At 44.9% G+C, this 71,366-nt stretch overlaps 2 protein-coding genes and 1 long non-coding RNA gene across 4 annotated transcripts; all 3 read left to right on the top strand.

Moving 5' to 3' along the window:
* Positions 1–13,509: 13,509 nt before the first annotated feature.
* On the top strand, positions 13,510–18,557 carry LOC143435721 (lysozyme C-like). Its single transcript, XM_076919187.1, has 4 exons — positions 13,510–13,654; positions 14,578–14,742; positions 16,876–16,954; positions 17,893–18,557. Exons 1-4 carry the CDS (start codon positions 13,510–13,512, stop codon positions 17,957–17,959), a joined length of 456 nt encoding a protein of 151 aa, XP_076775302.1. The 3' UTR covers positions 17,960–18,557.
* Positions 18,558–27,020: 8,463 nt separating this feature from the next.
* Yeats4 (YEATS domain containing 4) lies at positions 27,021–37,562 on the top strand. Its single transcript, XM_076920296.1, has 7 exons — positions 27,021–27,356; positions 29,250–29,369; positions 32,077–32,143; positions 32,249–32,343; positions 34,806–34,898; positions 35,024–35,111; positions 36,951–37,562. Exons 1-7 carry the CDS (start codon positions 27,306–27,308, stop codon positions 37,118–37,120), a joined length of 684 nt encoding a protein of 227 aa, XP_076776411.1. The 5' UTR covers positions 27,021–27,305; the 3' UTR covers positions 37,121–37,562.
* A 7,477-nt stretch (positions 37,563–45,039) lies between these two features.
* Positions 45,040–49,902, top strand: LOC143435720 (uncharacterized). Of its 2 annotated transcripts, XR_013106184.1 has the most exons (4): positions 45,040–45,119; positions 45,191–45,382; positions 49,112–49,275; positions 49,471–49,902. It is a non-coding gene; the product is annotated as an uncharacterized LOC143435720 (long non-coding RNA). The 2 variants fall into 2 exon arrangements; XR_013106183.1 differs by having other exon boundaries at positions 49,112–49,902.
* The last annotated feature ends 21,464 nt before the right edge of the window (positions 49,903–71,366 follow it).

Below are 71,366 nucleotides of genomic sequence, written 5' to 3'. Positions count from 1 at the left end.
TCCACTCTAAGACAAATTGGTTTTGTCTCTGATGTAATTGCTGAGCTGGCCCTGCCTGCTGCCTCCCAAGCTCCTGGGACTCTTGTATCTCTAACTCCCATCTTGCAGAAGGAACACTTGGATACAGATGCTCAATACTGTGCCTGGTTTTGTATGAGTTCTGTGGAGTGTCAAGCAGCTTGGCAATGAAGCCATTTCCCGATTGATAATATTCCCATCCTAAAAAAATAGAATGGGAGCATGGCCAGGAAATAAAGATGTTGGGGACCAACCTCTGTCATCTTGGGGTTCTTGAGAATAGAAGGACTGGATCAGCATGAAATCAGAGTCTTAGGCAAAGATGCAGGTACAAGCTGACAGGTGACTCATTCTTTTTCTGAATCTGCACTCAAAGACAGCTTTCAGGATCTCTCTCTCTCTCTCTCTCTCTCTCTCTCTCTCTCTCTCTCTCTGTGAGTTCACCTCAGTCTTTTATTGGTTACATACGTCCTTGTTATACAATAATACATAATCAAAAAGCCTTTTCATTGTTTTCCTCAAACCCATTATTTCCCCACACACACCAAAAAAAACCCATGTCACTATGTCACCAGAAAGCACAATGCACACACATAGGCACAGTTCAGTGTCTGCAAAAGCAAGTTAAACACTAACTCTCAGAAAGAAATAAACCTCGAAACCATAAGTCATCCAGGCATAAACTTGCAGTTACAGCATTAACACGAGAACAGAAAAGTGTGAGACAGGTCAGGGTAATGTTAATATTTTTACCTTGTCTAAATTTGCAGAAATTCTTCCTCCAGTTTACTGAGCTCATCCAAATATCTATTTCTTTGGTGTTTTTCAAACTCTTTCCCATATGCAATATTGATTCCTCTTACAGCTTCCCCCAGGGCTCCTTCACAAGTCCGAATTCTAGCTCTTAGATCTTATATCCTAGTTTCCTTAGGCAGGCGACGGCCAGGGGTCAAATCAGATACCAGGGGTCAAATCAATATGTTCCAATCTTTCTGGGAAAGGTCAGTTCACTAATCCGATGGCCCCCTTGCTGGCTCTAAACTTGTCTATCCGTCCTTTACCTTTTTTATTATATATATATATATATATATATATATATATATATATATATATATATATTCCAATTTTCCCCAATAATATTTCTGAATCAAACTTTGTATTATTAGATATCACCCCTCACAGGGCTCTCACCATTGCTCACTGGTCCAGTAGACCCAGCCAATTTTTTCTCTATCTTGTTCCTTGTACTCTCTATGGACTTCCCTGTCCTCAGTGACCTAGGCCCAGTGTTCCTTTTCCTTGGTTTCTTTAATTCTCTTAACTACTAATACTTCAGGTTTCTAAGAAAACATTTCCTGCTTCAAATATTTCCTGGTACAACTCAATCATCATGAGTTGCCTAAGATTTCCCAAAGAACAGTTAAGGCCGTCAGCCTCCACCTCCAGAACCCCTTGTCCCACTATACTTGGGTCGATTGCTTGAATAGCCAGGGCCAGAGCAGTTTGTTCCTAGCAGACATCAAAGCCATTTCCTTCTCTAGTAATTCCCTCAATCTATTTCCTAGAAATCTTTACCAAAGTTGTATTTGAGAACAAATGTGGCATAGAAAAAGACAAAGCAGACAACCATACAAGAAAGAGCAACACCATCAAATACTAGAAAGCCAGAGATGCATTGTTCAGGTTGACAGTGCTCCCCAGCTGAAACTGCCGTGGAGTTGAGTTCAAGACCAGGTCATACCTGACAATGAGACCTAAGGGAGACCTAAATTCAGCAATGCAAACAGCAAGTCGGGCAGCTTTCTGTATGGCATTTGAATTCATGATACAACTACCTCCAAAGACAGCGGACAGCTCCACCTCTCCTGCTCTTCCACTCAGAGTATACTCAGATCCTCTCTTGGGCCAGCCCCATTCTAGGCCTGCATCTTCCAAAGAGGCCAGTCCATGGCTCTGACATTTTCAGCATCTTTGAGCCACTACCAAAATGTAGGCTTCACACTATGGCCTCCTTGTAGGAACTCTGACCCTACCACACATTGCCTGGCCTTAGGGGCTCTCTGGAATCATGGTACAAGATATATAACCCTCCCAATCTCCCTTCTCTTTTGCCTAGAAAGCCAGTAATATGTAGACAACAACTTCACCAAGTCCTGCTACCAGCTTGGGATAGAGGCTGGCCTCCCAGACCACAGTTACATGGGCCTTCTCTTGCTGGCCCTGGGAAACACGCTCCTGGGCAGTTGTCTTTGAGCAGGAAACCTCTCCAGCAGGAAGTTCACTCAGCTCTCTACTTTCAAATTAATTTGACTCTTAACCAGGTAGAGCAACTGCCCTCACCATGCCCCTTCCCTCTGGACAGTTTCCCTATCGTTCCAGTGAACACTGGAGGTTTCTCTGTAAGGCTGTTCATCTCGTCAGCGACTGCACCCATTTCCTCAGCCCCAGCCTTGTGTGCAGCTTTGAACATCCTCTTTCCATGACAATAACACACATCCTGGGTGCTATAGGGTCTAGAGATTTCCTCTGTTAAATAAATTAGTCCATTACTTTAAATTTTTTTATTTATATATTGTCTTAGGGTTTTATTGCTGTGAACAGACACCATGACAAAGGCTACTTTTTTTCCCCCCAGAAACAATGGTAACTCAGTCTCTGGGCACAACAACTAGGATGCTAATCTTGTAAGCCATATTAAATCTAAATTCTCCAGTGGCGAATCCTGGGAGATTCACTATATACTACACTATATACACTTGTACCTACATCTTACCCTCTCGATATTTCATCTAAAAGGCTCCCTCTCTTTCCTGCTTCTTCTCTCTCTCTCTGTCCAACCCGAAAGTCCCTCCTACTTGCCCAGTGATTGGCTCCCAAGGCTACTCTTATAAGGACAACATTTAACTGGGTCTGGCTTACAGGTTCAGAGGTTCAGTCCATCATCAACACGGCAGGAGCATGGCAGTGTCCAGGCAGGAGGAGCTGAGAGTTCTACATCTTCATCTGAAGGCTGCTAGCAGAAAACTGGCTTCCAGGCAGCTAGGATGAGGGTCTTAAAGCCCACGCCCACAGTGACACACCTACTCCAACAAGGCCACACCTCCTAATAGTGCCACTCCCTGGCCTAAGCATATATTTTTCATGTATAAGCGTGTTTTGCCTGTGTATAAGTATGTGCCCAATCCTCCTCAGAGGCCAGGCAAGGTACTGAGTCCCCTGGAGCCAGTTACAGATGGTTGTGGATCTCTACATGGGTGCAGAGACTGAACCTGGGTCCTCTGTAAGAGCAGCATGTGTTCTTAACCACTGAGCCATCTCTCAGCCCCAGTCCATTCATTTTAGATTTTGCCTCAAAGAAGTTCTCAGGACGTGGGCAAAGTACAGACAGGTTTTTTCTTTTGTCAGAATATAACATTAATGATCTCCATCGAAATTACAATCAAGGAATCTATTCTAGAAACTCTAGAATGTTGACTTTCAATGATATCAGTCCCTTATTATTTTTAAAATCTGGTGCTGGGAATAGAACCGATGACCTTTCAGATGCTAAGCAGTAATTCAGTAATTTTACTACTGAACCTCATCCCAGGCCTAATTTCTTTCTTTTTTTGTTTTGTTGTTTTTTTGTTTTTTTGTTTTTTTTTTTGTTTTGTTTTTGTTTTTTTGTTTTTTTGTTTTTTTGTTTTTTCGAGACAGGGTTTCTCTGTGTAGCCCTGGCTGTACTGGAACTCACTCTGTAGACCAGGCTGGCCTCGAACTCAGAAATCTGCCTGCCTCTGCCTCCCAAGTGCTGGGATTAAAGGTGTGCGCCACCACCGCCCGGCTTTTTCTTTTCTTTTTTTTTTTTTTCCCCCCACAAGACGCGGGAGGAGGAGGACGGGATTCGAACGCGCGCACCAAGAGACGCGCGCCCTCTGCGGGCGGGCGCCTTAAGGGCCGAGCCACCAGCAGTTTGCTCTAATTTCTTACTTAGCTATTTTTGAGGCAGATAATATTGCTTTCTAGAAGGAAATACGGATATTTTAAAGGTTTGTGATGCGTCCTCTGGTGTTATATCATAGGCATAAAATTTCTTTCAAGTACACTGGGATGGACCAGCTGGTCACTCCAAAAGTGTCTTGTCTCACTGTTGCAAGATATACCACAGGCATTAATGGATGAGCCCACCCCCGTGTGCTATCAGCACTAATTGGATTCGAGGGGTTATTAAGTGGAGTGGGGGGGATCCCAGAAGTTGGAGGGAAGTGCACCACACTGCTAATGTTTGGGCTCACGGTAGAACAGCCAGCTCTGCTCGGCTGCCACTCAGCCTGATCAGACTCCGGCTCACCTCCTTGGAGAAGGTTTTATGCAGTAAACCTAAGATCACTGGCTATGCAACGGAAGCTATTTTGTTTGAAATAACAAAACAAAAGAAAGGGGACCAAGAGGGAACAGAAGAATGCAAACAAAACAGAATTACAAAGAACGCACCCAAAGAGATCAGGAGGCACTATGATAAATGACCAGACGACAGAGAGGAAATCCTCCTGCTTGTACTAGTTACATTTCCATCAATGGCCAAGAGAACTTATAAACCCGAGTTAAATTTGACCTACTTTTCCTATAGAGGAATTTTAATTCAGCAACATGACTGCTCCGATCACATACAAAGACCTTCTAGGTCTATGTGATCTGACTTATAAGTGTTTCTGCTTGGTATCCTGGGACTCAGAATTCCAGAAACCACACAGCTCTGGAAGGGCATCCTGAGACTTGGAAACCCAGGAAGCACACAGCTCTGAGGTGGGACAGGGAAGGACATCCTGAGACACAGGAGGTCAGAAACAACATAACTCTGAGAGGAGGCCTCCTCAGCAGAGGCGTTGCAGCTCCTGGGGGGCGGGATCCCCAGTGCCTCAGCCCCGCTCCTTCTCTTTCCTTCTTCTCTGTATTGCTTGTTTTCTTCTTCTGATGAGAGAGTCACACCAGGCAGCAAATCTCAGGAAAAAGATTTATTGGAGAGTCCAGGGTGTGGAGGAATGAATCCAGGGGTGGCTGCCCTCTGATCCTGGGAGTGGACAGTAGGGAACTGGACAAAGGGGCAGTACTTGTTTAAGATTTCTGAGGGGGTGGAGCTTCTCAGGATAGAGATTTCCAGATTGAGGATTGGTGGGATTTCAAGTTCTGAGCTTGGGGGAGTTCAGGGATTGGTGACCTTTTTTTTTTTTTTTTTATCACCCCCCCTGCATTGCATTGGGCCCATGGGTTATGGTGGGAAGTCCTTCCCAAGCTACAGCAGGATTTAGCGGAGGCGCCATTTCTGTGCGACCACTGGGGGGCAGGAGAGAGGCTAGAAAGCACGTGCTGCCACAGTGGACAGCTCCCGGGAGAAAACTCCTGCAGTTGGTGTTTCACCAAGGCTGAGGCAGGAAAGAAGGTGTGGAAAGAAGCTACCGTGGACAGCTCCTGTGACAGCTCCAGGCTGAGGAGATGTCCTGGTGCTGCCATTTGGAGGAGAGTCACCATTTTTGACAGGTCCTGCAGGGCATCTTACTTTGTAAATAGGCAGGCCAGAAAGGAGGGCTGGCCACGACTTTGATGGATTGTGCAGAGCACTGCCTTGGGACTACAGGGCTGGAATGCAGACAGGCCCTTAGTACACACCTTTAATTCCTCTGACTGGAATCCTTTAGTACATACATTTGATCCCAAACAATGAGAAGCAGCTGAGAGCTCTATCTCAGTCTACAAATAGGAGGCAGAGAGCACTGACTTGAAATGGAATAAGTCCTTTAAAACTTCAAGGCCCACCCCAAGGGACAGCTCTCCTTCAGCAAGGCCACACCTCCTAATCTTCCCCAAACTATCACCAGCTGGGGAGCAAGGACTCAAATGCTAGACAAGGGACATTTCTACCAAGCTACCACAATGTTTATGCATGAGAACACATTTACTAAAGGACTAAGATTAATTGTGTTTATCTCTCCTATTTGGGTCCAGAACAAAGGCAAACACCCTCTCCTGGACAGCATGTAGCTACAGAGTACACGGACAGGCACTGACCACCACTGATAGTTGACAGGCTGAAGGAAAAACCTCCTGCCTCCGAATGACAAGCTCCTCTGGACAGTTAATCACCATGTGAATATTTCAGACTGGACCATGTAAGAGTGAAGCTGGTCTCCCCCAGATGTCTTTTGAAAGGAAAAAAAAATCTAAGAAGGTAGAGAGATGACTTACCAGTTATAAACGCCGACTGTTCCAGAGTGAGGTTCAATTCTCATATGCAGCACATAACTTTCTAAACTCCAGGAGATCTATTATCTTCTTCTGGATCCTGGGGACATGCGACATGTGTGTGATACATAAACACAAATGCAGGAAAATACTCATAAACATAAAAATTGATTTAAACTTTAAAATTGTAGTTTCTCTATGGTGTGGAGTGTGTGTGTGGGGGGGGGGTGTGCAGGAGGGCTCGGTATATGTGATATGGTAGGTAAGGATGGAGGCCTGGTTAAGACTGCCAAATTGATTTTTTTCCAGTACATAAACAATTTCCCCCAGACACACCATTTCAGAGTAAAGAAAAGACAACCTGTGCATTGAAAGTCATTTAATGCTTTCTGTACTTTTCACTATGAGGTTAGATTTTTCCTGTGGTTATTTGCTCACACAAGCTCACCTGTGTCAGAGTTAGTTAGTATGCATGAAGCCACTTAAGAAAGATCAGGACAAGCACAGCTCACTAGTTCCTCCTGAATACATCACAAACATCCTCTCAAGGGTTTACACAGACTGACACATGAGCTGAGAATTTATTGTTTAATCGGGATGAATAGGCCAGCTCTAAGAAGATCTGCTGTTGAAAGGTCACAAGTTTCATAATGAGTTTCTGAGTTTAGGCAGTCTCAGTTCTCATCCAGTGAGAGTACTGAGCCCTCGAAATTCTTCCCCACCCACCACAGAGGCTGTTCTAACTGGGTACTGAGCCTCACAAAACCCTGGAGCTCACACAACTGCCATTTCTCCAATCAACTAAACTCCTGTAAATAGCTGTTGTATATTTATGCAGCACAGGGCTGGTTAAGATGAATTCCAATGGAACTCAATGTGAATTCCTTCCTGGGTGAAGAGCTGATGTACAGAGATGTGTGTGGGGATCACTGTGAGGATGACTGTCAGCAGTGTTTAGGGCATTAGCTGACTGACATGTGTGGCTTCCAAAATACAGTGAACACATTATCAGCATTTAGCTGTTAGGAAGAAGTCTCCATTTTGTCCTGTTTCTGCTGAAGTCCTGTTAGTTTGGGGAAAGCGAGGAAGTGTGACCTTTGCCACACCTACTCATATAGAGAGAAAGAGACAGAATGAGCTGTAGTGGAGACACACAGCGGTCAGAAGCCACGGTTCTGAATATACTTGGACAGATCTCCAAAGGATGCTTTGCTATAGCAGACATGTGACAGGAGACATGACATTTAGAAAGAATATAAATGTGACCCCACAGACAGTGGGAGCTCGAGCATTGGTTCTGTTTGCACTCGATAGTCTTCTCTGACAACACGCACGAACGGGTTTGCCTTAGGTTGCTTTGCTGAGCTTTGCTGTGGTGACATCATAGAGAGAAACTCGCCAAAGGACTTCCTATGAGGTTCCTGGATTGAACCGCCCTTGCTGATGCGTGTGTGGTGTCTGCCGAGTGGACTGGACTGCAGCTGCCGATTCGTGTTTGGTGTTTGCTAGTGGATTGGACTGAGAATAATGGAGATCAGAATCGCCCCCAAAGAACTATTTCTAAACAGATCCATTTCCCCCATATCCTAATAAGCTTTCTTTTCCACTACCAATGGTGGGCGAGGTTGAACCCTTAATAAATTAGGCTGTGAAAAATATATGCCAACAGGCCCTGACTAGGTGCCAGGACCAGAGGGACAGATTCAAGAACCTACTAGCTTAAAGTAAGACAAGGAAAAGTGAGGATTAGAGGAAATAGTTTTTTCTGTGGCCCTCAGTTGAAGCACCAGTGGGGTTCCCATACATGCAATAGGTGGGACAGAACAAAGGGAATGAGCAGACAGTGGGAGGGACTCCCAAGGACTGCCCCTCATCCCCACGCTCACTCTCACACAAATCAGAGCAATCAGAACTAACAGAATCTAATTCAGTTACGTGTAGGAATGAACTTGTCCATTGTGAATGGAGATTTCAGGCTAATTTTCTAACTCATCAATCTTGTCTCTGGGCTTCAGTTTTCTTTCAGTGGGGAGCTGGTAATGGTCTTTCTGAATAAACCAACCAACCAACAAACAAACAAAAACAAAACCACATTACTCCCTATGTAGGAATTTCTAAGTTTCTCAAGAAACTACAGTAAAACCAAAGCCAAACAAAAACAACAACAAAACAAAAACAAATTAAACAGCCCAGGGAGTCTTCAGGCTAGACCCGGTCTGTGCATGAGATGGACATTTAGTGTCTAGTGTCTAGTGCTAAGCTGACATCATAATTCAGTAGGCTCCTCTCCTGGGCTCATTGGCTCCCAGTAATGCTTGCTCAGTTTCTCCAGCAGCTGTGTGCCCTCCAAGAGGTTTCTTACCTTTGCCCTGGGCCTCACATGGAAGTGGGTTATAGAACATCTCTTAGCTCTCCTAGTAAATGTGTTCCTGATGCAATCACATCTTAGATGTAATATATTACAATATAATGATATCATAGCCTCAAGCTTGGTCCATGGATGTGATATTTATCTCTGAAATGTGCACTATGGATCGTGTTTTATCTTGTGTTTCCTGAGCTCCTGTTTTCTGAGTTCTTCTTTCTAAACACTTGCTTTGATCTGTCTTTCATAATCATGGCTTTTAAAAAGTATGTGGTGATTTTTGGCTGATTTTATATAACCTTGAGAGGCTAGATGGAAGACCTATGACCTGGGTAGGTCACATCAGAGGCAGATGAGTGGAGCTAGCCATTGACAGTCGAAAGTATAAGCATCAGTGGTCTTTTCTCCTCCTTAAGATGACTGTATTGAGTCCCACGTAGAGGTAACTATGTCGGGCAGCAGTTAAGTTGCTCTAAAGGGGCAGGTTGGAAAGGGTCCTGGCTCAGGGCTCAGAATACAGGTTTTTATTTTATTCCCCCCCCCCCATCCCCCGTTTGGATTATGGCACCATAACCCTGATTTTAGCCGCCCTGTCTCTCTGTACTGGTGTTTCTTTCACTTTGCATGGGAGAATGTGAACAAAGGTCTACTCATCCATATAGGGCACCGACAATAGATCAAAGCAATAATTCACCCACACTCAGCTCACTGAACCAATGAGAATACTGAGTTTACTTACAGAACGTAAATAAGAGAACACTTACAGAATCACGAATAACCTAAAACACCCAGCTGCTCACTGCAAAGTCCCACCCCATCGTGAAGGACCACGTCATGGAAACTGCATCATGGAGTTTCCCCTGTCAGCAAACATACATGATGTAGTATAATTATTTTAATAAAGCCCTGTCATGGCGTTTCTACTTATTTTTATTTTATTTTATTTTTATTTTTAAATATAAAGTTTGACTTTATATTTTAATATGCCTTAAACAGCATAATAGCTGGGCAACTGCCTAACCTCCATGCTGTTAGAATCTACCTCCCACTGATAACTCCGAGTTATACTTACTAATTTCTATGTTCCATCTTGTGTGCTCTTAACTCCAATTAAACAGTCCTCTGGGCTGTGATTTCTTAGCCTAGATCCCAGGGTGCTCTCCTTGCTTCTCTACCCCATGTTGTCTCCTCCCCCTCCTCCCACTACCCCTCCTCCCCCTCTTCCTCCTCTCCCTCCTCCCTCTCTTCCTCCTCTCCCTTCTCCCCTCCTCCCTCTTTTTCTCTCCCTCCTCCTGCCCCTCCTCTTCCTGCTCTTCCTCCTCCTGCTCCTCCTCTCCCTCCTCCCTCTCTTCCTCCTCTCCCTCCTCCCCTCCTCCCTCTCTTTCTCTCCCTCCTCCTGCTCCTCTCCCTCATCCTGCCCCTCCCCCTTCTTCCCCTCCTTCTCCTCCTCCTCTTCCTCCTCCCAGAAGCTAGGAGCTGCCTCCATATCTTGGAGGCCAGCACTTAGCATTAGAACAGGTTAGCAATAGAATTGCTAATAGAACCTATTACAACACTATACTCAAGCATCACCTAGCAGCTGAGATCACTAGCAGTTGTGTGAGAGCTGAAGGGAATGATGGCTGGAATCCATGATGAGGCTCCCTCCCGGCCTTTCCCTTCCTCTGCCTTCTAAGAAGTATTGACAGTTCTATTATAGCTGCCTGGCTGTTCTGTACTGTTCTACCCGGCCCATTGCCAAGGCTACCACGTGTACTCACTACACCAGGATGGTGATCGTTATCCACTTGGAGAAGAAAGGCACACTACAGCAGCCTGGGACCTACATGTGCTAGCGTGTACTCTGCCAACCGAGCTACATCCCAGCTCCTCAGCCGTGCCTCGTGCCTCGTGCCTCGTGCCTCGTGCCTCGTGCCTCGTGCCTCGTGCCTCGTGCCTCGTGCCTCGTGCCTCGTGCCTCGTGCCTCGTGCCTCGTGCCTCGTGCCTCGAGTGTCCTCTGCATTCTCTCCAAAGAGTGACTATCCCATTCTTCCTCTGGGGCTCAGAAGGGCCAGCAGCCTCTTCTCCCTCCTGGAAAAGAAGATGGTGGCATTTAAATGACTTCACAGACAGACTTCTAACCTGTCCTGCTGTCCATGGGCTGCCTCCAGATTCTCTTAGTGTTTTCCAGGTTGTAGGGCAAGAGGGTTTCTCCCTCTGTGGGCACTTGGGGATTTGTTTCCCCACATCTGGTATTGCTGTTCTTCCTCTATGGGTTACATCTGTGTGGGGGGGGGGGGGGTGCGCATGCGTGTGTGTGCGCGTGCGTGCGTGCGTGTGTGTGTGTGTGTGTGTGTGTGTGTGTGTGTGTGTGTGTGCATTTCATTGTTATTGCTTTTCCTGAGTATTTTTAGGTGAACTAGAAGGGTTAGAGCACTGCACCCAGTGTACTTCTTCTAACAAGGTTCCAAGTACATTCTACAGACTCACGTAAGTTGTAGCAAAACTTTGGCCTTTAAAGTTGGTTTCCACTGTGGGGCTACAGTCAAACATTGGACAGATCCACAGTCAACTCCCAACTTCCTGGCCTAAAGCCCACAGTGCTCATCATTATTAATTCCTTTATCTCTAAAAACTAGATAAATTATTATGAACACATTTGTGCATTTATTTTCCATTGCAACACAACAGAATTGTCTGGGACCTATAATATCCTTTTAAAAAAGACAAAAGGCACATATTCTACAGAAGGTGAGTGAGCTCACTGCTCTCAATTGTGTGTGCTTGCTGTTTTATTTTTAAGTCATTTACTCACTATTTCAAATAAAGCAGAAATTATAATTGAATAGGGTCACCGCCTGCACCACGAGAAATAACTTCTGAGATTAGATTCACCCCTGGTCTCTGAAGTAGACCCACTGAGTGGTTGATAGCATCTTGGCTCTGGACGCTAAGCAAATATTTACTTATTCCATTCCAAAAGGTCAAGTTCATTCTTGTTCAAATGTTTGAGGTTAAAAAAAAATTGTCAACCGAATGCACAAAGCCGTACAGATAACAATGATATGATCTTACACACTGGGTTAGGAAGGACACAAAGGCAATTAGCCAGTGACTTTTATCTGGTTTCTGTCAGTTTGAATGCCCCAGAGTCATCTCAGTACTTATTTTCAAATAAGTGGAAAAAAAAGTGGCGTTGATTGTGATATGCAGATAATGACTTGGAGCCAAAACCACTAACTACTCTCTTATATTATTTGGTTGTGATCCTAGCCTTTAACACTGAGCCATCTCTCCAACCCACAAACAGGGATTCTCTAGGGCCAAGCAGGGGGCAGCTCCCACCGTTGGAGAACAGAACTAACTATAGAATTGGTATTTTGCATGGCTCCAGAGCTTCCTTCTGCATCGAGTCCTGGGCATGGTTATTTGGGGGTTTCTGGCCGTGCTAAAGAATGTGCACACCTCCCCAGGTTGGTGGCTTCTGAAGACAATGCTCAGATGCCTATGTTTGTTTGGGTCCCTTGAATTTTTAAAGTCCCATTGCAACCCTTTTATGTTCTAACATGGAAACGCACTTGGGGAGAGGGAGACAAGACTCTGTGCAGAAGATATTTGGGAAGGTGTTCATGTGTGCTTTATTTATACTTAAAGCTATTGTTTTATGGGTCCAGGTCCAAAATGGCTGGCAATAGTACCTGGGTTTCTTGACTGTTGGGTGTGTCTTGAATTACCATGGAAGCCTCGGTTGTGATGTGGAAGGCTCTCACATCTTCCTCCCTCACACTGCCCTGAGGGGTGAGCACGCTGAGGGTCTTCCTGAAGTCACACTGTTGAGAACACAAGGGATCCAGGTTCAACACTATTTCCATCTCTGCATCAGGACCAGGCTTGTTCCCTTGTTTCTCTCTCTTTCCCCCCCTCTCTCTATTTCTCTCTCTTTCTCTCTCTCTCTCTCTCTCTCTCTCTCTCTCTCCCTCAACTCTCATGTGTCTCGGCTTCGCCCAGCTACAAAGATGAATAGAGAGAACCCCAACTTGACCCACAGCACTGGTTCACACTATTATTACTCTTGATGTGAACCAGAAAGCATACAGGGCTTTACTCTCTCCTTTTCTTATATCGAATGATGACGAGCCTACTGATTTTCTGTCCCTTTGCTTATGCTAGGAGATGAAAAAATAAGCAACTTAAAAAACAAAACACCTGTTTGCTGGGCCTGGTATCACATGTCTTTAAAAACAGCATTCAGGAGGTGGAAGAGTTCAAGGACACCCTGGTCTACATAGCAGTTTCCAGACCAGCCAGAGTTTCACAGTGACACCTTGTCTCAGAAAAACAAAAACAAAACAAAAAAACCAATAACAACCAAAGTGCTGATTTACAGCAATTCAAAATGTATAATACAATTAAGAAAGTCTAGAAAGGGAAGCTGACAAAGCAAAGTCATAGCACGATAAATACTTAGAGATTCATTGTGTAGGAAGGTTTGTGTAAGATGTTAAGCGGAAAAGATGAATGCAAAATGGCAAATGCAAACAAAATAATTTCATTTTAAAAGACCGTTGATTTACAGTCCCACCGTTTTTAAGCAGTGAAATATCACCGCTTTGTTTCTCTTTCTATCGCTGACATTCAAGATGAAACAGAATGAGCTTTTTGCTCTGGGAGCAGGGCTAGCTCCCGGTTCTTTGTGAGCCAAGTCTTTGAACAATATCGTTTCATCGTTCTCTCTAGACCAGAATATCTCAGTTTAAACATTGGGAAAAAATGCTTTTGAAGTCTGTGGATCAATAAGGACTTCCTGCTTTGCATGAAGCTCAAAAGGTAAAGTCCCCAAACCAGTAAAGGATGAAGGGGGTTAAGAGATGCTTAAATACTGGGGCCTGATTGCTCTGGGCAGTTGCTGAGGTGGTTCCCAGGCAACATGAAAGCTCTCCTAACTCTCCTCGCTCTGTGGCTCCTCCTGCTCTCCATCACTGTCCAGGGCAAGATCTACAGCCAGTGTGCTATTGCCAGAAATCTAAAAAGACTTGGACTAGCTGGCTTCCAAGGAATCAGCCTGGCAGAGTGTGAGTGTCCTTTGCTTTATACCGTCTGAGAAGTGTCACTACAGAGCATGCGCGGGGCGGGATAATCAATTCTTCATTCCTGGGGGGAGGCTACAGAGCATACACGGGGAGGAATGATCGATTCCTCGTTCCTGGGGGGTGGGGGGGTGCCACCGGGCAGTGGTGGTGCACGCCTTTAGTCCCAGCACTTGGGAGGCAGAGGCAGGTGGATTTCTGAGTTCAAGACCAGCCTGGTCTACAGAGTGAGTTCCAGGACAGCCAGGCTTACACAGAGAAACCTTGTCAAAAGAAAGAAAGAAAGAAAGAAAGAAAGAAAGAAAGAAAGAAAGAAAGAAAGAAAGAAAGAAAGAAAGAAAGAAAGAAAGAAAGAAAAGAGGGTGCCAAGGGTAAAAGTAATGGAAGAGACACTGTTTTAGTGATTTCAGAAGCACCATACCTTGCTTTACTTTAAAAATTACTTACACTACAAAAACATTCCCCCAGGGGCCCTTAAAGCTAAGGCTTTGACCCACAAATGGAGGCCCTCGACTGTAATCCCAACTACTCAAAGAGGCCAAGGTGGAAAGTTAACTGGAGCCCAGGAAACTAGCTGGAGAAACACATTGAGCAAAAGAGAAGCCAGCTCAATGGTTAAGTTGATAAACACACTTGCCACACAAGCCTGGTGTACTGAGTTTGAACCCTAGAACCCATGTAATGGTAGGAGGAGAGAGTTGATTCCAAAGCTGTCCACTAGCCACTATTTGTCACACACACACACACACACTTGAAAACCTAGCAAAAGACACTATGTATTAAGATATGTTACTATATCTCTAGACTTACAAAGCAAGTTATTAATAAAAGTACCATCAGCTACCTAAAGGATGAACAGTGTAATTCATTTAATCTTACTACCTACGAATAAGATAATTTCTTTTCAGGGACCTGTTTGGCCAAAACAGAAAGTGGCTATAACACACAAGCTACAAAATTCAACAATGAAGACCAAAGCACCAGCTATGGGATATTTCAGATCAGTAGCCGATACTGGTGTAATGACGGCAGGACCCCAGGATCAAAGAATTACTGTCGAATATCCTGCAAAGGTAAGACAAGATGATACTATAAGATATTACCGGATTCTCTGGCAATATTTACAAGAAAGACATTCAATACCAATGGCAGCATAACGTTGGGTTCATCACAGACCTAGAAGCATACCATCTAAACCTCTAAGTAGTGATTATTGTCCCCCAAAGGTTCCCCCAAGTAAGAACTGAGGGCCTGGTGACACTCATGTGGGGCCTCGACTTGTTTCCTTGAAATCCTGGTGCTGTCCTCAGTCAAGGAAAAAAATAAACAAACCCTTGGTATCATAAAAAGATGGTGTTTTAACATACAAATGTTTCTAGAATGATCTATAAATGTATTTTAAATGGCCTAATTACTCCCATTAGCCTTTAACTAATTAATTAATTAATTAAGAAATCCTCCTATTCCCTTAGGGGTAATTCAGGGATAAATTGACTCCATGTCCTTTTATGTTGAATGCCCATAAAACACAGAAAATTAGATATTAATAAAATAAACATCCATGTGACTACAGATTTTAAATAATTCTTAGTATTTTGCCTAGTGCAGTTTTAAAGTGAATTCAAAACATTTTCATATTTTATTTCTAAGTTCTTTAGTTTGTATTCAAAAAAAAAAACAAACAAACAAACCCACTCTACTTGATAATGGTTGTCACCCCTGGAAAATTAGAGTATGGGTTTTTAGATTTGAGAAACTGACTTTTTTTTTTTTTTTTTTTTTTTTTTTAAGAAAAACAACCACCAAAGTCCAGGGATATTAACCCTGATGCAGCTGATGCAGATCAGAAAGAAAGAACGTGAACCTGTTAGCTCCCGAAATACATGCCAGCACTGACATCATTAAATATTTTTGTTTGTTTGTTTTTTGGTTTTTTTGAGACAGGGTTTCTCTATGTAGTCCTGGCTGTCCTGGAACTCACTTTGTAGACCAGGCTAGCCTCGAACTCAGAAATCCGCCTGTCTCTGCCTCCCAAGTGCTGGGATTAAAGGCGTGCGCCACCACCGCCCGGCATTAAATATTTAAATGTTCAAATAAAACAGCGTTAAATGGTTAAATGTTAAAATTACAGGAAAGGAACATTCATTTTTAAATCTTGTTAATTTGCGTTTGAAACACGTGGCACTGTATAATAATCTACAACTAAAGGATCAAGTTTCTAACAAAAGTAAGAAAATGTATCAGTTACAAGATGTTTCTTTTTTTTCTTTTTCTTTCTTTAAAAAAAAAAAAAGATTTATTTATGTTATGTATTCACCATTGCTCTCTTCAGACACACCAGAAGAGGGCGCCAGATCCCATTATAGATGGTTGTGAGCCACCATGTGGTTGCTGAGAATTGAACTCAGGATCTCTGGAAGAGCAGTCAGTGCTCTTAACCGCTGAGCCATCTCTCCAGCCCCTGTAATATCATTTTTAACGCGTGAATAAAATTCTACTGTATGTTTGCCCTGTTGTCTACTGGCTGGACTATTAGAGTTAAGCGCTGAAGTTACTTCAAATTTTCCCTTTTATAAATTGCTGTGGACAGTCTCACGCATATATATACATATATACATATATATACATATATATTCAAGTACTTTTCATACTATTTCTTTTTTAAATTTAGACTTATTTGTTTTGTATGTACAAATGTTTTCTCTGCACATATGTGTGTGCACTGCATGGGTGCCTGGTGTCCAAGGAAGTCAGAAGAGGGCTGCGGATCGCCCTGAAACTGCAGCTCTAGAAGGCTGTGCGTTGTGAGCCACCATGTGGGCGCTTGGAGTGAATCCCCGTCCTCTGCAAGAGCAACAAATGCTCTTAACCTCTGCCTCGTCTCGCTGTTAGCTCTCTAAGATAAACTTTCATTGCAGAAATTCTGAGTGGAAAGGTATAAGGATGTTTTCCTTTAGGGTGAAGTACAAACAGACGCTTCCATATTAGTTAGAAATTCCGAAACTTCCAGTGGCTTTATTAAGTGACAAAGAGAGTGTCCTGATAAAAGGGACAGTATAAAGAAAAGCATGCCTCCGACAGTCATAGGATTATGGACTTTGGAGATAGTGTCTTGGTGTGCTTACTCGGTGAGCAAAGCGGACTAAATCTAAACTGAAAATGCATTTCCTGTGCCGGCTCTTTCATTCCCCACCCCTCTCCTCTAGCTTTGCTGCAGAATAACATCAGGGCTGCCGTAGCTTGTGTAAAGAAGATCGTGAAGGATCCACGAGGAATTACTACGTGGTATGTTTTCATTATTAAAGGAGGAAACGGCGGGGCGGGGCGGGGCCTGGGTTGGACCTGCCTTTAACCTAGCACTCTGGAGGCAGATGTACGCAGGTCTCTGTGAGTTCGAGGCCAGCCTGGTCTACAGAGTGAGTTCCAGGACAGACAGGGCTACACAGAGAAACCCTGTCTAGAGGGTTTGGAGGGGTAGGTGAGACGAACTGCTTTAAGCTCCCCTCTTCGCTGACACCTTCTAAGAGCAGACACTGGAAGGCCAGTGTCAATCTACAACCAAAAGAATGGCAGTTCTTGGCTTCAGTGAAACAATACACTCCTTCCATTGTGTAAGAAACTCGGATTTCACACTTCTATTCCTAGAGTTATTTTAAAATACTCTGAGAGTTCCCACGTTCTAGGGCTGAGGAGATAACTCAGTAAACACGTTGGCTTCACAAGCGTGAAAACCTGAGATTGCTTCCCAAACACCATATAAAACAGCTAGACATGGAGGTGTGTGCTTGCAGTCCCCGGGAAGGTGCTGGCCAGACAGCGGAGCCAACTGGGTGAGCTCCAGGCCCAGGAAGAGACCCTGCCTCAAAAAAACCTGACATTCTCCTCTGTCCTCTGAACACATGGTGGGCATGCACAACCACACAGACACACACACACACACACACACACACACACACACACACATTTCCCACACTCTACTATTTCTTTGCCATATCTTAAAACTACTTGTCCATAAGTAAATGTAATGCAGGACTCAACACTGTTTCCTGTTCTGCGCTCTACTAAGGGTGTCTGGAGGAGCACACACTGAGTTACTGCTTTCTGGATGTACTTGTAACTTGTGTTGGATTGTTTATATATTACTTTGGCTCTGGAGAGTTCTGAACTGCGCATGTCATAAGGAAGATCGGTTTGAAACATTTCCTATTTCCTTTTCTTTCCAGGGCAAAGTGGAGAAAAAACTGTCCAAAGAGAAACCTGGCTCAGTACATCCAGGGCTGCAAACTGTAACTGTTTCCTTGTTCAGATCATTCGGGTTCTTTTTCAGAGCATGGTAAACAGTTACGGTCACCCTGCTGCCGTTCCCCTTCAGACAAAGTGCCCAGGAACAAGAGCTGGAACAAATGATCCTGAGATGCCTCCGGTTAACTGGTTTCTCTGTGTAGCCCTGGTTGTCCTTGAACTCACTCTGTAGCTCAGGCTGGCCTCAAACTCAGAGATCTGCCTGCCTCTGCCTCCTGAGTGCCTGTCTTAAAGGTGTGTGCCACCACCCGCTACCACCACCATCGAGCTAACTGGTGTGATTATCATTTGATGTTAAGCCTAGATTTTTTTCAGCTTGTGAATGAAACTGAAGTAGGAGAGGTCCTTGATTCTCAAATGCTTCTCTAACATTTTATTCTCCTTCAACAAAGGAACTCAGGCTTAATCGTGAATAATGAAACTATTCCCCAAACACACACACACACACACACACACACAATCAACTTAGGCAAAGTCCCAGCTATGGTGGTATCTGATCCCTTCGTCTGTTCAAACTTCTTCAAAAACTTTAAAGTTGTGTTGGGTAAGACACAGATTGCAAAGGTGACTTCCAAATGGCTGACATCAGGAGACTTATATTAGACATTTGTTTTCCTGTCCTGACCTCTGGCCACCGCTTTTGCCCAAAGTGCTTCATTTGTATTGCCTCACAAATAAATGTACCCTGCTTGTGACAGTCTGCTCTACCCTTGAGTGAATGCGCCTGTGCATCTTACTGACCCTGAGGGGATTCAAGAAGGAACAATGAACTGTTCTGGCCTGAATTTTCTTAAACTTACATTCAGACATATCATCCATATCTGAGATAGACCAGTTTGCATTGGTAATTAACAACAGTAGTAAAATTATTCATATATAAAAAGTACATCCATTACCATTGGTGGATTTGCAGTGCACGTACTGTCTGTCACCATTACACTCCTCTAGTGTCCATGGAGAAATAATGACATATAATATATAAGTGTATATACGATATTTTTAATTTCTTCTGGATCTTCACCAAATGTCAATAGCTAGATACTGCTGTAGGAAAAGCCAGCGGTGAACTATAGTGCTTGTTTTTCAGTTGCCGTGATAAACACTATGCCCAAAAGCAAACTGGGGAGGAAAGGGTTTCTCTCAGACTGAGAGAAGCCGAAGCCCCGGAGGGAGGGAGGGAGGGAGGGAGGGAGGGAGGGAGGGAGGGAGGGAGGGGAGGTTGGGAGTTTGAGGGGAGGAACTAAAGCAGAAGCAAAGGGAGGCGCCACAGAGGGAAGCTACTCTCAGCTCAAGCTAGGTTTCCTTCCCAACACAGTGAAAGCCACCCACACAGGACTGGGTCCTCTTACAAATTATCAATCAGGGAAACGTCCCCACTGACGTGGCACAGGTCAATCTGGTGATGGCAATTTTTCACTCGTGGGACTATCAAGGTTAGCCATCACACACATTAATGAATCTGGCATTAAAGATAGAGATGCTGGCTGGGCAGTGGTGGCCCACATATGCCTTTAATTCCAGCACTTGGGAGGCAGAGCCAGAGCTCTGTGTGTTCTGGGGCGGCCTGGACTATGGAGCGAGTTCCAGGACAGTCAGGTCCACACAGAGAACCCCTTGGAGAAAAACAACAAAACGAAAAAACAAATAAGCAACAGTTATCAGCAAATAAAATACACAAAAAAAGGAACACTGGAAAAATTATAATTTATTACTTGACTAGATTTTTACAAACATTTGATACGTAAAAGCTATCCTAGATTCTTATAAACATTCGAGATACAAAAACTGTCATTATTTCCTTTTCCTTTGTCTCTGAATACTCTAGATTGTCAGTGAGAAGTCACTTTTTACCTTTCGTGATTGCTCTTGATCTAATTCCCTCCAGTGCCCAGTGCCATCAGCCACCCGGAGTAGTTGTTAGCTTTCTAGAAGGTTCTCCCAGAGTCCAGTCTACAGTGGCTTTTAAATTTTTGTTAGATATTCACTGGGAAGGTGCACGTGTGCCACCGTGTACATGTGCAGGTGAGAACAACTTTTCAGAGCTGGTTCTCTCTGCCCACCATGTGATCCTCAAAAATCAAACTCAGGTCATCAGATTTGGCAGCAAATACCTTTACCCACTGAATCATAGGAACAGCCCTGAAGCGGCTTCTAAGAAAGATTTTGATCCTGTTACTACCCGTAATTTAAAATTTGTGACTAGTTTCCCATTATCTCCAAGGATGAAGTTCTAGACCCCAGCCACACTGAGGTTAGCAGCCTGCACCTTCCAGCCTTATTTCTTCCCGTTTGTCAGCAGATTTCTCTGCATTTTGTTGAACGTCTTGCCTCTTGCCTCTGGCCGTCACAGTCTGAAAAGCTACCCATCCCACATGGCCCCAGTTCCCACAGCTCTCTGCTTTGACTATCTTCAGCTCATCATCCAGGCCACAGGTGGAACCTGTCACGCAGGATTGTCACCTGTCTGCCCCTGACTCTGTCTCATACTTCTGCTCTGGAGTTCTGTCTGACTCAAGTCACTCAGAGCCATGATATGCTTTCTGTAAAGGTTCTGAGCAGGAGAATAAGTACCGCACAGAACTGTCTAGCAGACAGTGGCTACTAGACAAACACCCTGACAAGGGTTTCCAACCAGAGCACAGGTCCGTGACTCACAAGGAAGACAGTGACTCGAGGAAGGCTGTTAAAACTGTTAAGAGGCTGGACAGATGACCAGTGGATGAGAGCACTTGCTGTTCATGCAGAGGACCTGGGGTCAGTTCCTGCCACCCACATGGTGGCTCACAACCATCTGTGACTCCTGTTCCAGGGGATCTCACACCATCTTTTGACAACTAAGGTATCGTGCATAAAAATGGTACCCATACTACATGCAGGCAATACACACACATACACGCACATGCACATGCACACATACACACATGATAATAAAATTAAATACTTAAAAAAAGAAAGACCGAGTAGATATGTTTAAGAATATATATGTGTGTATGTATATGTATGCATATACTAACAATTAAGGCATGTAATAACAATTACTGGGGAAAAAAGAGGCCATAAATTTGAAAGAGGGCAAGAAGGGGCATATGAAAGGGTTTAGAAAGAGGAAAGAGAAGAAGGGAAAGAAAATTTTATTTATTTATTTATTTATTTATTTATTTTTAAATGTTTAACAAAAAAAAAAAAAAATCTACTTAAGAGTGCCAGATGGGGTGTTGTACCTCTTTAATCCCAGCACCTGGGAGGCAGAGACAGACAGATCTCTGAGTTCAAGGCCAGCCTGATCTATAAAGTTCCAGGACAGCCAGGGCTACACAGAGAAACACCATCTTGCAAAACAAAACAAAATCTAGTTAAGAGATTAAAACCAAGGATGCCTTCCACAAAAATATCTTACACTTAAATATAGCAGTGGACATGTCTCAACATTCTTCTGCAGAGATGTTCTTATCTTTGAACCTAGTATTGGCAAGCACTCCAGACAAGCCCTCCCTCTCCTCCCTGCCTCTGCTCACACGGTCTCCTCCATCTGTTCACACTCCCTCCAGCCATCTGCCTGTTGGTTCTTTTTAAAACCTGAGGTGCTCCTGCCCCTCTTTCCTTGCTACTCTCCCTTACACGCTTATTCTGCTGTTGTAGAATCTGCTGCTCCTACAGTGCATGGTCCATTAGGGGCAGGGGTACAATGGCTGGGGTTTTTCTTTTGCAAGCAAATGAATATAGGACTGTTGAAACTCTGGGGGTTTTCTTGGTAAGAAATTGGTGCTCTGATGATCAGAGAAGGCCCTATTGTTGAAGACCAGCTTTGACATCCTGGGTAAACTGAGGCAGGGTGTAGCACCGGTGATTGATGATGCTGGGGGGGGGGGGAGAATGACAAAGAATTCCTTGGGGGGGTCACAAAAGGAAGGTTAAAAAAGAAAGAAAGAGAACAAAGGGGGAAAGATTCACACAGAGAGACACACACACACACTGGATGGGTGGATGGATGGATGGATGGATGGATGGATGGATAGATAAATGGATAAATGGATGAAGAAAACTTCAACAAGCTCTAATGAGCAAATTCCAACAAGAAAGCTCCAACAACTTCACACAGACAGACAGACAGACAGACAGACATTCACACATTGAGTGGATGGCACAAAGCTCCAACCACTTTTCGTATATACATATACACACATCTTTGGTGGGTGGAGCAAGCTCCAGCAAGCAGGCTCCAGCAACTGTTATTTTTTTTCTCTCACAGTATACATATCCCAGCAAAACCTTTCAAGCAATGTCGAATTTCAATGTAATTACATTTTATTTTTCTTCTGGTGAATGACTATGAAAAAACAGTGTGTTCCCCAGGACCTTTACAAGAAAAACATTTTACATAGTAAGGTAAAAAAAAAAAAATAACAACAAAAAACAATGAATTATTCTCAAGAACCCACACACATTTGTAACTAAGCAACTTGTGATAAACTAACAACGTGTGATCAAGCAAAGTAATTTTCTCGGCCAGTTTTTCTTACTGGCAGGCTGCAATGTGTGGCTACTAAGAAAGGATCAATTATTTTATTATTTACCTCAAAAAAGTAATCTTATAAAAATCCTAAAAGAATCACAAATCTAAATTTTGATGTAAAAACAATCAGTCATTTCTATTTTAAATCCTCAGACTCTACTCACCAGCAAACTTTTATTAAATCATATCAGGAAGCTGAGGACAAAAACGAATAGAAGAAATTAATCATCACCTAAATCGATGGTTTGGACTCAGTAAGAATTACATCAGCCATTGCTAGTTAGGCTGCCATTGTTCTTGTTCCCTGACCTTAAAAAAATCCCTAGCTCAACTATTAAGAGTGTGCCCTTCTGAACTTCACAGTGCTTCCTAAGAGTTTCTCCATCAGCAAAAACATCTTAACCTTACCTCACTAACAATTTATTTTTCCAAATGCATTCTAAGTGCTGTGGCCATGACTAGCAATCTATGTCTCTCAGTTCTTTCCTGAGGTGGTAATTAAATCATTAATCTGCTCCAGCAGCAAAGCCTGAGAAAAATCAAGCATTATTATTGGGAGTACCACTCATACAGCCCAGTGAGGGGCTGGAAGCCCGCTTAGAGTTTCCATACAATTCCTAGAGTAAGAGAGATGTGAAGGAGGCAACCCCTGGCACACCCCTCGTGGCTGTGCAAACTGGTGGGCCGAATTCCATAAATTCTAAAGCCGTTTGTTGTTCCTCCTGCATTGCCCTTGATACCCTGTGGTAATAGATACAGTAGTATCTTACACACCATGTCAATTTCCTTGGTATCTCCACTTAGCCAGGTTGTTCGGTGGTTTACTGTTGCCAAGATCACAACTTAGGTGCCAAGAGAAAAGGCTACAAACATACCCTTTATTCTATTCAATTATGAATTGCAACTGAGACAATCATGTGATGGTCACATCATCTGGGGTTTGTCCAGTGAGACCCTGGAAACTGCCTTCCCTGGAATTTTTGATATGAGTTCCTCATTCTCTGAGCACTTTTTGCATTTCTGGCTCTATGATTCATCTCATTCTTTTCTCTTTACTTTTTTTTTTTTTTTAAGAGTACACTGTAGCTGTCTTCAGACACCAGAAGAAGGCATCAGAACCCATTACAGATGGTTGTGAGCCACCATGCACCATGTGGTTGCTGGGAATTGAACTCAGGACCTCTGGAAGAGCAGTCGGTGCTCTTAACTGCTGAGCCATCTCTCCAGCCTGTTCTTTTCTTGCTTTAGATTGAGAATAGTCATTTCTCCAAGGAGTCCTGATTTCTTATAGTAAATAATGATATTTTAACAATAAGTACTGGAGGGGGGCAGCAAGGTAGCTTAACGGGTGAAGGCATTTGCAGCCACGTTTGATGATTGACATGGATTCCCCTGAACCCACTGTGGAAGGAGAGAACTGACTCCTGGAAGTTGTTCTGTGACCTCCATGTGCACACCCTGGCCTGCTGCCCACTCATACCCCAAGGTAAATTAAAAAATATCGGGGCACTTAGATGTCATTATTTTCGGTTCCTATTGCTGGAGAAATCTAGAGGATACATATATTTTCACTATACTTGTCCCAAAGTCTTTTGAATTGAAACTACATTTAGACCAATACTCCATCATAGAGTTCATTCTAATTTGTTCCCTTTTCCGTCATTTAAGTCTCTTCTCTGACAATTATAGATGTCATGTAATCAGTATCCCAACATTGCCACACTGTATAATAGATGCCCTGCCCTCAGACTCCTCTGCCTCAGTGGGTAAGGGGCTGCTCTTTCCTCCTTTCCCTAGATGCTGCCTTTAATATGTCACTTTTCTGAGTCACTGTGCCAGTGATTCTTAACCTGGGGCTCAAATGATCCTTTCACAGGGGTTGTGTATCAGATATCCTGCATATTAAATGTGTTTATATTACTATGCATAACAGTAGTAACGTAACAGTTATGAAGTAGCAATGAAAATAATGTTATGGTTGGGGGTCACCACAGCATGAGGAACCGTTAAGAGGCTGCAGCATCAGGAAGGTTGAGAAGTACTGCATGGTACCAAAGCGCTGTCCTGAGAGGAAGGAGGGCTCATTTTTGGTTTGTTCCTTGTTTCTTTCCTTTTTGAGAAAGGGTCTCCCTACGCTGCTCAGGCTGGCTAAAACTTTTCTTTTTATCATTTTGGTTTGGGGGCCTACTCCATAAGCCAGTCTAGTCTTGAGCTCTCAGCAAACCTCCTGCCTCAGTCTCTTGAGTGTTGAGATAACAATGCTAGCCCACCATACCCAGCTTGGCCTAGGACTTCCTATTTAGCTCATGCTGGCCTCGAATACTTCAGGTCTCTGCCTTTTGAGTGCTGGAATTATAAGTGTTTGCCACCATACCTGGCAGATCTCTTTGCTAATATTTCCACATTCCAAACACCTAGAATAATGAGTAGAGCATGGTAGACTCTCGTTCCAACACGTTTTTCTTATTCTTCAATCTCCCATGATTCCAGCACAACAGCTTGAAGAAGTCTAGGTCATGTCTCAAGTCTGTAATTGTAGAGCAGAGACCAGCCATAGGAAAGGTCACCTTTCCTAAGGAGGAAAGACCAAAAGAACCAATTGGACCAGAGTCCACCTTGGCAAACCAGTGAATCTACGGTGGTTACTCACAAGAGTATGGGCAAGGGGTCACTCACAGAAGCAAGGTTGCCTCAAAGGCAGCTGCCTCACTGAAAAGCCCAGGCCCAGGTGCTTAATGACGCAGAATTCTACACCTTGAGCTTGCTATGTAACTGTCAGGCAGCCCACAGAATGAGTGAGGGCTCTGTCCAGGACTACTGCCTCCTCTCTTCCCCCAATCATCCCTTACTGCTTCTTTAACCTTGGGGAAGGGCCTGGCATCTTTTTAGGTTCAGAACTTCTTGAACCCATGAGTTGTTTACTTCCCGAGTCTCAGGAGCCTGCTGTCTCCCTCCTGGAGGGAATGTTTCCCTTAGAAACTCTAAGCTTCTATCAGGTGATCAAGGAAGGGGAATGACATTTAAATAACAGTTAAGAAACAGAGATAGGACATACTCAAGAACTGCCAGGACAGCCCCAAAATACAGGGTGACTGTAGAAACAGCCAAGATTATAAAAAACCGGGGCTGGCAAAATTAAAGGCACTTGTATCAAGCCTGATGACTTGAACCGGATCCTAGGGCCCATATTGTAGATGACTGCCACAAGGTATACTCTGAAGTCCAAAGATTGGGGGGGGGGGGGGGGGGGGACGTGCACGCGCGCGCTTGCACACACACACACATACAAATTCACTTCTCAAGCTCCTGATTAGTCTCATTGATTAGGGGGCTCTGTGAGTGTGTGTGTGTGTGTGTGTGTGTGTGTGTATGTGCAAATTCACTTCTCAATCTCCTGATTAGTTTCATGGATCAGTGCTGTGCCCAGCCTTCATCAGGAAAGTTTACTGCAACAAGCAGTGGCTAATGCAGAAACTCAAAACTAGCCAAAATGCCCGGGAATAGGAGACGGTGGTGTGCTTAACACTGTATGGGACAGTTGTGCGACTCCTTCCAAGATTGGGGAATGTTTTGGGGCATAAAGAACGTAAGAGCCAGAGAGTGGGATGACATGCAAAAAAAAAAAAACGACACCTTCTGGCCATGAATTGCACTCATGAATTTACTGCAGTTATCTGCCTAAAGACCTGATATTGGCATGTTAACATTTCAACATGGATGGCGGGAGGGGTCCATGGATTTCACCCTTCCCTGAGGGACTATTGACAGTTCTTGACTGTTAGGGAAAGAGATGCCCATTTTCTTTAGTACAGTAGCTGATAACTTTCACTTAACTTCAGTAAAGAATCCCACATCCATGGTAGGACAGTAAATGCCAATAAAACCTAATAGGTCCCGAACTAAGGACATGAAAGTAGGAGGGGGGCTTGTTGGAGAAAGGGTTCCAACTGGGGAAGTGGGGTGGAAGAGAAGAATGGTGAGTAAAAATAAGGACCTCTTTGGTATTGTTTAGGAGGTTTTTACTGTAGACTTGAGAAAACAGCCCGAGGCATCTGGAAGAGTCAGATTGAACGTGGCCAGCAGAATAGACTGAGCCATGAGCAGGGGGGAGGGAAAAGCAGTCATTTCTCTAGTTCCATCATTTTGGCTTTGATTTGTAGAATCTATAATCTTGAAGTGTGTGAGATTATCTCAACCCTAAAGTTACAAACGTTCACCATTTTGGTGTTGGGTGTTTCCCTACTTTTTTTGTTGTTGTTGTTTTGTTTTTGGTTTTTGTTTTTTTCGACACAGGGTTTCTCTGTGTAGCCCTGGCTGTCCTGGAACTCACTCTGTAGTCCAGGCTGGCCTCGAACTCAGAAATCCACCTGCCTCTGCCTCCCAAGTGCTGGGATTAAAGGCGTGCGCCACCACCGCCCGGCTGTTTCCCTACTTTTAACTTCTGGAGCTCTTCCTAAAATTATTCCCATCTCTCTTATTTTGTTCGGTCGGTTTCTCTCTGCAACCGCTCATTGAGTTCTCACCCGGTAAGGCAGCAGACTCGCGCGTGCGCCGTGTCTACCGGAGACCGTTGCGCATGCGCCGCCGTACCCCCACCCCCTTCCGCTCGGCTCTCCCCACCGCGGGGCTGAATGGCCGACCCCGTCGCGGCGGGTGTGGAGGAGGTGGCGGTTCGGCTCCGCGAGCCCAGGTGACCCGCCCGCCTTCGGCCTGAACCCCTCGGCCGGGGCTCGTGCGGGAGGAGCCGGCCTGTGAGGGGAGCGGCAGCCCCGCCGGCCTGAGGTCTTTCCCTGGCAGCCGCGGCTCCTTCCCTGGGACAATATGTTCAAGAGAATGGCGGAATTTGGGCCTGACTCCGGCGGGAGAGTGAAGGTCAGTGCGCAGCCGCGGCGCGCAGAGCGGAAGCTCGTCGCTCATTGGGCCCCGAGTCCCCGTCCCGCCTCCCGTCCCGCCAAAAACAAAGGTTCCGGGGTGGCTAGAGCATCCTGGGCAGCTAGCAGACCAGGTAACTCCTGGGTAGGCTCGCCCCGCCTTGTCATTCCCGAAGCCCCGTGCTAATAAAGTCATCAAAGAGCGCTCAGCTTCTTCCGTGTTTAGTGAAGGTTGTCATAGAGTCCCAGCTTAATACTGGACGTTGTGACACTCAGTTCCTCACATTTATATTAGCATTTTACACATATTAGGGTTAGGCTCTCCGGCCTGAGCTGCAGAGGCCTTTTCCCAGTGAGCCTTCTCTCAGCTCGCCGCCTTCCACCTTCCTACACCGCTGTTTACTTTTTAAGGCGCTGGTTCCTGATGCTCTCCCCGCGGCCCTTTTAGCTCCTACTTATAGATCTTATCACAGAAAGGATTTTTGTTGTTGCTGTTGTTGTTTTGTTTTTCCAAGACAGGGTTTCTCTGTGTAGCCCTGGCTGTCCTGCAACTCACTCTGTAGACCAGGCTGGCCTCGAACTCAGAAATCCACCTGCCTCTGCCTCCCAAGTGCTGGGATTAAAGGCGTGGGCCACCACTGCCCGGAATTTTTTTTTTTTTTTTTTTTCTTAAAAGAAATCATTTTTACACCAATCTACTTGATTTTTTAAAACCTTTATCAGTGTCATTATTTTTAATTACCTTAATCATAGTGTCTGTGCATCCGTAGCCGTCTTAATGGTAACTGTAAGATTAAGAAATCATTTACTTGAAAATCTTAAAGCCCTGTAATGCAATAAGAGAAAGAAATGCCAGGTAAAAGTCCATGCTAGTCTAAGAGGTTTCGTAGAGTTGTGCATTTGCCCGAGCTTTTAGGTAAGGTTTTGGGCTGGTGGGAAGTGATGCAGAGCAAAGGGTTAATGGGAAAACTCTTCTCTATGTGCACATGATAAATCTAGAAGTTTGTAGTTTTTAGTCTAGGAAAACTTGAGAAAGTTAGGCCTGTAGTCCTCAAATGAGTTTCCTCCTTGGTAGCTGGGGTGGCCATGGGGCAAGAACAAGATAGGCCCTTGAGAGCCCCAACCCAAGTGGCCCGTGTGTTCCCACTGTCCCCACCTCCTTCTAGGCCATTCAGCTGTGAGCTGATCCATTGTACGAATCCATAGTCCAGTCACCTCTCAGTGCCACCAGCTGGGGACCAGCAATAAGCCTTTGGGGGCATACTTGATACCCAAACTGTAATGTGCATAATAATGATGACGGCGGAAAATGCCCAGAAATTCTCTCATAAACTGACTGGTTTTGTGCTGTGCTTTGATAAACACTGCCATAGGCTAATTTAAAAGCCTTTACCAGCAAGCAAAGCCAGTCAAAATGGCACCTTGAACTCAGCAGCCTGGCTTTTAATCAAGTACTCGTGTGCTTTTACATGCTGATTTAGATTAAAACATTTCAGGCCATCTTTCCAGCTCAGGAGGTAAAAGGCACTTGCCCCCAAGCCTGGTGACCTCCGTTCAGGCCTCAGGACACGGACACACGTGGTGGAAGGAAGAGAATCTCCTCCTGCAGATCGTCCTGACCTCCATGTGTGCTGCACAGGGCACACAGTCTATATATGCCCAGACTGCAGTCTTCTGCAAGAGCAGCAAGTGTTTCCACTGAGAAGAGAACCATCTTCTCAGCCCCTCACACAGGCAGCATTGTGCTAACATTAATGAGTGAGACTTTGGTTTGAGGAGATCTCTGTTCTAAGTGAACCTGTAGTTAGACTGCAGTTCCCTAAAGCAAGCCGACGGGTTGTTTATTCGGGTGGTGGTGAAATATTTACTGATTTTAAGCTTGCTTTTCTTTTAGGGGGTTACCATCGTTAAGCCAATAGTTTATGGTAATGTTGCCCGGTACTTTGGAAAGAAGAGAGAAGAGGATGGGCACACTCACCAGTGGACAGTGTATGTAAAGCCATACAGAAACGAGGTAGGCACTTGCTTTTCCTGAAACAGTTTTTGAAGTGAAGACCCCCAAACTCGAGAGACCCTTCCTTAAGTCTCAAGAAATCATGACCACCCAAAAATCACAAGAAACCATACCTGGATGCAATCAGCAGAGGTTTATTGGGGAGTTGGCTAACCAAGGTCAAAACTGCTTGTCCACGCAGGAACAGAATTTTGACAAAAGGCCAGCAAGCTGAGGGTTTTTTTTTTTTTTTTTTTTTTTTTTTTTTTTTTTTTTTTTTTATAGCATGGGGTGGGGAAAGGAAGGAATTTTCGCACAGTTACACATGATTGGTTGTTTTACAAATTTTAAACATCAGCAGGCTGTAACACTGGGAAAACCTCAAGGGGTGGGGGTGGGGTAACCAAGAACAGTGGAACATTTCAGAGGAACCCACCCTAAATGATTTAGAGCCACCTGAAAATCACTCTGCACACTCATTCTTCTCAAAAATGTAGTTTTACCATGTCACTGTGCCATACCCTGTCATTACCAACTATTTCAGGTTAACTATTTCTCACTTGTTCCAGCTATAGCCCCACCCTGAGGCTTGAGGAATGTTAATCCAGCAAGTGTCCTCTGATTCAGGGATAATGCCCTCCACCTGGAATGTGTCCGGGGCAGTGAAAGCCTGAAATCTTACATCCAGTTCCGCCTTCTGGAACCTGCATTCTTTAGCTCAGGTTTAGGGTAAAGAAAAAGCCTGTATATATTTCATAAAATGGTCTTTATAATTTTTCACTCTATAGAAGTACAGTTTGTTTACTTGACAGTAAATGTGAAATTGTATACAGTAACTGCCCAAGTATGAAGTAGGCCCATTATAGAGTCCCACCACTAACCCTGTCTGAAACAATAAAATGGAAACTCTCAACTTCATGTAATTAATGCAAACAGTTTTTCAAAGATGTCTTCTGATGGGCTGGAGAGATGGCTCAGCGGTTAAGAGCACTGATTGTTCTTCCAGAGGTCCTGAGTTCAATTCCCAGCAACCACATAATGGCTTACAACCATCTGTAATTGGATCTGATGCCCTTATCTAGTGTGTCTGAAGACAGCTACAGTGTACTCATATACATAAATAAATACATTTATAATGCCCCTTCCTTTAAAAAAAAAACTGTCTTCTGATTAAAATTAAGATAAGGGGCTTAAGATAAGGGGCTGGAGAGTTAAGACTCAGCAGTTAAGCCAGTGATGGAGAGATGACTCAGCAGTTAAGCAAGTGATGGAGACATGACTCAGCAGTTAAGCAAGTGAAGCTCTTGCAAAGGGCCTGAGTTGGTCCCCAGCACCCACGTAAGGCAGCTCACAGGGATCGGTGCCTCTGGCCTCCTTGAGCATCTGCACACACATACACACACTCATGCATGTACACATGCACAAACATGTACACTTATGAATGTGTACATACATATGAACCACACATGGGTGGTTTTTATAAAAAGTGGGGGGAGGAGGAAGTTGGTGAGGTGGCTAAACCAGAAGAGGGCCAGCAGTGTCAGCATGAAGACCTGAGACAGATCTCCAGCACCCGGAAGAAAAGCTGGTGTAGGGGCTGGGCCTGTAATGCCATTACCAGGGGTGGAAACACGATGATCTCTGGGCTTCCTGGTTAACTAGTCACGAATCATTGGTGAGCTCCAGGTCCAGTAAGACCCTGTCCCCAAACAATCAGGTTGAGAGCAGTAGAGGAATGTACCTGACGGGGACACCTCCCTGGACAGGTGTGCATGTATCCCTCCCTTACGCATTGTACACAGATAGTTTCTGAAAATTAACTACAGATATGTTTTTTCCTGGTATCGTTCTATAAAAATACCCCAAATCTTGCTATTATTTCTGATGGAAGTCAGAATTAGCTGAGAATGTTATTTATTGATGCATATAAAAGCAGAATTTTAGCCGGATGGTGGTGCCACATGCCTTTAAGCCCAGCACTGCGGCAAGTTTCAGGCCAGCCTGGGCTACATAGTAAAACCTGTCTCAACAGCCATGTCCCCTCAAAATCCAGGATTTGCAAAACAAGTGATAGGAAGGAACTTGGCACAGGCTGGCTGGCTTTTCTTCCTATTCTCCCCTTAGCTACTTCCCAGGAATAGTGCATGGCTGGTTTTTTGTTGTTGTGTTAAATTGTTTTGGAGTTTTTGTTGTTCGGTTTTGTTTTGTTTTTGGGTTTCTTTTTTTTTCTTTTTTTTTTTTTTTTTTTTGTTGTTGGTTGGTTGGGTTTGGGGGGGGGGGCAGTTCTTTGTTTTCTTTGTTGGTGTGTGACAAGTTCTTACTATGTAGTCCTGTCTGGGCTGGAATTCAGCTATATAGACTGGCTGACCTCAAGCTGAGATCTCCTGCTTCTGCCTCCCGAGTGCTGGGATTTAAGATGTGTCTTCACACTGACCTATTTTGTTTTGTTTGATTTGGGGGAGAAGAAACCAAGCTTGAGCCTGAGCTATATCCCTGACCTTTTAAAACAGTTTATTTTGAAACAGGGTCTGGCTAAGTTGCCCAGGCTGCCCTCAAACTTAGTCCTCCTTCCTCAGCTTTTTGGTTAGCTAGGATGCCTCACTGGGTCAGATCACTCATGCTTTATTTTAATTCTGTTCTGTAAACTTGGAAGGAAAGTGTATTGTGTAAAATCGTGCACAGATGCCGAGTCTGTTTCTATAGGAGAACTGACTTCTCTCTATTTTAGGATATGTCAGCTTATGTGAAGAAAATCCAGTTTAAATTACATGAAAGCTACGGCAACCCTTTAAGAGGTGAGGTACAGTTTTTGGTTCCTCATTACGTAATTATAAAAGGACCAGGGAGCAGGAACTGAATCAGTAATTTGCAATTGTTTTCTTTTTCTTCCCCCTCTCCAGTCGTCACTAAGCCTCCATATGAAATCACTGAAACGGGATGGGGTGAATTTGAAATCATCATCAAAATATTTTTCATTGACCCTAACGAGAGACCTGTGAGTAGCATTAACCTTTGCAAGAAGAAAATGGGTCATTTAATAATGTGCAAGTGTCGTACTTACTGGGGAGCTGGTGTTTGTTAGTGGTCTTGCCATACATTAAGACTTCCCTTGTTATTTAGTTTCTGTCAGCTTTACTATCATTCCACCATTCATATCTATACACCACTCAGATAGGTCCCTAATAGGTAATTTGAAAGTGCTATTGATGGGGTGGGGGTCGGGGCCTTAATGTCCTAGCAAGGCCCAAGGTAAACAAATACAACGTAGTGCCTCAGGCTGGTTAATCCCAATGCCTTCAAATCTTTGCCAGTCTGGGCCACAGAATTAAGGCCCTGTAACAGAAAACAGCACAAACTAAAATACAGAAAAGTCTTAACTCCCTACAGCCAATTAATTCAGGAGTTGGAGTCTGCCCAATGGGATGTGGGCCCCTCTAGTGTATAGGGCACCTTCCCTATAGATGTAGACCCCATCAGGTCTTGTTCATTGTCTGCCATGACATCACCTCTGATGACAAGGAAAAGGCAAGATCAGGAGGCCTGGCCACTCCATGGCCTTCCCTATTTTTTTTTTCCAAAAAAAATTTCTTATTTGTGTGTGGTGTGCACATGTGCCAATGCACACTTGTGAACATTAGAGAATAACTTTTAGGAATTGGGTCTTTCCTTTTTAAAGAGAAATTATTTAGTCTGTGTGTATCGATGTTTGCCTGCATGTGTGTATGTGTGCTGCACGCATTGCAGAGGTCAGAAGAGGATGTTGGGTCCTCTGGACCTGGAGTGATGATTGGTGTGGACCACCGTGTGCTGGGAACTGAGCCTGAACAAGTGCTTTTAATCTCTGAGCCTTCTCCTCAGCGCCGCTTCTCACATTCTACCATGCAGGCTTGGGGTTCAAACTCGGGTCATTAGGCTTGACCTGAGCTAGTGCCTCTACCCACTGAGCCATCCTGCCAACCTGTGCCTGCTTGCAGGCTCTTTTCTTTTCCTTTCTTTTTTCTTTTTTTTTCAACACAGGTTCTCACTGTGTAATCCTAGTATTCACTGTGTAACCCAGTCTGGCTTCAAACTCAAGACAGTCCTCCTGCCTCGGCCCCCAAAATTGCATCTGGACCTCCTAGGAGGCGTGGCTCCCACCTCTTAGGGCCCTCTCGGTGCTTGCTCTCGGGTTGTAGATTCTCATCAGGGTCTGTTGTCTGCTCCAGAGATATTAAAGATAATAATTCATTCTCTCTTTTACTACCATCTGCTGTTGTTTTAGAGATACTCTGGGGATTTGCCTTCTCTATTTTTTACACCCCCAATCCGAGGTAGTGACTAACCCAGAGCCTTGTACTGTGTAAGGAGCTATAGCTCCTCCCATGCTCTCTCAGGGCATCCTGTTGGACGTGGAGAAGGCCCTTTCCATTGGCTAAGTCCTACCCAGAGAAGGCAGACATCGGTAAGCTGAGTCCATCTGTTTGTTCAGACTTAGTGACAAATATTTGTTCATTTTCTTCTATACAGTAGGCTTCCTATTCTGTGATTGTCTAGGAGAATCCTGTTTCCGTGTAATGATTTTAGCTAACCCTTCGGGAAGTTCTCAAGATTGGTTTGTACGTTCACAGTGAGCTGTGTTCACCGTGGGCTGTGCTGCTTTGCCAGCTTTGGTTGGGTGGGCGAGGGCACATGCGCTGTGGCACAGAGCCCCTCCTGCAGCCTCAGTGCATGGTGTTTAAAGACAAGGTGCTCATAAGGGCCAGTGTGCTACCTCCCTGCTGTATACCGTGCTGCTGACTGTCCCAGTGGAGTATCCTACTCGTACTGCAGAATTTCCTATTGATTGTTCTTACAGTTGAATAGTATAGTCTGGGCTGCTGATGTAGAACTCAGAAACGCTCCTGCCTCTGCCTCCTGTGTGCTGGGATTACAGGCTCCACCACACCCACTTCTAATCCTTTTTTTCCAAGTAAATTTGTGAACTTCAGTCTTCACAGAAAGTTGTTAAGATTCCCATAGCTTTGTTTGTGTTTTTTTTTTTTCTGGGGGGGTGGGGTGTAAATTTACTCTCCAAAGGTGCTTGAATAGAGCCTCACCTAACTGTAAAATGTCCCTACTGAAATGTGATCAGAGAAGTGTCCCTGTTAAGGGAACAAAGGACAGGAAGTTTGAGTGGTTTACCGCCTAAGTTGCAATTGAAGCAAGATCTGGAATTTGATGTATTTACTAATTCCACCTCCTAATTTGGCTAACGTGGTGACAATGTCAAGCAAGACTGGTGGCGCACACTTGTAATCTTAGCCCTTGAGAAGTGGGGGCAGGAAGGTGAGCAGTTCAAGGCCTGCCTTCTGCTACTTAGTGAGTTTGAGGTCAGTCTCAAGGTTTCAAAAATCCAGGAAGGAAGGACTGACTGACTGATGGAGGATTGTTCCTGTGATGGCGGAGCCACTGGATAGAGTGACCCTGTGTGTGTTCTAGGTGACTCTGTATCACTTACTGAAGCTGTTCCAGTCTGATACCAATGCCATGTTGGGGAAAAAGACAGTGGTTTCAGAGTTCTACGATGAAATGGTAAGGCCTCGTGGTGAGAGAGTCTTTAAAAACACTGAGTTATGGGGCGGGCAGTGAGTTTTAAAAGCATTTAAGTTGGAGACCTTTAGTCTAACTGGGCTTTTTTTCTCGTTTTATTCCTTAAGATATTTCAGGACCCAACGGCAATGATGCAGCAACTGTTAACAACGTCTCGCCAGCTGACATTAGGAGCCTATAAGCATGAAACAGAGTGTAAGCGTTTTAACCTGTGCTGGAATGGGAGAGGATTGTGTGACTCATGGGTCTAGGGTTTTTTCTTTTTTGTTTTTTAGGTTTAATCTCAGCTCCTCCTTAATCCTCATAAACCCTTAAAATGCCTGGCTTTGCTGTCTGTGATAGAAGACATGGAGGAGACTTAGAGATAACTGAGTGCAGCTAAGAGTGTGCAAGGATGTGTTTTCAACTGATTTCACAGTTAGGTTCTTTCACTGTCCTGCCTGACAGTTGCAACTGGCTCCGCTCTACCTGGCTTGAGACAAAAGACTTAAGGATGCCTGAATAGTTACTATGTTTTGGCCTGCTCCACTCTGCCTGGCTTGGCCTTTCAAAGGCTGGGATTAAAGGTGTACGCCACCACTGCCTGGCTTCAAACTGCCGCTCTGGTCTTCGGGTCAGGGTCTAGAGAGAGAGAGAGTGGGGAAGAGAGGAAGAGATGCAAGGAATGGAGACAAGACAAAGGTTCTGCTCAAGTCTCAAGTCTTTTTTATTGAAGGGAAATCTGGGGTATTTACACACTTTTGCCATGCCCCTTGTAGGCACGTGGATATGATGTAAGCCTTGGAGGCGTGGCTAGCATGTGGATAGCTGCTTTCTAGCTGATTTCTGCTAAAACACTTTCTGCTCCCAACACCTGACTGAACAGCTATGCTTTGTGAGCAGCAGTTACCTAAGGTGTCCACAAGGTGGCGATGTTGGCTGCAAGCAGGACTGCTTGTCAAAACAGTACCATGCTAGCCAGCTTATAATTAAGTAGATACATCTTATTTTGTAGTTAATACATTTATTCAGTAATGTTTACTGTAACCAGATAAATATTTTGTTTTTATTATTGCTTTGGTATTGTTGGGGATTGAATCCAGGACGTCACCTAGGCATACTCTACCGCGAGCTACATCACCAGCCTCTAGACATTTTCAAATAATAACATTCTTTTGTCAATATAAATGATCATTTTATATATCACACGGTATTCTAGGTACTTTGTACACATTGGTTCCTTTTCAGTCTTCTGAATGGGGCTGGGCAGGTGGCCTGGTTGTATGACAGGAACCTGAGTTTGGATCCCCAGCGCCTCTGTAAAAAGCTGGGTAGGGTGGCATGTGCCTGCAGTCCAGGAGCTGGCGATGCAGAGACGGGAAGATGGGTGGGGCTGCTGGCAGCTGTGCTTGCCCAGTCACTGAGCTCCAGGGTCACTGAGAGACCCTGTCTCAAACAGTAAGGTGGAGTGGGTTGGAGGGAGCAAAGGATGCTGGGTCTCTGCCTCCACACGCATGCACACATGTGCACACACACAGTCTCTCAGCAACTGACGTGAGGTCTGTGTCATTACAGTTTGTGCCGTGAGCGAGGAGGCAGTGGTTGTCAGACGTGAGCTGACAGTGTCACGGCTAGTGGAGCCAGACCTCAGGTTTAGGCAGTTTCCTCTTGGGAAAAGAAGAAGCTAGAGTCTTATTTTGGTAGAATGATTGTGTGATGTCATCACACCTGTGCATTAGTTCAGAATGCTGTTGATTGGCTCACGGGCATTTCTTGGGTTTGTATGCCTCTTATTCCACAGTCATATGCTTCTGGAGAAAACCAAGCAATGTCTCACAGCCGTAACTGGGAGTTAGTAGCTGCAGCCCCATCTTGTAGAAACAGCCTGGCTCTCTGTGGGAGTTTAGACTTCCTCCCCCGACCCATCATGTTGAGTGTCTGTCTCCCAGATTGTCCGTGTTTCCTGCAGGGACAGTGGCCTTAGGAAGTGCTGTCTGTCCTGTGATGTCCCTTAACATAAGTGGATAGAACACTCAGCTCAACTCTCTTCTTCAGTTGCAGAACTTGAAGTGAAAACCAGAGAAAAACTAGAAGCTGCCAAGAAAAAAACAAGCTTTGAGATTGCAGAGCTTAAGGAGAGGTTAAAAGCAAGTCGTGAAACTATAAACTGTTTAAAAAATGAGATCAGAAAGCTTGAAGAAGATGACCAGACAAAAGACATATGAGCGGCTGGTAGCAAATCAGCTCTAGAGCGGTGACTCCACGGGAGAGACTTGAGCCAGACGCTGGGTGTTCCTGGGAGGAGCTGCGAGTGCAGGCACCAGCCATGGCCATGGCTTTCTCAGCGAGGGCTCCAGGTCCCCACGCTGTCTTCCCTGGGGCACATCTGTGCTCTCAGACTTGATGCAGCATTCCGTGACATTAAGCACAACTTTTAAAGTATTTGTTGTTTTGTTTTTAAGTTGAACTGTATGTTTAGTTTATTTTCTTTCAAGCAGGCTTAAAAATTCTTTTATAAAGTCTAATTTGTGCAGGTTTGTATTTCTCTACTGATTAGAATTAGTTGTTAGTCTGTGTGTTGAGTTCTTCAGGTCCACATCTGCCCGTCTACCTCTTTTGAATATGATATGTCTGGAAGTGTTTAATAAATGCTGTTTACTGCTCCTGTGTCTGCCTCTTGTGACTTCTCCAGTCACTTTACCACCTTGTGTTTTCAAGTAAATATTTGCTATTCTTTGAGAATTTTATGCAGTGTGTTTGATCATATTCACCACTCTCCCTCCCCTTAGCTCCTCCCAGGTCCACGCTGACCTGCCTGATCCCCCAGCTTCATGACCTCCTTTTCATCTGATTTTAACCCACCGAACCTCTGGGAGTGAAATCTTGTCATAGCCTTAAAGAAAATTGACCTGACCGCCCGCCGCCCCTTAGAAGCCGTCATCTGTCTGTAGACCCTCAGTCAGGGGTGGGGGCTCAGGGGGAAGAGCACTTCCCCCTGACATGGTCCACAGAAATGGCCTGGCAGTGTGTGTATGAGAGACTGAAGACCCAGACCCTTGCCTTCATATGAGGGTGTGTACCTGCCTCCATCACCCAAATCCTGGCTTGCACCACCATGTGTTCATACCACAACCCTCGTGGCCACAGGAGGACATTCTGGAGTCGGTTCTCGCCTCCTGCCCTGTTGAGGCAGGATCGCCATGTTGAGTCAGGGTCTCCTTTCTGCCGCTGTGCTGCACACTCCAGGTCAGCTGGCCTGTGAGCTTCCTCCACGTGATTCTAATGCCTCCCATCCCCCGTGGGAGTGTAGGAGTGCTGAGATTGTAGACACCACCACGTCCAGCTTTGTGTGGACTCGGACCCACATCATCAGGACTGCACAGCCAGCAGCTGTCCACACTGAGCCGGCTCCTGGGACTGAGTCTGGATTCAGGTCTTCTGCTGGACTTTTTGATCTGGGTTTTTTTTTTTTTTTTAATTGGCTTTAGTTACTTTTAATTCAATTTTTTTTTTTTTTAATTCTTAAAAGTATAAGATGCTCACTGGCATCCTAGATAGCAACCTTCCATGACACACGGCTTGCAAACTCCCAGCTCTAAGGAAGCCTCCACCCACTGAATTTTTTGCCCTTGGCTGGCTATGCAGGTTATCTATTCTCTGTCTTCAACCAGGCTTTACTGCACTTCATGATTCCTTGGTTTGAGTTTTCCAGTCAACTGAATCTCTGTTCACCTCTCAAACACTGTTGTATGTGAAGGGGGATTTAGAGAGTATTTAATTCAGCTCATATCTGATGATGAAATTAAGTCTTGAAAAAAAAATTAAACTTTTGAAGTCATATAATCTGTCAGGGCTAGAGGTGGAATTTGAATTCATTCCCTGCCAGAGTGGGCAGGAACATTCAAGTATGATAAACATGGTTTCTTCGAGAACTGGAAATCACCTGAAAGTTCACTTTCCTGAGCCAAATCTGTTCTGCTACTTGTTTCTTAAATTCTGTGGGAATCACTGAAAACATAAATCACTGACATGATTCCAATTCCAGCTTATGCCGTGTACTGCCACAGATGTTTGACAAGTGTCTGTTTCCCACAGTGAATTTGAATATACTGCCTACCCTGTGGAAGTCTGTTGACAACTGAATGAAACAGCTTTGGATGGTAGGATTAAAGACAGTGAGATTCCAGCAAACCAAATCCAGTCACGCGTGAAACACTATGTGAACCCCTTGTCAAGGAGTGCAAGGTGGTTAAGCACGAAGAGACAATTTGTCGTGCTCTCTTGGGAGCTGAATTCTGTTCACTTAGTTCAAGCCCAAACCCCAGTAGCTCACTATGTGACTGTACCTTGAGACAGCGTCTTTAACCGAGGTTAATTGAATTAGTAAAAGGGTAGGCCCTAATCCAGTATGGCTCATGACTTTATAAAAAAGGGTATTCAGACACAGCAGACATGGAAGGACGCAGGGAGAGTGCCTCAGAGAAAGGCCTCAGAAGAAACGTAACCCTGCCCACTTCCCGAACTCTGTCTAGCCTCCAAAACTGTAAGAAAATAAGTATGTGCTGTTTAGACACCCAGTATGTGTTACTTGGTTACAACAGCCCAGGGCAAGGACTCAGAAGGTAGCATGTATGATCTTGACACATCTATCCCTGCTGGAGGTTCTAGCCAGGACAGTCAGACAAAAAAAGTGAGTTAAAGCCAACTAGGTTAAAAAGGGAAGAAGAAAGATGATCCTATGTGCAGATGGCATAGTTGTGCTGGCTGGTTGTGTGTCTCAGCTTGACACAAGCTAGAGTCGTCAGAGAGGAAGGACCCTCAGTTGAGGAAATGCCTCCAGGAGATCCAGCTGTAAGGCATTTTCTCAGGTGGTGATCAGTTTCTCAGTTGGTGACCAGTGGGGGAGGGCCTAGCTCATGGAGGATGATTCTATCCCTGGGTTGGTGGTCCTGGGATCTATAAGAATGCAGGCTGAGCAAGCCATGAGGAGCAAGCCAGTAAGCAGCACCTTTCCATCAGCTTCTTCCTCCAGGTTCCAGCCCTGCTTGAGTTCCTGTCCTGACTTCCTCCAATGATAGACTCTGATCTCAACGCATAAGCTGAATTAAGTCTTTGCTTCCCCAACTTGGTTTTTGGCCACAGTGTTTTTGTCACAGCAATAGAAACCCTAAGGCAGTGATCTATCAAGAAAATCCCGAGGAGCCAGGCAGTCGTGGTGCATGCCTTTAATATCAGTACTCAGAATGCAGCGGCTGCAGGCAGATCTCTTTGGGGCCAGCCTGGTCTACAGAGCAAGTTCCAGGTTAGCCAGGATTACACAGTAAAACCCTGTCTAGAAAAACAAAACCAAGAATGTTACAACTCAAGAATCGGTGGTTGGATTGAAAATCAGGCGTGGTGATTCAGAGAGCCCTGCAGGACAGGAGGGAAGTGATAGTCTAGCATCTGGCACCTCTAAAATTTCTCTGGTGGGGACTGAAGAGACAGCTTGGTAGTTAAGAGCGCTTGTTGCCATTGCAAAGAACCTGGGTTTAGTATCCAGCACCCACATGGTGGTTTGCAACCGTAACTCCAGTTCCAGAGGATCCAGCACCCTCCACAGGCACCAGACATGCACTCAGGACACATACATACATGAACGAAAGACACTCAGAGCTTTGCTTTTTTTTTTTTTTTTTTTTTTTTTTTTGAGACTAAGAAGACTCCTTGCAGCAGTGGTGTGAGCCCAGAGTCCAAGCCGTGTCCGCCGGAGAGCCCACAAATCAGGCTTTGAGAGAATGTCCTCTACTCTGACGAAACATTGGCTGAGAGGGGTGAAGCCAAGACTGTAAACAAAGGTGATGTCGTGGTTCCAGAAAAAGCTCAAGGAAAACTATTGCAAACAACAGTAATAACCAGTAATTGTGAGATCAGGTTCCAAGGAAAGGCTGGAGAGAGCCAGTGTTAGTTAGTGAGAAAGTCGGACACAAAGTCCTCACTGAAGCTGTAGATGACAGGATTATTTTTTGACTTCGAGATGGTGACATTCTTGGAAAGCATGTGGACTAAATCACTGTTGAAATGGTGTCACGTGAAGCTGCCTGTCCCAACATTCCAAACTATTTCATCATGGAAATAATATCCGTGCCTCCCTTTTATAATAAACTGATGACACCTAACCTAATAACATCCATTGTCTTGGAAGTTTGTGTCTGTTATACAGTTATAAACATTACCAAGAAGAATAAGGATAAACAAGAAAACCTTCTCTGGTGACGCAACTCATCTTTGTGGCTATCCCTCTTTAAGACTGGCATGTCTACAATTAGCACTAATGGTTTTCCAAATTCCAACCCTGCCTCGTGTGTGCTGAGACACCACTGTTGCCACAAGATGTTGAAGAGGCCTGTGCTATTCCAACTCAGAGATCCACCTGCCTCAGCTGGGATTAAAGGTGTGTGCCACCACCACCAGGCTGTGCCCCGTCTTTTGAATGGAGGGTGCAGGAGCTTTTCTGAAGAGACCCAGAGAGTAAATATCTCAGCAGTCTTCCCATCTGGCCTGCTGTTGGGTTGTAGTGTGCAGTGGGTCTGTTGTTGGGTTGAATCGTGGGTCCTGCACCTGTCTCACCACGTGGCTAGGGCCTCTCATGGGGACAGAGGCACTAGAATTTGACTGTGTTCACTCCATGCTGGGGCTGAGCGGACATCAGACTGTGGGAAGCTGCAGGACTCTGCTCAGGGTAGGGGAGCACAGTCTGAGGTCCCGAGGGGAGCCAGAGCTCTTGGGGGCAGGGATGAGCTCTGGCTGAATCCCTCAGGGATGAGAGTTCTTGGTCGAGGCTACACACTTGGCTTGCTTGCTTGGGTTGGGTTGCTGGGTCTCTGTGACTGAGAATGCAGAGAGGTCAGCAGCAGCAGGAGATTAGACAACGGTTCTGTGGATTGAGACCTGTTCAACTGTTCCCCATGGTGGACCCTGAAGAAGAAAGATAGTCCATGGTCTTAAAATGTTTATTGTCACAGCGAAAAGTAGATGAAACTATATTTTCAGGGCAGGCCTGAGGTTAAATACCTTTTGCAAGGAGGGGGGTCTGGGAAGGAATGTTTAATTGGCTACGCCCTCTGGCCTTTAGGTATCTCATTAATATGGAGATCTCTTGAGGCTCTGTGGCCTGTGGTCAAGCCCTCTACCTGTGGAGGGGCTGGTGGGCGTTGTCCTATGTGACTAGAGGACCCCACTCTATGGAGGTCTGCGCCCTCGTGTCAGGAGCCTGGAGTCTGGAATCTGGCATGCTGTCCCTTAGGATCACATGGGGTCTCCAGGAATTTCTAGCCAGTGCTCGACCAGGAACCATGCTGTCCTCTCATGGTCCAACAGCCTGGTGCTTTTTCCTGCTTTGGATTGTAGTATCCTGGGATAGATTTTAGGATGGAACACAAATGGCTATTTTGTTGAGGTTTGGTGACTGTAACAAAGCTACCTAAAAGGTGGTTATTTTTATATGGAAGGTGTGTCCCTGCTTGTAGGCATGTGCACCACTTGTGTGAAGATGCCTTTGGAGGACAGATGAGAGCATCCGGTCCCCTGGGACTGGAGTTGCACATGGTTGTGAGCTACCATGTGGGTGCTAGAAATAGAATCTAGGTCCTCTGAAGAAGTAACCAGTGCTCCTAAGCACTAAACCATCTCTCCAACCCAAAACAAAACTAAATTTTCAATATTACTCATTTAATGTATATGAGTACACAATCGCTGTCTTCAGACACACCAGAAGAGGGCGCCAGATCCCATTATAGATGGTTGTGAGCCACCATGTGGTCACTGGGAATTGAACTCAGGACTTCAGAAGAGCAGCAAGTGCTCTTAACTGCTGAGCCATCTCTCCAGACCCTAAATTTTGTATCTCTAAAAAGCAACCCAACGTCCCAGGACATCCCTGCCCAACACCCCCTTTTTGTTTTGTTTTTCAAACAGGCTTTCTCTGTGTAGCCCTGGCTGTCTGGGAACTCACTCTGTAGACCAGGCTGGCCTCAAACTCAGAGATCTACCTGCCTCAGCTGGGATTAAAGGTGTGTGCCACTACCACCCCATCTTTTGAGTGGAGAATGCAGGAACTTTTATCAAGAAACCCAAAGAGTAAGTATCTCAGTTTTTGTCAGTTGGTGACATCTGCTACTGTGTGAAAGAAATCCCACCTAGCAAATGAGCGTAACTGCCCAAGGAAAACGGCTTTATTGACATTGAAACTTGAATATATGGTTTTTTAAGTCAAAATATTTTCTTTCATTTGTTTTTATTCAAACATTGAAAACTATATAATAAATAAAACCATATAATAAATAGCATATGTAACATATATAATATATGCATTCACCATTCACTATCCACTGGTGAAATAAAATTAGGCAGCTAGCCAGGCTTAGCCCTAAGGACTTGTATTTTCATTGTTTCTCTGAATTAGAACTGCACCACAACATATTGACCACAAGAGGGCGATCTGTGATTTCCTGTGGAATTTAGAGCTTGTCGCTGGGTCCTTGGAAGAGTCTAGAGCAGACCAGATTAGTGCAAACTACCCTAAAAAGGGGATTAATAGAGCCTGCGAGATGGCTTAGTGGACGAGTAAAACTGACTCACTGAGTTCAATCCCTAGAGACCACGTTGTAGGAGAGAGCCAATTCCCACGTGTGGTCATGTGACCTACACAGACACACTCGAGTGCGCATACACACACACAGACATAGTTGTAAAAAAAAAAAATTAATGCAATTCTAAAGACTCATGAAGGGCTGGAGAGATGGCTCAGGGGTTAAGAACACCGACTGCTCTTCCAAAGGTTCTGAGTTCTCAATTCCCAGCAACCACATGGTGGCTCACAACCATCTGTAATGGGATCCGATGCCCTCTTCTGGTGTGTCTGAAGACAGCGACAGTGTACTCACATACTTGAAAAAAAAAGACTCATGAAGCACAAGCACACTGTTTGTCTTTTCCCAGTGTAAAATTCCCAGTAATGTAAAGTCACCAGAGGCTTCCCCTCCCCCTTTCCCGAGCACTGTAAGCATGCTGTATCTCCAGGAATTTGCTCCCCAGCTTGCTAAGACATTGCAGAAGACCTTGTCTTCTTCCTTCCCATCTCATCAGTGGGAGTGTTCAGAGCTTATCTGACCCCTTGGCATCATTCGGAGGTTTGCTCTGTGTGTTTGCTTTCCAGATGGGATCTCGGTGTGGAGTCAGGTTTGGCCTTGAACCAAGGCCACCCTTACTAAAGTCAATTGCAGGTGTGAGCTGCAAACCTAGCTGGCCAGGTGGCTCCCTCCCTCCCTCTTTCCCTCGCTTCCTCCCTCTGTTCTCTTTTCCAATCCCGTTCAATCGTTTCAACACCTCTTCCTCTATTCAGTCTATTAGTATTAATTTATTTTATTAGTTATTTGGGGGGGGGGATTGTTTTGTTTGAGACAGGGTCTCACGTGATCCAGACTGGCCTAGAACTTGGTATGTAGCAGTCAATGTTCGTGAACTCCTAACCCTCTTAGCGTCCCAAGAGCTGGGATTACAGGCTTGTACACATATGATGTATAATTTACAAAAACCCTCCACGTGTCTACCCTGAGCAGGCTTTTAAGGAATTATTGCCTATCTATGGTCTTAAGTAATATTTTTTCTTTTTTTTAAAGATTTGTTTATTTTTATGTATATGAATATACTGTAGCTGTCTTCAGACACACCAGAAGAGGGCATTGGATCCCATTACAGATGGTTGTGAGCCACCATGTGGTTGCTGGGAATCGAACTCAGGACCTCTGGAAGAGCAGTCAGTGCTCTTAAGCACTGAGCCATCTCACCAGCCCCTTAAGTAGTATTTTATGCTAATCATTAAAAGCTCTGGACTAGCCGGGCGCACGCCTTTAATCCCAGCACTTGGGAGGCAGAGGCAGGAGGATTTCTGAGTTCGAGGCCAGCCTGGTCTACAGAGTGAGTTCCAGGACAGCCAGGGCTACACAGAGAAACCCTGTCTCGAAAAACCAAAAAAAAAAAAAAAAAAAAAAGCTCTGGACTATATTAAATTGCTTCTAGATAATATATCTGGATATTCTACAGTCTCTTCAATTAGAACATTCCTGAAACATAAGTCACCGCCTATTTTAGTCTTCCTCCATCACGGACTTCCCGGCCTGGCACACAGCACCAGTTGTCTTGTTATCTGTGATAGATGGGATCTCTCCAGCAAAGGCTTCTCTGGTAAGAATCACAAACCTCCCCCACAGAATGCCGCCCAGGCCATGGCTACATCACGTGACCATTCTCTTCAGTTTGGATTCAGGGCATTGGTGGCCGATCCCGGTCATCCTCATCTTTTGGGGTTCTCTTCAGTCGTTACCGCTGCCCGTGTGAGGGCCGGCATGACCGGATTGAGAGCGTCGGTGCAGCAATTCCAAGTGTTGGCTCAGGAACGGGACTTCAAAGTCTGAGCCATGCCTCCCTTGCTGGCTTTGTGACTTCAGGTAGGCTATTTAGCTTCTCTGGGCCTTACTTTGTTCATGCTTAAAGTGGGCATAATTATCACGGCCTCATAAAAGGCCAAATAAGATGATGCATGTCGAGAACTGGGCATTGAACATAGAGCTCGAGATATTAACAGCGTGTTGTTTCTCAGACAGCTTTATTAGAGTATAATTTATATATTGTTTCTAGGGTGATTTGTGTTCCCTCCAAAGTTTGCGTGTTGACTCCCTAGCCCCCAGTACCTCAGAATGTAATTATATATAAAGATTAACTCTTTAAATATGTAACTAAACTAAGTCATTACAGTGGAATATAATTCAATAGGTATTTATTTATTTATTCATTTATTTATTTTGTTTGTTTTTGAGACAGGGTCTCACTATGTAGCCCTGGCTGGCCTGGAGCTGGTTATATAGACCAGGCTGGCCTCAAACTCACAGAGACCTGCTTATCTCTGCCTCCCAAGACTGGAATCAAAAGTGTGTCAGCGCTGGCTGGTTAGCGTCCTTTAAAAAGCTGGGCATCCCAGTATACTTGTAATTCTGGCACTTTGAAGGCTGGTGCAGGAGGATTCCCGAGAGTTCAGGATCAGCCTGGGCTATGCAGTAAGATCCTATTTCAAAAAACACCCAAAAGCAAAAAGTGTTAAGGAAAAAAAAGGAGGAGGAGGGAGGGGGAAAATGGGGAGGAGGGAGCATATTTGGAAAGAGACACACACAGAGGAAGATGGGCTACAGACAAGGGAGAGATGACCACGCAGCCCAAAGAAACCTGCAACTGGCCTTCCCTCACAACCTTCCAAGGGAACGGACCTCGCTGGCACTTTGATCTTGGATTCTCTGCCTCCAGGGTTTCATAAGAATAAATCACTGTTGTTTAGCCACCCAGTGTGTGATGTTTCATCAGCCCCTGCAAACCAGCACATGCCCCATAAATATCACCCACTCAAGGTACGACTCAGGGATTTTGTAGTAAATTTAGAATTATATACAACCATTACCACAGACTAATTTTAGACTCTCTTCATTGCCTCTAAAAGAAACCGTGTGCCTGTCTGCAGCCACTGCCCGTCCACTCTCAGCTCCAGGCAAGCACCACTCTCCCTCCCGTCTATACCTTTCTTGTAACTATCTCGAGTGCTTAGAAAGCTTTATACTTCAGAATCAGCTCACGCTAGCCCCAAGCTCCTTAAAACATAGAAGTCATGAGCTGTGTCTTAAGCCTTGTGGCATCTGTGCAATTACACACGCCTATTATGGTTTGTTTGCAATATGCACAAGAAAAAACTTAAAAGGGCCACAGAAGAGTTGCGTTGAGATACTCAAGTCTGAGGGGCTGTGAGACGGCTCAGTCAGGAGAGGACACTGGCCACGGATGCTCACAACCTGGCTCCCATCCACATAGTGAAAGCAGAAAATGAACTTCTGCAAGCTGGACTCTGATACACACACACACACACACACACACACACACACACACACACACACACACACACACGCCGATGGGCTCCTATGTAGCCCAGCTAATTTCAAACTTGCTGTGTAGCTGTGGCCAATCCTATACTTCTTTCTTCCCTCTACCTCCCAATTGCTGGAACATAGGTGTGTGCCACAGTGCCTCTCACATGCAACATTCCCATTGTCCCCAAGGCTTTGTGGATGATAGTTAAGTATTTCTCACTGAGCTTCATCCCTTGCTTAAAAGAGAGGGCCATTTAAATGACGTCTTTCCTTAGCACCGTATCAAGCCACAGTTGTGGAGGGCTTCGCTTTCCTCATCTGGTAAGATTGGCATCCCCTAGTAAACTTCAAGTCACATAGACTAGAAAGAAGTGTAGCTATAAATTAGACGAAGGTGTTAAAGCCAGGTTGACTGGCGGTCAGCTGACGTGGGGCAGTCAGCTGCATCAGGGATGGGTTCGAGCTGCTTTGTATTTTCATGGTTGTCTTCTTCAGGGGAATTTTTGCTACCAGTTGTTTTGTGGGATCTCAATACAATGGCGAAGAAGAATGTCTTCAGCAAAGCATCTCGGTGAGAGGGGAGTCCAAACTCTGAGAGACTGCACATGTACCTGTTACTTTTCTAATTGCTCTGACCAAAACCAACAAGAAGCAACTTAAGGGAGTAAGGGCTTGTTTTGGCTCAGGGTTTGAAGGCACAAATTGTCACAGTGAGAAAAACCATGGCAGCAGAAACAGCTGTCAGCTGCAGTGACAGGAGCTGGGGGTACTTGGTCACCTCTCTCTTAACCAGGACAAGAAGTGGGGCTTGGCTCTAACCCTCAAGGCCTGGCAACCAGAGGCTCACTCCCTCCTACCTACCTCCCGAAGGTTCCAGATGCTCCCAGAACAGTCCCACTAGCTTGGGACCAAAAACCTGAGCCTGTGGGAGATGTTTTGCAGGCAAATTATGCTGCCATCAAAATTCTTGTAGGAGGTATACAGAAAATAGATTATATACAGAAAATAAAAGGAGTAATTCTAAAGCCATAGACTGATGTACGAGGAAAGCCCGATTTTACATACAGGAGTGGCCCTTGGACACACAACTCAAGAAGCCGGAAGGCAAGGGAGATGGGAACATGTTTCCTGAGTTGATCTTTTGAAGCTGCTATTTGGTAATAATATTCCTTTTCTTTTTTCTTTTTTCTTTCTTTCTTTTCTTTTTTTTTTTTTTTTGTTTGTTTGTTTTTTTGTTTTTCCGAGACAGGGTTTCTCTGGGTAGCCCTGTCTGTCCTGGAACTCACTCTGTAGACCAGGCTGGCCTCAAACTCAGAAATCCACCTGCCTCTGCCTCCCCCAAGTGCTGGGACTAAAGGCGTGCACCACCACTGGCCGACTTAATATTCCTTTTCTTAAGCCAGGTAAGGTGGCTCATGCCTTTAATCCCAGCCCTGGCAAGGCAGAGGCAGGTGGAACTGAGTTCAAGGCCAGCCTGGTTGGTCTACAGACTGCATCCAGGACAGTCAGGGCTACACAGAAAAATCTTGTCTCAAAAATAAACAAATAGATAGATAGATAGATAGATTCTCTTCTTTAAAACTATATATATAAACTTTATATATATATATATATTATATATAATATATATAAACTTTATATATATATAATATATATAAACTTTATATATATTATATATATATATATAAACTTTATATATATAATTTAATGTATGTACGAGTGTTTGCTGCATATGCTGTGTGCACCACGGTGCTTTTGGAGTCTCAAAATATTAGAGTCACAGACGCTTCTGAGGGAACTGAAGTTGGGTCCTCTGAAAGAGCAGCAAGTGCTGTTAACGGCTGAAACCTCTCTTCCTCCCCTCTCCATTTTATTTATTTATTTATTTATTTAGACCCAGGATCTCACTGTATATCCCTGGCCAGACTAGCTCAGAATTCACAAAGATCTGCCTGCCTCTGTCTCCCGAGTGCTAGGATTAAAGGTATGCCTGGCTAGTATGTCTAACTCAGGTGTTCACAAATCCTTTGTATTCAGTAGTTGCATGAACAGATGTGAAATGGATACTGACAGAATATGGCCAAAAAGCTCTGTGGCAAGGGGCTCTCCGGGGAGCACAGCAAGAACGGCAGCATCCAGTGCCCTGAGCACCGCTGTCTGAGGATGGCATCTTCCACCCTGAAGAATCCATCTGGAGAGTAAGAAGACTTGAAATACATTTTTAGAAGGTCAGTTCACATCTGTTTTCTATTTGTCATGTTTTGTCAGCACTTCTGTGAGAACAGAGCTATTACACCAGCCCGGGAAGCCAGAGTCAGCCAGATCCTGCAAGTCTGGCACCTCCCAGGTCCTTGATCTGTGTCCCCTGCCACCCACCCCCAGAGCTGAAGATGCCGATGCACCCTCAACCTCAACTCTCAGTTTCTGCCATGGTCAGTATAACTCGCTTGCAAAGGGCTTCAAAGAACATGCATGAAGCATCCAGGCTTGTCAATCAACTGTTCTCCCTCACTGCAGATCAAACTGATGACAATTTAGAGGTTTCAGTCCTCTGATATGTTAATCATCTGACAAGCAAGAAAAAGAAAATCCCCTAATTTTTAAATTCTATTTACCGTCTCCTCTAGCTGGGGACCTGGAGTCTGTCCAAGAGACATACAAGCAAAGCAAATGGCTTCAGGAAAACCCCGAGCTAAGCAACCTCACTGCCTGGTCCTGCTTATCAGAAGTAAGATTTCCCAATCAGGCTTATCTGGAAGCATTTATCAGAAGCAAGGAGAGCTTGCCGCAGATGTGGTTCAAAGGGCAGCTGAGCAAACACACTGGGTCCCATGCTCATCTCCTCCCGGCCTTCTATCACCACGCCCAGGCTGGTTACAACCCGGCCGATTTGAAATGACAAGGCTTCCATGACAGCTTAGGTCCCTTGTGGATGAGTAACAGCAAGCTTCCCGTGCTTACTGTTGATATGAAGAAAGTAGTGAAGTACCCAGGAGTTTGTCATCCTTGCCTATCTGATTATATGAGATGCTTCTCAAAATAAAGTAAGACAAAAGAAAGGTGGCGTTTGGTATTTGGGTAGAGGCAGACAGTAGCCGGTCGAGGTAAAGATGAAGCACCAACATTATGGGCAACCCTCTTGTCTGTGCGTCTTGGAACTCGGTAGACCAGGCTGGTTTGGGACTCACAGAGATCCATCTGCTTCTGCCTCCCGAGTGCTGGGATTAAAGATGAGTACCACCTCCATCTGGCTATGGGTGAATACTCTGATGAGTCTGAACAGAAGAAAAAATGGTGTCCAGGTCTAGGAACATAGCTCACTGCGGAGAGTTTGCCTAGCATGCATGGAGCTCCAGACTTAATCTCCGGTACCATACAAAATGGGGTATACTGCTACAGGCTCGGAATCTTAGCACTGGCAAAGTAGAGGCAGGAGGAGCAGAAGTTTAAGGCCTTTGGCTCAGTAGAAAGTTTGAGGCAGCCGGCTCTACATGAGACTCGAACTGTAAAAGAAAAGGGGGGAGCAGTTGTCATGCCTAACCTGCCATATCAGGAGGCAAGTGTTCTGTGATCCCAAATCCGTTGCTCGTGGAGGATGATCACGGCGTTCTCTGCTGTATTTAGAACTAGTCTGGAAATGAAGAAAACATTTTATTGGTTGCTGTCATGTGCAACGTTCTTAGGATTCCTCATTGGACCTGCTAGAAAACTTAGCAACCACTCATTCTTGGGAGAACATTCCCCAGAACAGGCTATAGGACTTGGTTTAATATTATCCTTCCCCACCCTCTCTCAAGATTTATGTGTGTGAGTACACTGTTCCTCTTCAGACACACCAGAAGAGGGCATCAGATCCCATTACAGATGGTTGTGAGCCACTATGTGGTTGCTAGGAATTGAACTCAGGACCTTTAGGAAGAGCAGTCAGTGTTCTTAACCTCTGAGCCATCTCTCCAGCCCCCCCATCCCCCTCTTTCTTTCTTTGTTGCCCTTCTTTCTTTGCATATCTCCACAGATTCACCTTAATTTCTCCCTCTGTGCGTGCACACACACACACACACACACACACACACACAAAAGAGGACGCTGCAAGTGTCTGAAACCAGATGAGCCCCAAATCCAATCACTATTGGTAAGACTTTGTTTTGGGGTACAGAGCACATTCAGCTGAGATAGAAATTACACAAATGAAATAAGTCATATTTAAAGTTTCTGACTTTCTCGCCTATCTTCGTCAGCAAAGCTCTATTCTAGAGAGGAAATCGAAGATTTCTGGTGGAGGCAGGTTCTGGGGATTGTCTTGTATCAGCGAAACCCTTGTTGAAGTGCATGCAGCTTTGGCAGATGGTCACAGACTTCTGCTCAGTGAACGGAAGTTTCAAAATCTAAGTCACCTTTGGACTGCAGATCGCAGGCTCACAAGATGCATGAGGTGTTTCACAGGTTTTCAGGGCTACACTGACCTCAGTTGCTCATTCTCTGTCACTTTGGGTTTGTTTCCTTTCTTGAGGTAGTTGGGATTGAACTACGGGCCTCACACAAGCATGGCAAGCCATTGTACAACTGAGCCCTGTCCCTAGCTCTTTTTTTTTTTTTTTTTTTTTTTTTCAACATCAATAATAAGTAAATGCTTCTCTAAAACATTCACCTTTCAACAAAGAGCTGTATGTGTCACAATGAGCCAACACCAAGAATGGGAATGACCCAGGTTCTTTCCTTCCATATTTCTCTTGGGAAATTCCATCTCTGTAACCAGACCTGGCTCTTACCTGCTTTATATCAGAAGAAGCCTACGTCATCTAAATACGTTTGGGACAATTGTTCAATGCTATTTTACCATCCCTATAACTGCCAATGAGTTGATTTGAAACTTGGGTGCAATGATACAGATTGGTAATCCCAGTCTAAAGGAGACTGAGGTAGAAGGATTGAAGAGAGTTCAAGCCCAGTCTGATACACACACAGACACACACACAGAGAAAGACAGAGAGAGAGAGAGAGAGAGAGAGAGAGAGAGAGAGAGAGAGAGAGAGAGATATCCAGCCTGCCTGGATTGTAGAGTAGAACCCAGTCTCAATAAAATAAATCAAAATAAAACAACAAAAAACAAATAAAATTATTTCCCTCCTGTCATTTACTGCCTACCTCTTAAATCATTCTCCCTTTACTTACCAGTTTAAATGTCACAGCCCCCAGGACTTCAGTCTCCCACTGTAGGTCAGTATCAGTGCATGAAGCCTCTCTATACTTTCTATGTATGTCCTGGCCTGGCAAGATGGCTCAGCAGAGCCGGGCGGTGGTGGCGCACGCCTTTAATCCCAGCATTTAGGAGGCAGAGGCAGGCGGATTTCTGAGTTCGAGGCTAGCCTGGTCTACAGAGTGAGTTCCAGGATAGCCAGGGCTACACAGAGAAAACCTGTCTCAAAAAAACCAAAAACCAAACAAACAAACAACAACAACAAAAACAAACAAACAAACAAACAAAAACCAAAAAAAACCCAAAACCAAGATGACTCAGAGGTAAGAGGGCCTGGAGCCAAGCCTGACAACTCAAGTTTGTCCTCATCCCTGGAATCCACATGGTGGAAGGAGAGAAGTGACTCGGGAAGTTGTCCTCTGACACACACACACACACACACACACACACACAAAACCATCTATTGCTCTTATTATTCTTTCCTGTAGTATTTGCCATCCCTGCCAGTTTGAGTGAGGGACAGGTAGACAACCTTACCAGAATGACCTTGAGATGGGCTTTGCAGGATGCTCAGAGGAACTCCCCACCACACAAAGATGGACTTGAAGCAGGCAAGTATACAGAACAGCTGCCCTGCTCCATCTTTTCCGTGGGCAACAATGGTGTGACTGTGAGGTCACCTGGCTGCCAGGCTGTTGGAACACACTTTCTGAACACCGTGCTCCCCGTTGTGACCTGCCTCATCATTGTAAGCACTTGAATTCTGATCTGAACTGTGATTACATCTCTGTCTTTCAGTTGGACTTGCAGTCAGGATACCATGGGTTTATGAGTTATGAGGCACACATGCTAAGGAAGTCCATGTTGTTGACTTGATTGGCTAAGAAAACCTACGGGATTAGTGGAGCACACCTCTGGGTGTGTGTGGGATGGCATCTCAGAGACAACTAAATCACGAGGGCCCTGACCTGCTGCATGGGTTAATCTCTTGACAGGGTTGTGTTTTTGTCAAAAAAAAAAAAAAAAGACAAAACAAACAAACAAACAAAAAACTGAAATCTTTATTTCCAAGTGAAATCTCTCCATTTTTGTTTTGAGCAAAGGTGTCATTGTATATCCTAGGCTGGTTTCAGTCCTGAGATGGACTGAAGAGGCAAGATCCTCTTTAGTCTGCCTCTCAAGTGCTGGGATTACAGCTATGTGCCAGGCACAAGCCCACCAAAAATCATCAGTTCAAATGACCAATTCTAGGGACACTGACCCATGAAACATCCGATGGATTGTGTGTGTTGAGCTACCAGCTTTAGTCATTCTTTCCCCTGGGATTTGGTGTGTGGCACTGTTGACAGGCTGGGAATGTTCCCAGATGTAAGACAGTAAAGGGGTAGCCAGCCAGATGTGTGTTTTAGGGTTGGGAAGAGAACAGAGTGCCACGAAAGGAAAACTGAAGGTTCTGCAGAGAGTGGCCCAAGGACAGGCAAAAGGCACAGGACTCTAGGAAAGAGAGATATCTTAGTTAGCCCTTTGGGTGGGGAGGAGGAGGGGCTCGAGAAGGAAGGAAGATAAGAGACCTTGACGTTAGTGTGTTAGTGAACTCTAAGAAACAGTAGTTGAGCCCCCTCAGGCTCCCAGCCCAAAGACAGAGAAGTAAGTTATATGGAAAAGACAAAGGCCACACACACTCTTCCATTTCATCCACTGTGTTAGCATTTTGTTTGTTTGTTTGTTTTGTCTTGGCTCTGCCCCACAGTTACCTGGCAACAGCCAGGTATGTCAGACTCACTATAAAAGGGGCTGCTTGCCCCCTCTACTCTGTCTTGCTCTCTTGCCTTCTTGCTCCTGCTCTGTCCTCTCATCCATTTCCCCTTCTCTTTCCCATTCCCCTTTCTCTTCTCTCTCCACGTGTTCATGGCCTGCCTCTTCTACTTCTCCTCTCCTCCTCTTCCTCCTCCTCTTCCTCCTCCTCCTCCTTCTTCTTCCTCCTCTCTCTGTCTGTCTCTCTCTCTCTCCCTCTCTCTCTCTCTCTCTCTCTCTCTCTCTCTGCCTTTCTCTATCTCTACTACCCTCTCAACTCCCCTGTGGCAGGATGGTTTCCTGATGCTGCTACCCTTGTATGTAGTACAGCTGATGTGGGAGGATTGAGGAGAGGAAGGAGAAGGAGGAGGAAAGAGGTAGCAGCCATGGAGAACTACAGATGGATCAAGAACAGTCCTGGGTAACAATTTTTATCTAAGGTTAGGTATTGGGTAACAACTCTAATTGTGTGGGCATCTTGTTTATTGAGCATTTCCAAATATATAAATATAAGATAATAATTAAGTTTTAGAGTCTCATTTCTACTGGATACAGCTTGAATGGCGGGTATTATCAGGGGCTCAGTCAAGCTTTGTGGATACAGGATTGGCGATGCCAGCCACTACACTGCCATCTCATGGGTGCCAGGGCCGGTGCTTCTGGATGGCTGGAGCTGCAGTCTGAGCCGAGCAGTGGTGGGAGCATGGAGCCGCTTTTGGCCTCTGGTCACTTCTAGTCAGGAAGATGGTAGCCGCTCAAGAACAAGCCGGACCAGGTGCCACATTTATAAATATTACCCTTTACACTCCCTTCCCCATGCCTTGAATAAACTCTATTCTATACTTAAAAAGAAAACAAAACAAACAAACAAACAAAAAAACCTCTGGGGCTTCTAGCCTTAGTTCAACCAGAGACCACGCTACCTTTCACTGTCCCACAAACTGTACCCTGTGTGTATGCAAGGGCAAGGTCAGTAAGTCCATCATTGGAAACACAGTGGAGGCTGCAGTTGTCAGAGACAGCTGAGACATGGTGTCTTACACATCTGTACACACTAACTGCATGTATTACAAGAAACTGCATGAGCTGGTGCCAACATAGCAGTTAGGAATTTCCTCAACAGGACTAGAGAGACCACAGACTTCCAAGTGCTGCCCCCTGACCTCTGCCAAGCCCATGTAAGGAGCAGATGCTCTGCAGACCTGCAAGGGCTGCCCCATGATCTCCTCTAAGTCCGTGTCAGGCTGACACTGTGGGGCTGAAGACAAACTGTCCTCTAGGAGTGAGAAACACTGGAAATTATACTTCAATATAGTTTACATTTTTATTTATGTATATGGAGGTGTGGCTGTTGGTACCATACGTGTACCACATGCTTGTAAGTTCCTTTGGATGTCAGACGAGGGTATCAGATCCCCTGGAACTGTAACTACAGAGGGCTGTGAGCCAGGAGCTGAACCTGGGGCCTCTGCAAGAGCAACAAGTGCTCTTAACCACTCAGCCGGCTCTCCAGCCCCAGAAATTATAATGGAAAGAAAGAAAGAAAGAAGGAAACAGGGAAAGAAAGGAAGAAAGTCTGCTGGAGGTGTAGCTCGGTGGTAGTGTGTATTTAGGGAATGCAGACCTGGTTTAAGTTCCAGCACCAAAGAATATAAAAATAAAAAGGTAGAAGTTGAAGTGTCCCACTAAATGGGAACAGAGACAAAGAGGAGGCCTTGGAACAGGTTGGGACAAAGAGGATTTGAAGGCTCCCTGGAGCTTAGATCCTGTAAGGAAGAATTCAAGCAAACAAAGGCCTACCTGGAGTTGAGAACGCATGGCTAGCAGGATTTTTCCATTTAATCAGCATTTTAAAACTATTACTCTTGGATTTTTTTTTTTGATTGTTGTTTTGAAACAGGGTCTCCCTTGTATCCCAGGCTGGCCTTGAACTAACTGTCCTCTTGCTTCAGGCTCCAAAGAGCAGGAGCAGGGATTATAGGTGCGCCTCACCACACCCAACTAGGTCAGCATTTTTAAAGTGGCTTCTGCATTCCGGACACCAAGCTAAGCCCCAGGGATTTTCAGTTAGATGGAAAAAGATGAAGAAATAAGTAATTGCCACAGGGCTGTAGATGTCATAAAAGGGTTGTTAACAGGACACTATTGAGAAATCAGAGAAGCATTCTGGAAGGCTTTTCCAAGAGGAGGCATTGAAACTTATGTTTAAAAGATGAGATGTTGATGTCATGAAGCGGGGGTGGGGGTGGGGGGGAGGGAAGCCCAGGGTGTCTTACACACACACACACACACACATGTATATATGTGTCTCTATATATGATTTATATTGCACATTATAAATCATATATACATACATATGCACATATACACATATGTATCTATATATATGATTTTAATATTGCATATTATAAATCATATATTATATACATACATATGCACATACACACATGTGTGTATCTATATATGATTTTTATATTGCATATTATAAATCATATATGATAATATACACATATATACATACATATACACACACCTGTATATGTATATCTATATATAATTCATGCATTGCATATTATAAATCATATATGATATATATGATATATAAACCATATATATGATACACACACACACACGTAAGGACCAGCAAGATTCACCCTGAGAATTTCAGCTGGTTCACTAAGTCTGAAACAGAGAGCTCCCGGCTGAGCAAGAGAGAATGAATTTCGAAGTTAACCTGAGGGAGACTAAGTGATCCAGAAATTGGTCTTGACCTATGGAACAAGGAAAAGCCATGGAAGATGTTCAAGCATGACAGTGACATCATCAATTTGTCAGAAGACATACATTGGCTGGAAGCGGGAAGGCAGAAGCCAGTTCTGTTGTACAGCAGTTTACTTAGCAGCAGCTAACTCTTAATGGATTGAATCAAATCCTGTGGCTGTTAAATCTCTTTATCCACTGATTAATCCCGGGTTGTAGAACCATCATTTCAGGCCAGTATGTGTAATGGACTCCTGCAAGACACTTCTGGTAAGTGCTTTTATTATTATTTTTTTTTTTAAGATTTATTTATTTATTTTATGTGAGTACACTGCAGCTCTCTTCAGACACACCAGAAGAGGGCATCAGATCCCATTACAGATGGTTGTGAGCCACCATGTGGTTGCTGGGAACTGAACTCAGGACCTCTGGAAGAGCAGTCAAGTGCTCTTAACCACTGAGCGGTCTCTCCAGCCCTGGTAAGTGCTTTTAACTTGACAGAAAAATTCTGAAGAAGGAAGTTTTCTTGCCCCTTCCTTTTCCTTTCTTCTACCTATTGCTCTGTGAAGATGTGGCATTTGGGGATGCAGCAACCTTTTTGTGATTGTGATGCAATAAATCCAAGAATGGAAGCCAGAAAAGGGAAGATGGCGGAACACAGGAAAGACCATGGGTTCTTAGTGACACTTTATTTCCATAACGTCTTTGGAATGGCCAGCCTTGAACTTCCCAAGGTGCTGTGGATACTTTTAATGTTCTAAGCTATAATGTTTCTGTTGTTGATCACTGCAACACCTCAGCTGCAGCCATTAAAGTAGAAACTTTAGGAGCAACTGATGCTAATCTTTAAACGGAATCCCTGCTGTGTAGACGTTTCCATGTGCACAGGAGATGTACAGGGATGCTGTGGTATATTTGATCACATGAACCCTGAGATTGTATTATTTACTGGAAAAACCCGTTTTTAGTTGTGGTGTGTGGCTCAGCCTTAGCACACAGCTTTAATCCAAGAGCTTTCTGCTTGAATATCGTAAACAGGATTAAATAAAGTCAACCACAGGTCAAGAGGTGGAGCAAGCAACCAGTTGACAGGGAGTAAACATAGATTATTGAGAGGGAGGGAGAGAGGGAAATAGAGGGGGAAGAGGGGGAGAGGGGGGAGAGGGGGAGAGGGAGAGAGAGGCCAAAGAAAAAACAAAAATAAAACGAACAACACGGGGGGGGGGGTATGGGGGGTGTGTGCACCCCCTGGTCCATCTCAGCTCTCAGTTCTAGCTTACGTTCTACCTAGGTTTCATGAAGGTGCCTTTACTCATCCGGGCTCTTTTCTTTGTAGCTTTGAACTCTCCTAGCAAGAACTCACGTCTCTCAACTCATGTCCCAGGCTCATGACACTTATTATATTAAATTATTACTGGTCACGAGGCCAGAAGTCATACGTTTTTATCTCAGTGCGCATGGAATGGAAACCGACCGACTCCAATGCAACAGGAGAAAAGTAAATGTAAAGAATACCATGGCATTTTATTTCCTTGTTCTCCGGGCTGGCCAGGAGCTTCATGGACGCACGCTGAGCAATGGCTCCACAGCTGAGCTGGGCCCACAGCCCCCCACATATGGGTGTGCTTCCCTGGGCTGCTTCGCTGGCTCCTGAGCAGGCTGCTAAAGAGTTGCTCGGGTGCTCAGGCCGCAGGCTTGAGTGTCAGCACCGACAAGGCCTTCATCCCACCCACGCAGCCGGAGTTCCCGCAGAACCAGTTCTCCAGACAGCCCAGGCTGGCGGGCCGGCGGGCGGGGTCTCAGGCTCTTCCAACCTTCAGGACTCAGAAGCAACGACGTGCCTTAGGCCAGGGCTTCCTTGGTGTCTGCCTGGAAGGGCTCTTAGCTGATCATGTCTGGCAGCATCTGAGGGTTATCATCCTGTAGGGTCTTCCTTCATTGGGTAGACTACAAGAGGCACGCAAGAACCAGCACGCTGATGCTCCTCTTGCTCCTTGGTTGAGCCTCTCTTGCACAGACTGCTATGGTCTAAGGAAGCACCTCTCACTGCGCATTCTGGAGTTCCTAACACATTGCTGGGTCTTGGTTTTGTTTCCATCTCTGTTCGATGTCTTTATTATCTGCTCTTTCTTACCAAGAATTGTAACCTTTCCCTTTTAATAAAACATTAGCACAGACTCTTGCCTCAACCTTTTTTAAAGAGCAAGACAAAGATCCTCTAATGTATAGGATCTCTGTGTGTGTGCGTGTGCGTGTGCGTGTGCGTGTGTATGTGCCAGAGCGTGCACCCATGGCAAGGCAAATGCGCAGAGGTCAGAGGACAACTTTGTCAAGTCTTTCCTTCCACCTTGATGTGGGCTCTGGGGATTGAGCACAGATTTTTAGGCTTGCACACCAAGACGGTTGAGCATGAACCCCCAAATAAAGCATTTAAATGATACATCTGCAGATGCTTCTTCAGTTTCTACTCTTCTTTTTTATTTGTCTTTTAAAGATTTGTTTATGCATATGAGTACACTGTTGCTGTCATCAGACACACCAGAAGAGGGTACCGGATCCCATTACAGATGGTTGTGAGCCTCCATGTGGTTGCTGAGAATTGAACTCAGGGCCGCTGGAAGAGCAGTCAGTCCTCTGGAAGAGCAGTCAATGCTTTTAACTGCTGAGCCGTATCTCTAGTCCTTCAACTCTTCTTAAAGCTGAGAGCTGTGCGTGCCTACGGTCCTGCATTTGGGAGCTGAGGCAGAGAGAGGGGTGTAAGTTTGAGCCAAGGCTGAGCTACCAGATGAGTTACTGTCTCCAAACAAACAAAGAAACAAATAAGTATTTTAAAAACTTCTATTTCACATAGGCAGTGTTTGTGTGTGTGTGTGTGTGGGTGCCAAAATGGTACAGAACCTTTCAAAGGTTATCTGTTGAATTAAGCCATATTACGAAAGACTTAAAATTAGCAGTGGCATGTGCTTGTGGAGGCTGGGGAAAGGAGGCTGGTTTACCAGAGCTCAAGCAGCACTTTGAGACCAGCCTGGACAACACAGTGAGACCTGTTTTAAAAAGAAAAGCTGTCCATTTAAAAACTCTTAAACAATCTTAAAGAAAGTGAAATAAAGCTTCAAGGGCGGTCAGTTAACAAGCAGGACCAGCAAACATTTAATTGTCTTTGGCTCTCAACATTGAGTTGTCAGTTTGGGCTGGGTGGTAGCAGCTTTAAGTACAGATTTCTCAATGCATCAAGCCTGTGTTGACAAGTTTCCTTCAAGGCGTGTTGGAAGAATAATTGACACGTAATTATTTTTTGCTTGATGCTTGGTTATCTTACTGCCATCTAATATCAATAAAAGCTACAGCAAAGGATGAGTGTCTGGGTTATTTTCTCCTGACAGACGTGAAATATTGTATTACTCTTAAGCATTATTCTGCTTATCGTGGAGACATCTGTTTGATGAACTTGAATTTGTGTTGTATTGAATACATTGAGAAATTATAGAGCATCAATAGAAAAAAACCCTGTGGGCATGACAAGCCTTGAATCTCAGCGGCAGGATCGTTATCTTGAATTCATGAGTGCCTCTCTCTAAAAGGCTGGGATCGTTAACAACAATACATTAAAGACAATATCCAATCAAGATGGTAACTATATAATTTTATCTGACATAAGAAACAGACTGCAGATTTTGGCTTATTGCTAAGTTAACTAGAACAGTATCATACACACTGAAAAGTAAGATGCTTTAAGACATGGGGGTTCTCGCTGGGCGGTGGTGGCGCATGCCTTTAATCCCAGCACTTGGGAGGCAGAGGCAGGCAGATTTCTGAGTTTGAGGCCAGTCTGGTCTACAGAGTGAGTTCCAGGACAGCCAGGACTACACAGAGAAACCCTGTTTTGGAAAACAAAACAAAACAAAAAAACCAACAAACAAAAAAAGACATGGGGGTTCTCAACCTGTGGGTTGCGCCCCTAGGGGCTGAATGACCCTTTTCACAAGAGTCACCTAAGGTCATCAGAAAACGCAGAGATTTATATTATGACAGTAGCAAAATGACAGCTATGAAGTAGCAATGAAAATAATGTTATGGTTGGGGGTCACCACAGCAGGAGAACTGTACTAAAGGGTCGCAGCATCAGGAAGGCTGAGAACCACCGCTCTAAAAGGCCTGAAGTCCACTCTGAGAGAGAGGTAGCAGGACTGCACCCAGTGAGAGAGAGCCACTATTTTAAAAATGGAATGCAATCGACCCAGTAAAAACAATGGCTTTGGTCATTTGGATTTTTAACTTTTCAGCCACACACTTTAGAAAGAAAAAGAAAAAAAGAAAGAAAGAAAGAAAGAAAGAAAGAAAGAAAGAATTCTCTTTCAAAAAAACACCTCCACCCAAGACTAAGAAATCCTAGCATCTATACGGAAGTAAACTCATGTTAAATGCAGCCTGGTCTCACAGTCCTAGTCATGAATGAGAGGATTTGTATTTTAAATGGAGGGCTGGCGAGGTGACCTAGAGTGTAAGAGAACATACATGGGTTCCCAGCACCCATGTCAGGCAGATCACAAGCACCTGTGACTCCTCCAGTTCCAGGGGATCTGATGCTGTTCTTCAGGACTGGGAGGACCCTGAACTGTGCACATGCCGACACACAGATATACACACATACAAATAGTTTAAAACAAAACAATTTTTAAAAAGTTCTAATGGTGAGCCAGGCAGTGGTGGCGCACGCCTTCAGTCCCAGCACTCAGGAGGCAGAGGCAGGCAGATCTCTGTGAGTTCCAGGCCAGCCTGGTCTACAGAGCAAGTTCTGGGACAGCCAGAGCTACACAGAGAAACCTTGTCTCAAAAATAAATAAATAAATAAATATGACCGATTTGGGGTTCCCCTCCCCATCCCCCGAGACAGGGTCTCTGTGTAAGCCTGGTTGTCCTGGAACTCACTCTGTAGACCAGGCTGGCCTCGAACTCAGAAATCCACCTGCTTCTGCCTCTTAAGTGCTGGGTTTAAAGGCAGGTGACATCACTTCCCCGGCTATGGTGGGTATTAAAAAGGAATCAGCTAGACTGTTGACAGAGGCCTATAGTCCTGTAACATGCTAGCCTGAGGGAGGAAGATTGTACTTCAAGGCTTGCTTCAGCTATTGAGTGAGTTCTGAGCAATATAGAGATTCTGTCTCTAAATAAAAATAAAAAGACCTGGGGATACAGTTGAGTAGTTTAATCCACAATACCATAGTCAATCAACCCATAGACTTTGGCCTGAAGACCACCTTGGTTCCTGAAACCATGCGCCAGAATCAAATGGGAAACCAGCTGTAACTGCATTGTAACTGCCTGAAGTCTTACTCCCCTGCCTCCCAAAAGTCAGGAACTCCAGTTCCAAGGGATCTGATATATCTTATGGCTTCCACAGTTACTTGCACAAACCCCCGAGTGTATATGTTCAGGTAGACACCCATGCTCACACACACACACACACACACATACAAATTAATTAATAATGAATCAGTAAAAATAAATAAATAAATCTTTACAGCAAAAAGACAAAACAAGGAAATTAAGGCAGTGGCCTGTGACTCAGCTGCTACCTTAAGAACAAGAGGGATCAAAAAGCCTTTGGATTTATCTAGAAATGGCTTCTTCCAAAGCACAGGTTTTCCCACCCCAATTCCAAGCTATGGGAGACAAACTGGGTTTGGAACTTCAAACACTGGAATATGGAAGGGACTATGGAAGGGAAGGAAGGAATAATGACGTTCAGACTTTGCCTCCTTGAAGGTGGCCCTAAGGTCTCGTTGTCTTTTTGCCTGGAGATGCGTGCCTGTGAGGAGCCGCATTCGCCATTAAAAGATGGCGCAGGCTTCTGCTTCCTGGTTCTTCAAGGAAGCTTTACTTGAGAATGCGCCTGCGCATGGCACGAAAACCGAGTATGACAATTGGATGAAAGATTTGAGCCAATGAGGGATCTGCAAGTCTCACAAAGCTCTATTTAAGCAGCGGGCTTTCTGAGCTCGGCATCCTTCCCTCCACCTCCCCATCCTGAGAGCTATTCAATAAATGCTGTCAGAGGAATCCTGAGTGTGGCGTTCTCCTTATAGGTGAGGCTGTGCGCTACACGTGCCCACCCACATCCAGCACGAAGGTGTCCAGCAGGAAGGTGAGGTGCTGATACACCTTCATTTCAGACTCCAAATCTGCGAAAGAATAAACTTGTGTTGTTCTAAACCACACTGGGCACAGGGTGTTTGTTGTTAGTGCCGTCCTAGGAAACGCATGCAGGTATTACATAGAGCACATGCCTAAAATTACTCTCCCAGCTTTACTGTCATGGGAAGGGTGACTCTCTACCCGTGGAGAAATCCCTGAAGTCCTGCGACGCCTGCTAGGTGCAGAGACCCCTCCCAAGAACAAGCTTCCAGCCGTATATTTTGCCACAGGAAACCAGTCCTACTAGGATAGCAACAGTTGGGTGGCGCTCAAGTGCCTGAGGGTGTGAGGAGAAGAAGACCCAAGAGACGTTAAACTGACTAAGGAACTCTATACGGTACTGTAGGGAATCAGCTTATCCAGGACATAGAGATACTAAAGAAGCAGTGGTCTAGCCCATGCTCAGCCTGGCTATTGATCCTCTAGGAGCCTAGAGAAAGTTCTGCCCTGGAAGCTCTGAGGCAGAGAATGGGTGTCTGCACCAGGCTGCCCCATGCATCCCAGAGAGTCATCTGGGTATTCTTACTCTTGTATCCCGCGGCAGTCGGCTTGGGCTATGGTAACAGAATGTCGTGAGCAAACAACAGAAAGGTATTTCTCTTAGCCCGTTCTCAGAGTGGGACGGTCAAGCCCTGGATGCCAGCTTATTCTTTGGAGAGCTTTCTTCCTGGCATGCAGGTAGCCACGGTCCCTTTATGTTCTCCTGGGACAGGAGTGCGGATATTGCTCTCTCTTCCTCTAATTTTATTAAATTAGGACTCTAGCATTTTTATTTATCTTTAGGCCCCCCTCTCCCAAGGTCACCTTTCCACCTATAATTATTTGGGGGACTATTTTCAACATTTTTTTTTTTTTCAAGACAGGGTTTCTCTGTGTAGCCCTGGCTGTCCTGGAACTCACTCTGTAGACCAGGCTGGCCTCAAACGCAGAAATCCGCCTGCCTCTGCCTCCCGAGTGCTGGGATTAAAGGCATGCGCCACCACCACCCGGTTTAAATACAATTTTCTATAGACTGGATTATGTCCTTACCTCTCATTAAATGTTGAGCCAGGGCTACACAGAGAAACCCTGTCTCGAAAAAAAACCAAAAAAACAAAAAACCAAAAAAACCAAAACCCATAAAAAAAAAACATAAAAGAAAATTGTATTTAACTAATACAGACTAGATCAAAGGTACTCATACAATATCCATAATGTGGCCAGAAACTAAATATATTCTGGGAGTGTACACACAGGTCTCCTCACACTCTTCGAATCCTCTCATCAGTTAGCAAGTGCACTCTCCATGCAGGAGGTATACTGAAAAAGAAAAAAAAAAATCTCGGAGGACTGTCTGTCACCTCACAAGGACATAAAGTGCTTCCATTTGCATAAATAAATATGGTTGTAGCTATACTTCTTATGCACCTGGTATTTGTGCCAAACAATTAGTATGCGCAAACCAATTGGCTCCATCCTGAGCAAGGCCCCGTGAAGAAGCAGATTGCTCAGCCTTGCTTAATGGGCCAGAAGCTGAGGCAATGAGGTTAAGTCAGTGGCCCAGGGTCGTACGTCTAGCACGTGCCAAGTTGGTACCTGACCCTCACAATGTGGCTCCAGAATGTCCACCCTTAACTACTCCACTCTGCCGTATTTGTTTGGATGGACTACCTTTCATGTTGTTAGTCTGCATAGACTTTAATGGCCACATAGCAACCGGCTACTCCGGATGGGAGGTAAGCATGATTCACATTGAAATGAGGTCTTATCCATCCAGGGTGTCATGGATGGAGCTGCAAACTCTCTCTGGTCCCTCTCTGGCCTCCTGAGCAGATCTGGTTGCCCTGAAATTTCCCCTCCAGGGCAGAGAAGGAAGAAGGTGGTATTCCTTCCCCTTGCTCCTGCTAACCAAGCCCCCTGTGTGCCCAACAAGAGGCTCTTCTTCGTGGCATGAATAGATGTGTAGAGAGGCAGGAGGCCAGGACTTATGGGCTCAAGGATCTGTAAGATTTATTGGAGCTGCTGGTTAGAGCACCGCTGTTTCCGTGAACTGGACCAAAATGCCTTCACATCGGGTTTTCAACAACAAAATAAATAGCCTCAGGTGTCCATCGACCTAAGGGGACCTGCTTGTAGTTCATATAACTGCCAAACCGCTGGCTGGAACCTTGACAGATGAGTCGTTAGCTCTCAATCCGAAGTGAGAATATGCACCAAGGAAGGAGACTAAAGTCTTTCTTTCCTTTTTTTTTTTTTTTTTTTTAAATGTGTTTGTTTGTTTATTTGATTTTGAGACAAGGGTTGGCATTACAGTCATGTACCACACCATGCCCGGTTAAAACAAATGCTTTTAAAAAGAGAAATACAAATTCTGACTTCCTTGATCTGTCGTTGGCCGGACGACTTGCTATTGAGCCCCTTTCTGAGAGAAGTGAACCTATCAGTGAGGGAAGAAAGTTGACCATTTTAGACGTGAGCCAGGGGAGAGAGACGATATGCCGCGTGCTAGGAGGTGGTACCTGTAATGGAAAAAAGCAAACGGAGAACAAAATAAGGAAGGTTCAAGGGGCTAATTCCAACCTTAACATGATCACCATCACAGGGTCACGGAGAAGATGCTGTTTGCCGAAGAATCTGAAGGATGGAGAAAGGATTAACCACGTGATAATCTGGGGAAAGATACACTAGACAAAGAAAACCGCAAGGAAGGGAATGTCTGGCATGTTTGAAGAAGGAGACTAGAGCAAAGATAGGTAGGGGACAGAAGAACCCAGCGACGGGGGGCTTGTAATCTTTAAAGAGGCTTCTCTTTGTACATAACAGGACTTTAATCCGGATGAGACAGGGAGCAACCGGGAAGTCTCCAGGTTGTGAGGGCCGTGTTGCAAGCTGACTTCTTGGGAGCAGGTGAAATGGGAAAACCACAGGCAAGGATTGCAGTCGCTACAGATGGGGCAAGCTGAGCGAGGCGCATGTCTCGAGGCCAGGGAGGTCGGGAGGGAACCTGCATCACAGACACAGACGCGGGAGTTATGGGCATACAGATGACATTAAAAGCAAGGGAGCGCGTGTAGACAGAGAAGAGACTGGCAACAGATCCCTCGAGCACCCGTTACCGATGGGAAAAGGAGGAGACCAAGATGGACCGAGCAAGGGGGTAGGAGGAAAGGGCAAATGCTAAATTCTGGGTATCCAAGCGAGGAAACCGGACTAAGAAAAAGGCACATAGCCAGCTGCATCAAATATCACCGTGAAACAAAACCGGATGAAGGCTCAGAGTTGACCATTGGATTTAGGCACGTGGAGATTGTTCACAGGCGTTTTGTGAGGATGGAGGCGAAGCCAGCAGAGAACGGATTGACAACTGGATGAATACCACACAGGATATGTAAATTATATGTTAATTATATCCCCATCACCATGAAGTTGACTTAAAAGTTCTGCGAAAAGGGAAGCGCAATCACACAACCTAACTCTGGAAATAACACATAAATGCAGAAAAAAAAAAAACCGAGTCTAAAATTATGTTCTGTTCATTTTGTGGGCTTCCGTAGACTAAGCAGGCATCAGCAGACTACAGTTCCGGGGTCACACCGGGCGGAGGAGGTCACTGGAGGGCCAGTTTTCATAAGGTTTTGCAGGACACTCCGGATCCTTTGCTTACCCATTGTCTTTAGCTGTTTTTGTGATCAGAGCTGTGGTTGCCATAGACTTTATGGCTCCCGGAGCTTAAAGTATTTACTATCTGATTTTTTTTGCACATAGTTTGCCAATCCCTGGTCTAGGACAGTCAGAATGAGTCCAACCATTGTAATTTGTAACAAAACGGATCAATTCCCCACGTATAATGTTGAGAACTTGAAGGAGGGTAGACTGGAGTCTTCTCTGGATGCACCCACTTGTATAAATCTCAAAAAACAGAAATGTCCTGACGGTGCCAGAATGTGGTTTCCCTGAACCAATGACAAAGCAGTCTCAGGAGGTGACCTTCTGGGTTACTGATAAGAGCCTGTTTCTTGAGCTAGGGGGGGGCAAGTTACCAGGAATGCTCACTTTGTGAAAATTAACCCGCACACTTAGGACTTTGGACATGTTTCTAAATGTCTAAATAAAACGTACTAAAATTAAGCATGCTGAGGGAAAAACGGACTAAACTTCTTCCATGAAGTTTTGCAGCAGGAAGACAGATCTGAAAGAGCACACAACAGAGACAAGCAAAACAAAGTGTTTTGTTTTTTTCTTTTTAAACTGGAAAACTCATTTTTCTCCTCTGCAGCATGCATAGCTCCTCCAGCACCATGAAAGCTAACCAACAGAGATGAAGCTTCCCAGTCAGAGTCAGCCTGATTTCCTTATGTTCTGTGACACAAGAATGTACCGTTGTCAGCGACAGGGACTTCCTGTCATGCTCTGGAAGATAGCCACCAAGAGCAGTAGCACGATCCTGTAACATTTGGGTGCCAATGGGATCTCACTGGCCACCAGAGCTAAAAGACGTAGCTCATTCTTGGCTCTGGGTGTTTTATTTGTCAGCCTGTGCTGTGTAGCAGGGTGGCTTTTTATGTGTGGGTAAGTACATATTTTAGGAAGTGTCTACAGCAATAGATTTCCATACAGTTCTTTCAAAAGGTCTTTAGTGTTAGTTACTTCTCCCTGTGTTTCCTCCCTCCCATCCCCCCCCCAGAATTTAAACCTTCCTGTCTCATTATCACCTTCAATCTTACCAAGCTGCGAATGGTGTTACAATCAATTGTGAACAGCCTGGCAAGACACGCCCACTGGAGCAATAATAGTGACACGAATCTCATTGTGGGAGTAACTGACATTTTCTGATTCATTCTCTGATTGGACTTAAGACCTGCTGCTCAAAATGAAACCTATATCTGCACTGTTATTAGGGCAAAGAACCTGCCACCAGATAGGTCGTAGGTCCTAGGGACGAGCCTATTACTGTTATTCTGCTAATAGGACATAATATTAAACCAACTCCTAGTAACTTAGATCCATAGATTGGTGCATTTCTCAAGCCCTCATCAAAGAAACCTCTCTGTGGTGTGGCAATCACCACAGAGCCCTGCAACAGGTCAAGGCGCATAAAATCGAAAGACTGAGGACATTTAGGTTCTAAATAGACATTTATATCACACCTCATCTCCTCAAGGCTCAGGTGTCACTACAGAAAAGGAAATGGGAAAGATCGGAAGAGCCAGGAGTTGGGGATGTCAACAAGGAAACGTGTGTTTTCCACACACAACGGGATAGTTGCATACATGAACTCAGAGCAGTTAAGACAGCACACACAACACCTGTACAAGCTCAAGCTTGACAAACTCATGGAAGGAAGAAGGATGTAAGACACCTCACCTCTAGCTGAGGAGATATTGCAGCTGATAGCTGCTGGGAGAGAGACAGTCTGTTTGTAAGGATGTTGGCCTTGTAGGTTGATCACGCTCCAGTAGATGGTCACTGTGGTTTGAATATGCTTGGCCCACAGAGAGCGACACTATTAGGAGGTGTGTAATTGTTGGAATGGGTGTGGCCTTGTTGGAATGGGTGTGGCTTGTTGGAGGAATTATGTCACCATGGGCTTTGAGTTTTCTCCTAATTGCCTTCGATCAAGATGCAGAACTCTCAGCTCCTCCAGCATCATGCCTGCCTGGATGCTGCCATGCTTCCCGCCATGATGATAATGGACAGAACCTCTGAACCTGTAAGCCAGCCCCAATTAAATGTTCTTCTTTATAAAAGTTGCCTTGGAAGCCGGGCAGTGGTGGCGCACGCCTTTAATCCCAGCGCTTGGAAGGCAGAGGCAGGCTGATTTCTGAGTTCGAGGCCAGCCTGGTCTACAGAGTAAGTTCCAGGACAGCCAGGGCTAACAGATAAACCCTGTCTCGAAAAAACCAAAAAAAAAAAAAAAAAAAAAAAGAGTTGCCTTGGTCATGGTGTCTTTTTACACCAATGGAAACCCTAACTAAGATGGTTATCCAAGAGTATATGGGTATCACAAATTAGGCTCCGTGGGTTGAAAACATTGACACAAAGTTTGGTGGATGGGGAAGTGGGAGTATATTGGTGTGGTGGTTTGACTATGCTTGACCTAAGGAGTGGCTCTATTGGGAGGTGTGGCCTTGTTGGAATAGGTGTGGTCATGTTGGACAGAGGATGTCACTGTGGGGATGGGCTTTTAGATCTTCCTCTTAGCCATGTGGGAAACAGTCTTCTGTTTGCCTTCTGAACAAGCTCCTCCAGCGCCCTGCCTGCCTGCCTGGATGCTGCCATGCTTCCCGCCATGATGATAATGGACTGAACCTCAGAACCAGTAAGTCAGCCTCATCAAAGTCCCAAATAAATGTCCTTTATAAGGGTTGTCTTGGTCGTGGTGTTTGTTCACAGCAGTAAACCCTAAGACAACCTGTAAGGAGTCAGCAGTGTGAGCATGAAATACTCTGTAGGAAATTTTCAAATATTTAGCTTAAAAAAGAAAGTTTGGTAAATTAGTAGGATGTGTTAATATGTTGATGGAGGGTTGGGACGATGACTCAGTGCAAAAATGTTTGGCCTGCAAACACTAGGACTTGAACTTGGTACCCAGAGTCCATGAAAAAAAACATGTAAGACACAGTGTCTTCTGCTTGTAATGGCAGCAATGAGGAGACAGACACAAGAAGAACCCTGGGGTTTGCTGTCTAACCAGTCAAGCGTAAATGCGGGGTTCAGGCCGACGAAACCCCTTCTCAAAGCAAGTTGATGATGTTCCAGAGGATGACACCAAAGTAGTCCTCTAGTCAACACACACATATACACACAAATATATATATACATACCTATATATACAGACACACACATACATACACATATACACACACATACATGCATACACACAGACACATACATGCATATACACAGACACATACATGCATATACACAGACACATACATGCATACACACAGACACATACATGCATACACACAGACACATACATGCATACACACATACATGCATATAAACAGACATGCATATACACAGACACATACATGCATACACACATACACATACATGCATATACACAGACACATGCATGCATACACACAGACACATACATGCATATACACAGACACATGCATGCATACACACAGACACATACATGCATACACACAGACACAAACAAATATTTTAATTTAAAAAGAGCTGCTGGTGAGGGCCGGAGAGATGGCTCAGCAGTTAAAAGCACTCATTGTTTTTCCAGAGGTCCTGAGTTCGATTCCCAGCAAACACATGGTGGCTCACAGCCATCTGTAATGGGATCTGATGCCCTCTTCTGGTGTGTCTGAAATCAGTTACAGTGTACTCATACACATTTAAAAAAAAGAAAAAAAAAGTTGTACTCCTGTATCCCCACACAAAATAATTAAAAAAATAAAAAAGAACTGCTGCCGAGAGGGAGTTGAAGCTGGAGGGAGGAAAGGCTTGGGGGCGGGGCTAGAGTGACATCACTGAGTAGAGAGAAGAGATGAAACCTGCAACTTAGTCGGTCACATTCGACAGGGGCACAGAACTTTCCTTTATGCCAGTGGTTCTCAACCTTCCAGACACTGCGACCCTCCAGCTCCTCATGCTGTGCTGACCCCCAACCGTAAAACCATTTAACTGCTATTTCCTAACTATCATTTTGCTGACTGCTATCTTAGTTAGGGTTTTACTGCTGTGAGCAGACACCATGACCAAGGCAACTCTTACAAGGACAACATTTAATTGGGGCTGGATTACAGGTTCAGAGGTTCAGTCCAGTATCATCAAGGTGGGAATATGGCAGCATCCAGGCAGGCATGGTGCAGGAGGAGCTGAGAGTTCTACATCTTCACCTGAAGGCTGCTAGCAGAAAACTGGCTTCCAGGTAGTTAGGATGAGGGTCTTAAAGCCCACACCCACAGTGACACACCTACTCCAATAAGGCCACACCTTCTAATCCTGCCACTCCCTGGACCAAGCATGTACAAACCATAATAACTGCTGTATTCAGTTTTCTCGTTTTTTTTTTAAGGCACCAGCCATAGTGAATCAAGGACCACCACCCACCATCATGTGACATAAGAGGTGACCCAGTTCAATCCATAACCGTCTATTAATGTTGCACTGGTGTCCGCCTCGACAGTAACAGTTTAGGGAACTACAGACCTGTCAGGGTTTAAGGGTAAGCAGGACTGTGCATGTCCGCAGCCCATCCTACTGTCTGTGAACCTCAACGTTGTCTTTGATTCAACCTCTGTGAACTGTTTCTGAAAGCGGAACCTTGAAGAAAAAGAGAAATCATGGAGTGGTGAAAACTAAGGGATTTGAGGATGAGGTATCCCTTTAAGGCAGCTTCTCAGCCAAGGGTTGCACACACCGAACACCTATTTATCTTTCATAGCATTAAAATAGTCCCACCGTGAGATTTGGAGTCTGTAGGCCAAGGACCTAGGAATCTTCCTTTGAGAAAGCTTTCAGCAGATTCTAATGTCATAGTAACTTTCCGAAATATTCATTTGTTTTTAGGTGTGTCAGTGTGTATGTGCACCACATGCGTGTAGCTCCTGAGGAAGTCAGATTCTCTGGAAC

This window comes from Arvicanthis niloticus, chromosome 22 (assembly GCF_011762505.2).
Source record: "Arvicanthis niloticus isolate mArvNil1 chromosome 22, mArvNil1.pat.X, whole genome shotgun sequence".
In the NCBI taxonomy this organism is placed as follows: domain Eukaryota; kingdom Metazoa; phylum Chordata; class Mammalia; order Rodentia; family Muridae; genus Arvicanthis; species Arvicanthis niloticus.
This window is presented reverse-complemented; position numbering and strand designations above follow the sequence as displayed.

Bases quoted from the DNA above. Each gene is read 5' to 3' on its own strand.
- LOC143435721 (XM_076919187.1), top strand. From the start codon at position 13,510: ATGAAAGCTCTCCTAACTCTCCTCGCTCTGTGGCTCCTCCTGCTCTCC. The intron at 13,655-14,577 runs GTGAGTGTCCTT...ATTTCTTTTCAG, and splicing joins AGGAATCAGCCTGGCAGAGT to GGACCTGTTTGGCCAAAACA. The intron at 14,743-16,875 runs GTAAGACAAGAT...CCTCTCCTCTAG, and splicing joins CTGTCGAATATCCTGCAAAG to CTTTGCTGCAGAATAACATC.
- Yeats4 (XM_076920296.1), top strand. From the start codon at position 27,306: ATGTTCAAGAGAATGGCGGAATTTGGGCCTGACTCCGGCGGGAGAGTG. The intron at 34,899-35,023 runs GTAAGGCCTCGT...TTATTCCTTAAG, and splicing joins CAGAGTTCTACGATGAAATG to ATATTTCAGGACCCAACGGC. The intron at 35,112-36,950 runs GTAAGCGTTTTA...TCTCTTCTTCAG, and splicing joins CTATAAGCATGAAACAGAGT to TTGCAGAACTTGAAGTGAAA.